The 69,664-nt window shown below is 34.0% G+C and overlaps 9 protein-coding genes and 1 long non-coding RNA gene across 13 annotated transcripts; 5 read left to right on the top strand and 5 right to left on the bottom strand.

The window, feature by feature from the left end:
• Positions 1–5,955: 5,955 nt before the first annotated feature.
• LOC118050880 (stigma-specific STIG1-like protein 1) lies at positions 5,956–6,393 on the bottom strand. Its single transcript, XM_035061349.1, has one exon. The coding sequence runs from the start codon at positions 6,391–6,393 to the stop codon at positions 5,956–5,958; it is 438 nt and encodes a 145-aa protein (XP_034917240.1).
• A 6,543-nt stretch (positions 6,394–12,936) lies between these two features.
• Positions 12,937–14,048, top strand: LOC118050889 (cytochrome b561 and DOMON domain-containing protein At5g35735). Its single transcript, XM_035061358.2, has 3 exons — positions 12,937–13,245; positions 13,379–13,633; positions 13,720–14,048. Exons 1-3 carry the CDS (start codon positions 13,000–13,002, stop codon positions 13,960–13,962), a joined length of 744 nt encoding a protein of 247 aa, XP_034917249.1. The 5' UTR covers positions 12,937–12,999; the 3' UTR covers positions 13,963–14,048.
• Positions 14,049–15,209: 1,161 nt separating this feature from the next.
• On the top strand, positions 15,210–17,858 carry LOC118050891 (uncharacterized). Its single transcript, XM_035061360.2, has 7 exons — positions 15,210–15,567; positions 15,680–15,746; positions 15,838–15,884; positions 16,025–16,112; positions 17,018–17,151; positions 17,265–17,363; positions 17,494–17,858. Exons 1-7 carry the CDS (start codon positions 15,259–15,261, stop codon positions 17,566–17,568), a joined length of 819 nt encoding a protein of 272 aa, XP_034917251.1. The 5' UTR covers positions 15,210–15,258; the 3' UTR covers positions 17,569–17,858.
• An 827-nt stretch (positions 17,859–18,685) lies between these two features.
• LOC118050892 (uncharacterized) lies at positions 18,686–21,139 on the top strand. The gene is made up of 3 exons (XM_035061361.2): positions 18,686–19,256; positions 19,964–19,987; positions 20,728–21,139. The coding sequence occupies exons 1-3, from the start codon at positions 19,028–19,030 to the stop codon at positions 21,060–21,062; spliced, it is 588 nt and encodes a 195-aa protein (XP_034917252.1). The 5' UTR covers positions 18,686–19,027; the 3' UTR covers positions 21,063–21,139.
• A 783-nt stretch (positions 21,140–21,922) lies between these two features.
• LOC118050881 (peroxidase 29-like) lies at positions 21,923–22,894 on the top strand. The gene is given in 2 exon segments (XM_073408674.1): positions 21,923–22,129; positions 22,454–22,894. Coding segments are annotated over 2 exon segments (648 nt in total).
• Positions 22,895–24,263: 1,369 nt separating this feature from the next.
• LOC118050885 (uncharacterized) lies at positions 24,264–31,463 on the top strand. Its single transcript, XR_012169713.1, has 3 exons — positions 24,264–24,369; positions 26,435–28,640; positions 28,744–31,463. It is a non-coding gene; the product is annotated as an uncharacterized lncRNA (long non-coding RNA).
• LOC118050884 (lysine-specific demethylase JMJ26) lies at positions 26,315–38,799 on the bottom strand. Of its 2 annotated transcripts, XR_012169712.1 has the most exons (14): positions 38,538–38,799; positions 36,836–37,963; positions 36,593–36,705; positions 36,390–36,489; positions 36,059–36,191; positions 35,905–35,959; positions 35,111–35,807; positions 34,570–34,899; positions 33,482–33,904; positions 33,327–33,399; positions 33,142–33,227; positions 26,834–26,953; positions 26,594–26,731; positions 26,315–26,554 (listed from the first exon to the last, which is right to left on the bottom strand). XR_012169712.1 is itself a non-coding variant. In XM_035061353.2 (13 exons), exons 2-13 carry the CDS (start codon positions 37,952–37,954, stop codon positions 26,657–26,659), a joined length of 3,324 nt encoding a protein of 1,107 aa, XP_034917244.1. In that variant the 5' UTR covers positions 37,955–37,963; positions 38,538–38,798; the 3' UTR covers positions 26,315–26,656. The 2 variants fall into 2 exon arrangements, 1 of the variants encoding a protein (XP_034917244.1); XM_035061353.2 differs by having other exon boundaries at positions 26,315–26,731; positions 38,538–38,798.
• A 1,527-nt stretch (positions 38,800–40,326) lies between these two features.
• On the bottom strand, positions 40,327–44,953 carry LOC118050903 (calcium permeable stress-gated cation channel 1). Its single transcript, XM_035061372.2, has 12 exons — positions 44,592–44,953; positions 43,965–44,299; positions 43,705–43,863; positions 43,461–43,596; positions 43,102–43,203; positions 42,869–42,988; positions 42,675–42,755; positions 42,126–42,466; positions 41,799–42,044; positions 41,384–41,708; positions 41,081–41,314; positions 40,327–40,633 (listed from the first exon to the last, which is right to left on the bottom strand). The coding sequence occupies exons 2-12, from the start codon at positions 44,276–44,278 to the stop codon at positions 40,364–40,366; spliced, it is 2,328 nt and encodes a 775-aa protein (XP_034917263.1). The 5' UTR covers positions 44,279–44,299; positions 44,592–44,953; the 3' UTR covers positions 40,327–40,363.
• Positions 44,954–51,363: 6,410 nt separating this feature from the next.
• Positions 51,364–58,455, bottom strand: LOC118050902 (calcium permeable stress-gated cation channel 1-like). 2 transcript variants are annotated; one of them, XM_035061370.2, is made up of 12 exons: positions 58,125–58,455; positions 57,405–57,724; positions 57,097–57,255; positions 56,626–56,761; positions 55,762–55,863; positions 54,615–54,734; positions 54,404–54,484; positions 53,826–54,166; positions 53,492–53,737; positions 52,788–53,112; positions 52,364–52,597; positions 51,364–51,984 (listed from the first exon to the last, which is right to left on the bottom strand). In XM_035061370.2, exons 2-12 carry the CDS (start codon positions 57,716–57,718, stop codon positions 51,718–51,720), a joined length of 2,325 nt encoding a protein of 774 aa, XP_034917261.1. In that variant the 5' UTR covers positions 57,719–57,724; positions 58,125–58,455; the 3' UTR covers positions 51,364–51,717. The 2 variants fall into 2 exon arrangements, with proteins under 2 accessions (XP_034917261.1, XP_034917262.1); XM_035061371.2 differs by having other exon boundaries at positions 56,626–56,698.
• A 2,262-nt stretch (positions 58,456–60,717) lies between these two features.
• On the bottom strand, positions 60,718–67,246 carry LOC118050901 (calcium permeable stress-gated cation channel 1-like). Of its 2 annotated transcripts, none has more exons than XM_035061368.2 (12): positions 66,917–67,246; positions 66,218–66,537; positions 65,910–66,068; positions 65,411–65,546; positions 65,106–65,207; positions 63,958–64,077; positions 63,784–63,864; positions 63,218–63,558; positions 62,884–63,129; positions 62,092–62,416; positions 61,666–61,899; positions 60,718–61,315 (listed from the first exon to the last, which is right to left on the bottom strand). In XM_035061368.2, exons 2-12 carry the CDS (start codon positions 66,529–66,531, stop codon positions 61,049–61,051), a joined length of 2,325 nt encoding a protein of 774 aa, XP_034917259.1. In that variant the 5' UTR covers positions 66,532–66,537; positions 66,917–67,246; the 3' UTR covers positions 60,718–61,048. The 2 variants fall into 2 exon arrangements, with proteins under 2 accessions (XP_034917259.1, XP_034917260.1); XM_035061369.2 differs by lacking the exon at positions 66,917–67,246 and adding an exon at positions 66,735–66,881.
• Positions 67,247–69,664: the final 2,418 nt, after the last annotated feature.

The raw sequence follows: 69,664 nt of genomic DNA, 5'->3' as shown, positions 1-69,664 counted from the left end.
GCCTCTTCGAGTAATAGTTGTGACATGCAAGAATTTTATGTTCTTATCCCCAATCTTGCACGAGGTCTTTCATGATTTTTGACACCAAATTGATCTTACACACTTACTTACGTCTCATTGCTTGGATCATAATGTTTACAGCTCAAAACATTCATCATTTCTAAGTTGCCTATCCACCATTATATTCTTAATAGTTTGAATTTCATGTTGAAGCTATATTAGTTTTGAGTCCTGATTGTCAAACTCTTGTCTGTTTCAAATTCTGAGTTTTGTAGCTATAAATGCTAGCCTTTTAACTAATTAAAATCCCCTATCTAACTTAATATCACATATTCACATTCCTTCCAAATACCCTCAAGTTTCTCCATAACCGACTATATATATACTCCTTAGTGTTGCAAAACTTCTTCATTTTTAAATTAAAATATTAAGAGGTGAATTTTAAAAAATAATTGACTAAAAGATCATTGAAACTCAAAAAATAATAATAAAAAAGTTGATATTATGGGTTTTTTTTTTTTATATAGTAACTTAAAGTGACTACAAGAGTATTTGTAGTATGATAAGGATATAATAGAAATGAATGCTCATTTTGTGTCAAGTTTCAACAATATTATGGGTTTTTTTTTTTTTTATAGTAACTTAAAGTGACTACAAGAGTATTTGTATCTTTGACTACAATGTTTGCAGTCTGTTTTGTAATGAAACACAAGATTCTGCTGTTATAATGTGGTTTTGTTTGGGTGATTCCAGCCTTGGTTGATGATTTCCTTGTTAATGGATTTTTTTTTTGTAGGGTCGATTGCAACGTAAAATTTAGCACCTAATTTTCTACTCAACTCTGTGGTCTCTTTAGCTAGCTAGAAATAACTTGATATTCAACAATTTTTCACCATATTAGGACTATGTGTTCTCTTTAATCTTGCATGTAGTAGCCGCTGGATTAAGTTTATTGATGAGCCTTTTCAATATATATATGATCTGATTTACTTAGAAGATGGACCAATACTAGCAATGTTTAGGTTTCAATTAACTTGAAGTAACCATGAATTAGTTGATGGTTCTTCCATTGAGAAACCGGGCATGTTAGTTATTTGATGTATCAACGTATTTTTAAATTTTAATTAAGATTATATCTAAAAAGGTTAGAGGCAAAGTGATAAACCTAACATACGTAGGATACTTAGAATGTCAAGCTAGATGATATAGGTCTAGCTTGCTTCCAAGCCCAATATTTCTAGGTTTAGTTGAGCATTGAATCTAAGCAAATATAAATCTAACAAGCTAACATACTTAACATTTCTAGGTTTAGCTATATGCTGAACACAAACAAATATGGGTTTGGTAAGCTGCTAAACTCAACATCCTTGGGTTTGCACCCAAGAATGTTTCAAATGCTCAAGCTCTTTGAAATATCATTTTTACTTCAACAAAGATAATATTGCATTATTGCTATTGATAATGGAATAAATAGTAGTCCATTTTGGTAACAAAAGTGCTGTAAACATTGGAAACCTTCCCACCACAATGCCCTAGCTCTATGTTGCTCAAACTTTTTAAAATTTCTATGTTGCTCAAACTTTTTAAAATTTTAGATCTTAAATCTAGCACATATTTGTGTCAACATGTATACCTATGTCTTACCTGGCTAATTTTTAAAATTCTTTATTTGTTTTCACATAACTGAAGTGTCCAAATATCCATATCCGAGTGCTTAATGTCGGACACAAATATTCTTAGTGTATTTTTAGTAGTGTGGTGAAAGATGCTTTTTAAAAATGATTTTCGCTTAAAAATATAATAAAAATAATTTTTTTTATTTGACATCATCACATTAAAATCATCAAAAAACACTAAAAAATATTGATTAAATATTTTTTTCAAGACAAATACACTTTTAAAACATACCCAAACACAAGTGGAAACACACTCTCGTGTACTCAAAAACAAAAATTTGAAGCAACATACCAGGAGCTTTCATGTTGACATACGGGACTATAAAGTCCTCACTCTAGATGAAAAAAAACTTGGCAGTGAATTGGGTGATTGAATTTAAATGTCAAAAAAGGATCTATTTTAAAGAAAGAATTAATTAATGTTATGACAATTTTGGAGAATTCTCTTTGTTTTATTGTTTGATTGATTTTGAGTTTTTCTGACATGCATGGATTTGTATGTGATGCATGGTATTGAGGAACTTGAGATTGATGCCAATTTGGATCTTAAATGTAATTAGGAATTCAAGCTTTGGGGTCTATTTTGCTTTCCAATTTATTTGAAGAATAAAAAACTTTATTATTTTTTTACTAGCTAGTTAAAAAGCAAGATGAAAAGTAAGTTAAGACAAACAGGCCCTAATCTCGTAAATGGTATCTTCGGATCGATGGTTAGAAATTCTAGACAGATGGAGAGCACAGGAGAGAAGTATAAAACATAATTTTGGATTAAAATTTATAGAAGTAATGATTACATAAACTTGAAAATCAACAACATAAAATCAATGCAAAAGCTAGCCCACCCCAAATCGATTGCTCGCCTTTATCGGTAACACACAGCACAATCCTATTGACCATGCATGACATGACTAACCCATCTGATGTTGCTGAAGGTCCATGAATTCCGTTTCTCATGCAAAATCTAATTAATTAGCGTAGCTACACAATCCATACAAGCAAGAGCTTCCCTTTTTGCACTTTTGATTACACTTGCCACAGTGTTTCTCATCAACAGAAGGGTCAACACACTTCCCTTGACAGCACATCTCTGAATACTTGCATTTTTTGCCACACTTACCACAGTTAAGCTTGTCGGACATCACATTAACACACTGTTTTCTGCAGCAGTCAGGCCCAGCACTTCCTTTGGCACGACAAATTGGGGGGTATTTGTCACATGTCATGGTCACTTTACTAGCAAGGAAACGACCACTTGTAAGGAGATGTGGCTGTTCCTCGTCTCTTTGCAAGGGAAGGTCATTGGTGCTATGTTTTTCTACGCTAACATGGGATTGTTTAACCATTGGTGTTGCTGATTGAATGTTGGCTAAGGCTATAAGCACTAGCAAGGTAAACAAAATTGTTGATGACTTCATGACAAGAGACCTTTTGAGAGTTTGTGAGGTAATTATAAATAATGATGCTAGCTTTCGGTGAAGGGAGGAAGGATACTGTGAAGGTATTTATAGCAGGCTATTAGGGAAAAAATTTCCAATTTTTTTTCCATAATGGTGGAGCTAGGTCTTTTTCTTTAGTGGCCAAGTATTTATTTTTTCGTGCCTAAAATAGGAAAAATAGGAAATGGGGAAGAGGAGAAGAACCTAAAACATGGAGGATAGAAAAGCATGTTGATCAATCTATAGGTGCCCGTGCAGAAACTTCCTGAACATGGATACCTCAGATGTGTTGGGCTCATATGGCCCCAACCAAGGTTGTAAGAGCACATGTAAAATGTCTTTTGTCAGGCTAATATTTGAGTCTCTCTTCGTTGTCATATGATTTTTTGTACCTTGTTAAACAATAATTACTAAAATTAACTTTTTGATTATGTAATTACTCATTATATCTTATCTATTTGAAAAAAAAAATGTTCAAAGAAAAGTTAGAGAAGGTTAAAAAAAATGCTTAAACATGCATCATGTTTAAGTGATTGTTTATACGTTTTGCGTCTTAATTAGCTGCTTTTAAAATTGGTTTTTTATTAAAAAAAGATCGAATTAATATTTTTTTAAAAATGTTTTTAAATATTTTTAATATATTTCTAAATATAAAACACTTTTAAGAAGATCAGGCTAAAATACAAAGTTACAATCAGCTGCCCCTGTAATCAATTGGTTACACAGTGAACGCCTAGCAAAACAATGAGAATTACTGTGGCAAATATGAGTTGTCAAAAGAAAGGGAAGCAGACTTTCTTCACAGTTAATGACCAATTCTGCAGCCCACATTACCAATAAGCTCCAGCAATTTTCATTTTGCTTTTTCCAGCGTTTGATTTCTGAATTTCTCATGTCAGTTATAGAAGCACTTTCTTTCCTTTACCTTGGCAATTGCGTGAAGGCATCTCACAATTTCCTTTACAGAAGAAAAGGGTTGGGATTTTGCTTCAAGTTTTGACTTTTCATTATTTCCAAATCATAGATATATATTTCTCCACAGTTCGGCTACCTTGCAATATGCAATGACCAAGAACATTCGCAGGTCCAAAGCATGTGTTGCAGACTTGCAAATAATATTTTATTCTCTTCTCTTTAGTCCTCCGTCAACTTCTCCTCTGATAGCTGCCAATAATCCGTGACAAATGTAAATGAAGCCTGACTTTTTTAGGCAACTAAACGATATATGGGCAGCCATTACTTCCTTTCTTGTGAACTTGCATCAACAAGAAACTGCTTGATACTGTGCACCTTCCCTATGCACATGCTTAGTTTGACCGATGCTTGCGGTTTTTCTTAGAGTTGAAGCGAATGCCTGATCATATGCTAAACCATTGAGCAGCTAGATTGATTAAGTATCACTTTTCTCTTTCTTTATTTGAACTTTACAACTGTTTCCCACATAAAATTATAGAACAAAGTGGGAATATCATGTCCTCAAAGGGATAGTCTAATTGTTAAAATTTGTGATTTCCATCGATGGATCTCATCTTAGAAGTGTTGGAAGAAAGCTGGATGTTATACAAGATTAAAAAAATAATACAAAGTCAATAACTCAAGAACAAAAAAAATATTTAAAGGAAAGTATATTTTTAATTAAGTGTTTCTTAGTTATTCTCTCTCTTTTGTACAATTTAATAATATTGAATTATAAACTTTTTATAGGCTTAAATTAAATTCTAGACAATCAGAAATAAATTAATATGAGAAAATACTAATCTTAATATGAATTGTATTCTGCCGACTGAATTAATTGATAATTTTTCAATTGATCAACCGATTTATTTAATCTAATTGGTCGAACTAGTTTTCAACCTATGAAAATTCCTTTGTTTTTTAGAAAAATCAAGTTTAATTTTCAACAAGGAAGGCTAGTTAAAGGCTTGTTGAGGGTCACAATAAAACCAAAAAAAAAAAATAAAAGGAAGATCATTATATTTTTCTTTTCTTTTCTATAACTATATATAGATAAAGAAGATTTTAAGGTGTTATTTTATTTTTTTTTGCAGTTTGGCCACGCTTCTAAAAGATTTTAATTTTTTTTTGGCTTCAAATTAATTATTTTTTTATGTTTTTTTAATCGTTTTGATATGTTAATGTCAAAAAATAAATTAAAAATATATTATTTTGATTCATTTCTAAATAAAAAAATCTTTAAAAAAAATATTACCACAAATCATAACATGTCTAATTTTAAATTTGTTATTAGTATTCATCTTTGTGCTTATTTAAAACTCTCTAATTTCTCTCATTAATATTTATGGATTTCATTGGTATTCAACATTTGGTTTAGCAATGCATTGTATGAAAGATTATAAATATTAAAAAATAATATAAATTATATTGAGAATTTATTTAAAAAATTTTAGATTAAAATTATTTTTAAATATATAGTGGAGTCTCTTTAATATGTAATATATGCAAATTTAATTCAAAAAGTTTATATTCAGAAAATATAACAAAAAATAATATAAATTATATTTTAAAATCACACTTATAAATTAAAATTTTTTTAAATTTAGATGAGTGTTCGACAATCATACTTATAATATGCTAGCTATATATTTATGTTCACGTTCACATATGTAGACCTTGTGATTGCAAAGGTTATGCTTCTGTAAACTTTTTACTCATTTATACTCGGTGGTAAGATTACAACTATATATGCTCTCATAATGTGGTGATGTGACATATATTAATGAGCCAACACATGCACCCCAATGCTCTTCGGAGCAAGCAAGAGACTCAATTTTGCAGAAACAAGAAGATGTATACAGCAGAAAATTATGCAGTTCGTGAAGCAATCATGCATAGCTACACATCCCATAAACACAAAACTCGCCCTTCTTGCACTTCTGGTTGCATCCACCGCAATTTCTTTTATCGAAAGACGCGTTCACACACTGGCCCTTGCAGCATATTTCAGTGTACTTGCACTTGTACCCACACATACCGCAGTTCAACCGGTCCTTCTTCACGTTAACACATCTCTTGTTGCAGCAATCTGGTCCTGCACTTGTCTTCAGTCGACAAATTCGAGGGAGTTTGTTGCATGTCAGATTGGCTATCAGGTTTTGTTGAGACAGGACGCGACCAACCCCTCGTAAAGAAGTCACTTCTTGGATTTCGGACAACGAGAGTTCACTTTGCCTGTTTGGATTTTCGTTGTAACTGTCTAAATGCAAAGCTGTAACGGTACTAGCTAATGTTGAGAGGGCAATGAAGAGCTTTAGCATCTTCATGGTTACTAGCTAGTATGAAACAAGGATTAGTTGGATGGGAATTATTTTGATAGGCTTTTATAGACAAGTTTTTGTAAGAGAGTTGACATTAGGAAATTGAATTCACAAGTTTTGCTTTCTCTGTGTCGTCTTGATTCATTACAATGCTTAGAAATGACTAAATATCATTAAAGAAGAATTGAGTTGATTAAATTTAAAGAAAAGTTGGCCTCCGTAGGACAAAAAAAGGTCAAATAGATAGCAAAATTACTCCAAACAAATAGTTTTAATTTTACGCCATTGTTTCTAGTATTTGATAAATCTAAAAATAATAAAACTAGCCTAAATAGCATTTTATAGGACTAATTAATTTGAGGACTTTTCAGAACTTAATTGATTACAGAAAGCATACTCTCCTTTACAATTGAGGTTTTGGAATTTCTTGTCATAACTTAATTTTATGTCTCCTTAAAAAAATATATTTTTTATATAAAAAATTATTTTTCTGTAAAAAAAATAGGGAAAAAAAAGATAATACTTCAAATCAGTCATACATACACAATTGTTTAATACGTTAGGTCAATACACAATTTAGGATTTTGTTGAATAGATATTGAAAAATTAATTGAAAATTTTGTCAATACTATACAAATTAAAAGTTTAAGAACTAGCATGGACAAAATTACAAAGTTTGACGGTCCAGTTTTAAAAAATGAAGGCTTAATTAAGAAGAAAGTTGAATATGGTAGCAACATTGCAAAAATTGAACAAATCCAATGACCTAATTGAACTTTGAAAGGTCTTAATTGACTTAATTAAGGGTAAAATTGAAAGAATTAGAAGTTTGAAGAGTTAATTTAAGACTAAATTGAAAAAATCTAAAAACAATGACTATTTTGTAAGGAATGCATAAATCTAAGAGTTCAATTGCAAAATTCTAGGAGTAATATTTAAAAGGTTACGAAAGATAGGGACAATTTTAGACTTAATTGAAAGTTGAAAAACAATTTTAATTTAACCTAATTGTTTTTATTAAACGACTTGTCATCTGACTTTAAAGCAAGATCCTAAACGACATGTCATTAAAATACTATTTATTTTTCTCTCTCTTTTGAACCAGAGAAGCTGTCCAAGAAGCCACCAAAATGGCCTTGAACCTTCCCACCAAAACGCACCAAATCGTCCCCAAATCATAATCATAGCCCATATTACCTTCTTCAAATCCCACCGGTATGTTCAGTTTTCTTCGCCCCTGCAATGCTCTCTTGACATGAAAACAACTTGTCTTCAACAGTACAGAAAATCACAGGACTCTGGGTGTTTTCTTTTCACCAAATATGGAGCGTTTTTGAGCGGTTGGGATCTCCATCAACAAGGTCTCATTCCATCTTAAAAGATATGAAGATCAAAGATGAGGGAGAGAGGACGGGTTTCTTGGATAGAATCTAAATGTCATACTGTTGGAGACAGAATTATCAAACCTCCAAGTTACTGCTACTGTGATAGGTATGATCTCTTTAGCCTTTTTCTCCCTCGTACCTTTTGCTTGAGTTTACTGTTATGCTAGGAAAGCTTTCTTTTCCTCTCATGTGAACATGTTGGATAAATTTTCTTTGCTGAATGAGATCATGCTTAATTTCCCTTACGTCAATAACGGTAGGCTTTTATTTGGCGCGCTTCAAAAGCTTTGGATTAAGTTCCCACGGCAGCAGCATATTTTCATCTAGATTTTTACCACATGATTACCAATCTCTGCATCAGAAAGCTGTGGTTTAGTGTGGTTGAAATCTATATAAATTGAATGCTCTTATGACAGTATGCTTAATAATTTGAGTTATGACAACATGAGGTGAAAAGATTCACATGCTTACCCACCCTTCAATTGTTTTGTCTGTTGTTTGATATCTTTTAGCTATGACACTGATGTCATAACCCATTTTTTGGTCACTCCCAAATTCATTTTCCTTTTCTTCAAAAAAAAAAAAAAAAAGCTTTTGAAAAAAACCTGCACAATGCTGTTTTGAACGGCACTGTGCAGCTTTTCTCCCCTGCAAATGCAAAGATAGGGGAGAAGAGATTTTTGAAAATTTTCCAGCTATTCTTCCCTCTCTTTTTCCCGTCCCACTTACACAAGACCCATACCTATAAACCCATACCCTGCCAAGAAATGGGCACCATACCCTGTAAATGCCGGCCACCTTACCCTGCAGAGGTAAGGTAGCCCAGCTGCCCCCTGCACCACGATGGGACAGAGCAGGGGGGTCCCTCTCCGCTTGCTTATAAATAAAAGGAGGAACCAACCAAAGAGAGAGGGGGGGGGGGGGGCAAAGTTTTGAGGAGGAAGAGAAGCAAGCTGCAGAAACGGAGGGTGTAAGGAGAGTGAAAGAACATAAAAAAGGAGAGCAGAAACAGAGAGGAAGCAAAGTGCAAAGGAAGGGAGACCACCGTCTTCATCAGCGAACCCATCATCTACTCCTCCAGCACGACCGCTGTGTCTCTGCACCAAGGGAAGAAAACAGATTGCAGCAAACACCGCCTGCCTACCTCATTGCAGCGAAAACAACCCCTCCGCCACCTATAGCGCCGTCAACAACAGCTGCCACCACAGAAACAGAAGAGCGACCAGAGAGTGAGAGAAGGAATAAAACAGAGAGAGGAGGACGTTGTTGACAGAGGCAACACACACGGGGAAGAAAAAAAAATACCGCAGCAGCTGCTACCGCGCCTCTCCCCGCCACTGTGATCCACTGCGAACAGGAGGGAGGCAACACATCCACTGCAGAGAGAGAAGAAGCCTTGTTGACAGAGAGAACGAAAAACAGAGGAAGAAAACAGCACAGCGAAGCAGAGGGGAGAAGAAGAAGACCGCCGCCTCAGCCACCGTCTGTCACTACCGCTGCCGCCAGCGTCGCCATCGCTCCAGGTAATCGTCTTCCCCCACTGCCTTTCGTTTATATATTCCCTGCTGTTTTCATTTTTGCATGCAGAACGTGACTCACGTTCTGCATCAAAAATGAAAATAATTCGGTAGTTACTGTGCTGGGCACAGTAACTACCTTATTATTTGCTGGTTACTGTGTTGCTGAACACAGTAACCAGCCTCTTGGCTGGTGGGCTGGAACATCAGCCCAGCCCACGCGGCTGGGCTGAGTCCAGCCCACAGTATATGGGCCGGGTCAGGCCCAGCCCAGGATGGTTGGGCCAGATCCGGCCTAGTTTTTTTATTATTATTTATTTTTTTAAAAAAAATAATTTTTAAAAAATATAGTTGTTTGTAATTTTACAAGGCTCCCATGTCGTTTTGATTAATATCTAGCAGTGTTTTTATGTTGCTAAAAAAAAAAAAAAAAAAAACAAAATCCGATGTTAAATTACCTGGTTTTCGTCAAAACTTCCAAAAATTAAAAAAAAATGTTTTTGTGCATACGGCCAAGTGTCTCCAAGCTAAAAAATCATATTGTGTTTTTATATACACCAAAAATCAATATTTAGCATGCATTTTGGCTTTAATAACCAATTTATTAAAGTCAAGAGAACATTGGCCAAAATTTCAAAACAAACAAAAATTTTATTTTGTTTATATCTGAGTATCCGGGGCATGACATTATACGTAATGCGTATTTCAGATATTTAATTTTTTTTCGGACAATAGAATCCGGGGTATGACATTACACGTAATGCATATTCTGAACAATAAGAAACCACAACATGACTTAGATTTTATTAGACAAAACAATGCAGCCTACCTTAGGTAGGGCGTAGTTGGGGTGCTAACACCTTCCCTTTACGCAACCAGTCTCCATACCTGATCTCTAAAGACCAGTAAGGGTTTCTAGTAACCAGAATACTAGGTGGCGACTCCCGGTCATTTTTTACTGCTTAGAGACAGAATTCCTTGTCTCACCTTATTTTTCACAATAGATAGATAAACATCAACACCATTCATGAAGGGTTGGTGGTGGGCGATCGCCGCAGCGTCGTACACGTGCGACAACTGACTTGAAAAACATAAACATGAGAGGATGCTAGTCACTTTCATCTTGCTTGAAGTTCATGTTTCTGTGTTTGGTATGCGTACTGGGTATTGGACACTGAAGGTCCTGTAATCCGGCTTGAATTTTTTGGTGCAATCTTTTCATCATCCTGTGATTTAATTTTAAAGTGTTTGTGGATTTGGGTTTTCTTACTTTTTGTTTGATGGGCTGATGTTATAATACAATAAATCATGGTTTGAGTTTATGGACTATATATTATTATTTTTTTGTCAAAAAAATTATAAAAAATAAAAAAAATATTTTAATATATTTCTAAATAAAAAAATATTTTAAAAATAAGTGTAATATTTGAGCTAATGAGTTTATGGGGTTTAATATCATGTTTGGACCTTTGCTTTATAGCCAATTACTTCTTACTTTTAATTACAAGCTAGAGATAAAAGAAATACAATAAAATAGGTCTTTAATTACAAACTAAGATTCTTTAATTTTTGCATGCTTAGAATTATGACTCGTGTGTAATGTTTGGTAATCATTTGCATAGTATTTGTCAATTTCCCTTTTATTTAAAAATATAGATTAATTAATTAGATTTTTTCATCAAAATTTTTTTTCATGGTAAGGAAAACAAAATGCTAAAAATGTTTTTGCCTCTATTCGGGTTTATATTAGCCTTTTTCACAAAAAGATCAAAGTCAAAAAATACTTTTGCATATTTTAATATTTATTAAAATATTTTTTAAAGCATTTTTATATATAAAAAATAATTTTCATTTATATTTAGACTTAATAAGAAGTTTATTAAACTAATGAGGCCTTGTCTATAATTAAAAGGCTCATTGGAGACATACCGGAATTTTCAAAATATTAAACCATCAATTATGTTTTTGTAAATAAAAAATATTTCTTATCCATTTTTAAGGTAAATGGACTCATTACGAGCCACCACTTTGAATTTTTAAGAAAAATAAAAATTTTCAATTCAAAGAATTTTTTTTATTTATCAGCACTAGAGTTAATAATATCAACTTAGATTAATATCCTCTAATATCAAAATTTTGAATATTATCTTAATATTTATTGATGTTTGAGTTATAAATATTTATATTCATCCATGTTAGAATTGGAAAAACCCTTAATATTCATTAACATTAGAGTCAGGAATATTAGCACTAGAATTAGAAATAACTTTTACCCTAATATTTATTGATGCTAAAGTAAAAAATATTAGACCTCCTACATGTAATGTTTATCAATGCCAGAGTTAGAAGTATTTTTAGTTGAATATTTATTGACGTCAAAGTCATGAATATTATAGGCAGACCATGATAGCATAGCACAACAAATCATTAACAACTTAAAACATAATATGCAATGTAGTCTAAGTTAAGTAGGATGTTTTAAGGGTAATAGTATTTTTCCTCTAATGTAACTAATCTCATATCATAAAATCTTTATTGACCAATTATGGTTTCTGGTAACTATAATATTAGATGGTAATTCGTTAAATAAAATATTTTTCCTCTAAGAATAAGATGTTAGATATATGTTTTTGCTTTTTTCTTTTTAAACACATCACGACGTCGAGTTGGGACAGCTCTTAACTAAATTTAGGCACAATCTAACTTTTAGATCGAAATTTATGAGTTTTTTCGTCAAAATCGCTCATTCTGCATAATCTATACCTCTTTTTATTGGTTCATAAATAACTCTGTTAAACAATATACATAGTATTATTGTGTCAGATCTGCAATTGACTAATTAAAACTATCTGTATCATGATCTTGATGCTAGGTGGATTTTATATTGACTATATAATTATTTGTAAGATTTTTTTTAAGGATTGAGACTTAGACTTACGATTAGTATAAATAGATATTTTTTAATATATTTTTAAGTAAAATTTTATAATTTGATAAATGAATACAGAGATCGTTAATTATATCTTTCACTTACATGGAAGATTATCCCTTGATATCTAGGATTTCTCTCGAGCTCTCTTCCTAACTTTTCTTTCAATTTTTGTTTTTAGTTTAAATCAATTAATTAATTATAGTAGTGCTAAAGGATAATATAGATTATATCCTATGATTTTCTGTTAAATTAAATTATTTTTTTAATATGATATTAGAATCTTGATAACCAAATAGTCATGAGTTTAAATTTCATAATCTTTATTTATTTGATAAAAATTAAGCATGTGATGGTGTGAATATTTGCAGATTTCGAGTTTAAAAAGTTTTTATATAAAAAAATTTATAAAAAAATAATATACATTATATATTAAAACTAATTTATTTAGATTTATATTTTCAATCCACCTCAAATTTTATATTCCAAACATAATTAATCAACAATAATAGAAAGAAAAGCAAATCGCAATGATTGCAAAAGGACTGATACAAATCAGAATAATATCTATCTTGTCCTATGCACCACTGGTTCAAGGCAGACAGGATTCTTTATGTTGTTAAGAAAAGCACATATTCTGACAAGTCACAGGAAGTACATCAAGGAATGATTGATGTCATTACATCAACTCTGCAACACGTCTATGGCAACATGAACTTTTTATACAGTTTTATATGTTGCAGCCCAATGAAATCCTTCATTGTCAAGGCAGTGAGAGATCATGAGCTCTCATTGTCTTGTAATCCTCTGTTTAATCCTTTGTGTCCAAAGCTCTTCATGCAGCGAGGGTTCTTTGGTGACAACAGTGAGAAGAACTCATGAGTGGCAGGTCAGCTCCAGTGTGGAAAACATCAAACCACAAAGGGATGATCATACTTCTCTTCCAGGTACTGAGAATGCAGAGACGACGAACCTAAGATCATGGAGTGGTCAAATTGCTTTGCGTCACAGACGCCATCTTAGGAATGTAAGGAAAGTTACATCTACAGAATTTGCAGAAAAATAAAGAGTTCCATGTGCTTTAACTCTTATTTTTGCTTTCATTTTTCCTCGATGAACTTGTCTTGCTATTTCTAATGTGATCGATCTACATGAAACAGACTCATGGGGTTCTAAACATCATAGGATGGGGAACACTCTTGCCAGTGGGGGCGATTGTCGCAAGATCCTTCAGGAAATTTCCATTGAAGTGTGAGGAATGGTACAAACTTCACGTTCTGTGTCAAACTTTGGGATATATTATTGGTGCAGTGGGATGGAGCTTCGGGATGTGGCTTGGGAATTCCTCGAAGCAATACAGCTTGAGAGCACACAGGATTCTTGGCATCGTTATTTTCACATTTGCAACTGCACAGGTGAGCCTCGACTTGCGGGCCCTCTACTTGTTTTGAGCAATCTTGCTTTATTGATCTCCGACGTCGCCATTGTTATTGTGATGCAGATGCTTGCTCTCTACTTGCAACCGAAGAGAGAGAATGGATGCAGGAGGTGGTGGAAGATATACCATAAAATCCTAGGATATCTGTTGATTTCCATGATTGTAGCAAACATATTTCAAGGGATTGATCATAAAGACCATGCTGAGAAATGGAAATGGATTTATGTAGGAATACTTTCAGTTTTATCATTTAGTGCTCTACTGCTGGAGATTCTTCGATTTGTCATGCCTAGAATTCACCGGTAGATGGCGTTGGACATCAATCCTAATATTTCCACATCAATTTTACTGAATCTGTTCATTACTGGGAAAATTTCCCCTAGAACAATCTCATATATCCCAGGAATATTTCTCATTTCACCCTGTTAATTATCTCTCATTTACCTGTTAGAAGTATCTTCTATAACTTACATTTAACATGTCTTCTACTAAATATACATTTCGGATCATTCATGAATGGTCATAAACCATCCCTGAACTTGAATATCAAAATTAAAGATTTTTTTTTTAGAATTAGCACTTTAAAAAAAAAAAATAACACATATTATAATTTTTTTTTTTGAAGAAATAACAGTTTATGTCTTGATTGGAAAACTTTATATTTAAACTTATCACCATTCAAATTAAAACTAAATTATTTGGGAGTTGCCCTCATGTGATTTAATTGACTGATTGATCCAAAAAAAAATCGATTGACCGGTATAAAATATTTAAAATAAAATTAATTGAAAAAACCTCTTGATTTGACTTTTTATTTAACTAGAATTTAAAATAAAACTATGTAGAGTTTGTTTTTGATATGACACAATTAATTTAACTCATTCAAAATCAACCTGATTATTATTAAGAAAATTTTAATTATAAAATTTTTAAAAAATAAAATTAAAAAAATAAAGAGAAATGAAAACAAATGGGAGGTGATTTGATATAAAAAAGGCAAATGTTTATATAAAAAGTAAAACTCAACAATTGTTTTAGACATTCACTATTCATATAAACCTTGAAGCTAGGAAATCATGTTTCTTCTTTCGAAAAAATTTATCATCATTATATAGAGTAACTAGTTAATTTTTAATATATATATATATATATATATACCAACCTAATATTTTTCCTTATAATTTTTTTAAGTGGACTCGAAAAATAATTATTGAGATGCCACGGGTTTTATATATATATAAAATTTTCCCTTGGCACCATGAAAATATTAGTACAGTGTGAGTGTGTGTATATATATATATATATATATAATTATTTGAACTAAAATCTTAGTTCATTGAAGAAAATTTTAGATGAAAATTGTTTGTAAAAAAAATAAAATTACAAAGGGCATTTTCTACAATAGCACTGGTTTAAACTAGAGAAATTTCAGTAACGTGTTAATTTACAAGTTGTAAAAGGGAAAAAAAAAAAAAAAACTTGAAAAATGAATAAAATATTGTAAGGAAATATTCTAAAACGCAACGTTTCATACCAATAATCTAGCTAGCAATTACCAACCAAATATCAAAGGATTTTAGAGAGAGAGAGACCACAAAAAAAATGAACAGACAAGAAGAAGAAGAATCCAGCACCACAGATAAGAACTGTACCACAAAACAAGAACAAGAGCAAGTCTCTGATATGTCAGCAATACCTGTAGCTATGGACAAAGTCGCAGCGGCGGCGCTCCGATCAGTGCTTCAGCGTGTCTCTCAAGCAGCAGAGAAGGCAGGTCGTGGATCCCAGCAGATCAGAGTGGTGGCTGTTAGTAAGACCAAACCAGTCTCTCTAATCAAACAAGTATACGATGTGGGTCACCGTTGTTTTGGTGAAAACTATGCTCAAGAATTCATAGAAAAGGCACCCCAGGTTCTTAAAGTTTGAATCTTTTTGTATTAATTTGTGTTAAATAATTATGGTAATGATGATTGATTAAAGATGTGAAATTTTCTTGGTTGAATCTGGTGATTAAATAATGCAGTTGCCAGAGGATATAGAGTGGCATTTCATTGGGAATTTGCAGAGTAATAAAGTGAAACCTTTACTGGGTATGGTTCATTTGTTGTCTTTGTTGGTTTTGAAATTCTGGGTTTGTGGTGTTTTATTGTGTTTTGTTATGGGTGATTGTGTGTTGTGCAGCTAGTGTACCAAACCTTGATATGGTAGAGAGTGTGGATGATGAAAAGGTAATGACTCTTTTTTTTTATGAACACTTGCATTTTATTGATTTATGAAGCTCTGCTTGAGGGCCTTTCTAACTGTTCAAGCTTGTTAGTTTATATGTTCTGTTATGAATTTATGAAAGCTTAATTTATGTTATTTGCAGATTGCCAATCATCTTGATCGAGCAGTTGGGAACTTGGGAAGGAAGCCCCTGAAGGTCTTAGTCCAAGTGAATACCAGTGGTGAAGAATGTGAGTGAATTAAATATGTAGGTTTATTGCTGATGGCCTTAATTAATATTGCTGACTTGGGATAACTAAGTAATTTTATTTGACTTTAGTTCCAAGGCAGCACCATTACATGTCTTAATTAGTTCTGTTCTATATTTTGTGTTTAGATAACATGATATTGACTAGCGTATGCTTGTTCCGCTTGGAGGTTTGAGTAGTGTGTTCATAATTCAATGGCTGTTCTCTAGCTTCTATAAGTGCATGATTTTACCTTAAATTTTGTCTTCATTGTGGACTTGTGAAAAAAGTCGTAGTTTCATTTTGTTTGGTTTAGAGCATGGCTTCTATATGAAATGACCTAGGATTTTGCATTTAAAAGAAAAGTTCATAACTTTGTTCCGATGTCGAGAAAGTAGCCAGGAGTTATTTGCACTTGGTGTTTACACCTTAACATTGTAGGTTGAGTGGCATTTAGGTTCTGATGCTGCTTTCTGTTCTACTTTTGAGTGGCTTTCAGGTTCTGATGCTGCATCTCATGCTACTGCCTCTGAGCTATGCATCTATTATTATTTAGGAGTCTCTTTTAAAACAGGTTGTCTGGTATATGAAAATTTGTCACCTTAAATATCCTCTGTAGCTTTTTTAGCATGCAGCCGGTTACCTCCTCCGGAATCTGGTTCTGCTAAAAAACTGTTACCTGCTGAACAGTCTCCTTGTCGTTCGAGTCATGGTTGGGAGCCAATTTGTTCTTGGGGCAATTTTTGATTGTATGATTTACAACAATTTGCTCTTATTTGGGTTGAATTTCTTTCAACTGCCTTAACCTGTTTAGTTGTAGAATTCTACTAGTTTAAGGATCTCTTAAGAGCAGTTGGTAAAGATCTACTATTTTTGGCTGTTGTTTTATATATGTTGTATTGTTGCAGCAAAATCTGGTGTTGAGCCCTCAGGTTGTGTGGAACTTGCAAAACATGTTATTCAGAGTTGCACAAACCTTCAGTTTTGTGGCCTAATGACAATAGGAATGCTTGACTATACCTCAACCCCAGAAAACTTCAAGGTGGTAGTTACATATTTTGTTCACTTTTAGGTTTCCTACTTTTTTCCTCTTACTTTTTCACAGCATTGTGTGCGCTTTAGATTTTCTGATATCAAAACTTGTTTTATTATCAGGCACTGGCAAACTGCAGAAACGAGGTTTGCAAGGCCCTTGGTATACCAGAAGAGCAATGCGAGCTCTCAATGGGAATGTCTAATGACTTTGAGCAAGCTGTGAGTGATACTGGCTTGTAGCAATAATTTTTGTTTTTATCATCAATGGTGTGGAAATTGCACCCCTTGATTCATTATAACACATCCTGTCTAAAGATTATCCAACTAATAGCTAAAACTTATTTTGCAGATTGAAATGGGGAGTTCGAATGTGAGAATTGGTTCTACCATATTTGGGCCTAGGGAGTATCCGAAAAAGAAATGAACACAGGGTGCCATTTGCTTCCTTGTTTGTTCAATCATATTCACGCGGCAAATTAATGGCATCTATCCTTGACCTTTGATGCATTGATTACAAGAAAGCTTGGACAAATCTATAAGTGTGAATCACGCTGCTGTATGTAGATTGAACAGCTGAATGATACTCATCAGTTGCTTGTTCAGTATGTTGATCAACTTGCAAAATGGCTATACAAACGGTACTCGCAATGTTCCACCGTGATACTTTACATGCATTTTGTTTGTGAAATGGATTTACCAGGTTAAGTTTGTCCATTCCCGAATGAATTTTGGAACTCAGTGGTAGCATCGCTGAAGATATTCTATAGCTGATGACAAAATGCCAGAAACCTTGTTAACACAAGGTTGTGAATAAATGTGTGAAGCATGGGCCTATTGATGATCACCACTATTCTGAAGGGAAGTTTACCTGTTGAAAATTATGCTAAAAGAAAGTAGTTGATGAAAACTTGAAGCTGGGTCGGAGAACCTTCAAAACCAGCCAGCTTCATGAAATTATTCTAGCCAGTTTTCTTCCAGCATGTGTATAACTAACCAGAACTTCTTGGCAGAACCATAACTGACATGAACAATAACTCTAGGTTTTTCACTTTTAACAAAAACTCTCCTTGTAACCCTCGCAGTGTGTGTTCAGCGTGGCTGCAGTTCTAAAAAGTACATGTAAGAAAAGGCATAAATTATTGCTTTCTCGTAATCAAGTTTTCAACAGAGAGTTTTTAGTGGACTTGATTGATATGTACATTAATTAAGTAAATATTTTTAAAATTATGATAGAGATAAAACTTTGGTTTTTAAATTCAAGACAAGTTTCAAGTTATGGGTTAATTTTGTTCAAGACAAGTTTCAAAGTTATGAGTTAACGGATTAATATAATTATTTTTATTTTATAAAAAATAAAAAAATAAGAACTTTTCTTAACTAATTAGATCATAAGTAATCTGAATTTTTAATCTGGTTATACCAGGTTAATCTTTCTATTATTTTTATTAAAAATTAATCTGATCTAAACCCCGAGTGAACGGTTCAGATTTGAAAACAGTGGACAAAAAGAAGTTTCAACTTTCATTTGCAACTCACCAGACTAGCAAACAGCATACATGCTAACTTCTCATTTTTTAAATCCCTCAAAAACTACAAAAGTGATAAACACCACCGATCAGAAAGGACACCACGTCTAAAGTTCCTTGCTTGGCGCCAATACCGTATTTCCAGGAGAATTTTACCATTTCAGTGAGAGAAATTAAAGGAAATATATTCCAAAATTCAGATAATTAAGAAAAAATAAAAATAAACACTTGATCATCATCATCATAGAACAGAAAGCAGTTACCAGATGATAAGCATTACATAGCTTAGCATATCTTTTCACTGCCTCAAATCCAAATCTTTTGCACTTTTTTTTTGGCCCAAGTAAGAAAGAACGAATGATGAATGAATACTACTACAACAAAAGGCGCAGAGGCCCTAAGCTAAAGGCAGCCATAAAGGTGGTGATGGTTATCATGGGATTTTTCCTTGTTGGCTACATTGTTGGCCGACCTCTGTATTGGCATCTTTCTGAATTTTTAACGGCCAAGATTCGTTCTTCTACCCTTCGTTGCCATCCTTGCTCCTGTGATTGCTCTTCTCAACCCCTCCTTACCCTCCCTGAAGGTATGTAATTATACATGCATGGATGTGCATGTTGTTTGATTGTGTTCCCTTTTTGGTTTGAGTTTGTTTTGGTTTTTAATTGATGAATCTTGTATGTGTGCAAGATTTTCTTATGTTTTTGTGGTTGGATTTTCAAGGGGTGATAAAAGGGTCCAAAATGCATTTATGGGGCATTGAATTTACAACTAAAAGTGGATTGATTGTGTGATTCTAGGCATAAAATTCTGGCTAATTTATGTATGCTTATTGTGGATCACTGATTTTTGTAGTTTTTTTTTTCAATTGGGAGAAGAATAAGGTTTTAGTTTTCTACTATATGTGGAAATGTTGATTACTAGGGGCTGTAGATGGCTTTAGTGGGTTAAGTTGTCTGATCTGATGGTACAATTCAATTACTTGGAGGTTACTCAGTTGTTATAGCTGTGAAAATGCTGAAACAATTTCAAAACATGAATCTGGAGTATGTTTGGAATTTCTTACATATCCCTGTTAAAATCCCAGTTCCTTGTCAAGGAAAAAGTTTAATTTTCTTTTAGATGATGACCATGACCTGCTTGTTTGACGTATTTTTTCTAGTTTGCTCTGATGATCCTGGAGGATTTGTTCTTGATGTTGTGGATGTTGTTGTATTAAGTGATGCCAGTACTGGCTAACTACCAACTCTACTGTTGCTTTTCATGATGATTTTCTTGTCCGTTTCGTTTCAGGATTGAGCAACAGCTCCTTTACAGGTTAGTTTATCTTCCCCATAGGCCATGTGGAAAGGGATTTCAAAGATATAATGAGCCAGAATTTTATGAAAATCAATTTTCACGGTATTGCTGAAATTTAAATTCTGTTTGTATTTTGACGAATGATGTGTATTTAGGGATGCTTTAGCAGTCTAGATTTAAGGTTATTACCTGTAAAGTATCAGAAGAAAATGAAAAGGCCGTTAAGGAACAAACTAAAACTGATAAATGGTACCTTTTTTTTTTCTTTCGTTACAAAGGAGAGGTTCAAACTCGAGATCTCGTGGGGGGGAGGGGGACACTAATTCCAGCCAAGAGTTATAGCTCATTGGCTGATATTTGGTACTTGTACACTTGAATAGCTTTATCCAGGATACTTTCAAGTCATAACATTGGTTATCTACTCTCATGGCTGCCTGCTCCCTAGTCCCTATAGAATAGAACAACATTGAATCTTGCAAGGATGAAAAATGAAGAGCCTTGCTTTTCTACAGAAGAATTAGTGTTTCGTCAGCTTCAGACATCCAAGACCTGTTAGGATGTCAATGTCGACATGTCTAGTGTACACGATAATACTTGGTAATTCTGAAAAATGCTAGTTCTAATGTTTCGGGATGCAAGGAAAGAAAATTGATGCGATTCTGCTTTTTTCACCATTTCTATGAATGTTATTATCTACAGTGGGCTGTACCATTTCTTGACCTTTGACATTTTCTGTTATTGTCTTTCTAATCTTTTAGATTGTATGAAGCATGATCCTGAAGTGAGCCATGAGATAGAGAAAAGTTTTACAGATATGTTGTCAGAGGAACTGAGGTTAAATGAAGAAGAAGCTCAGAAAAAACAGCAGCGTGCAGACGTGGCGCTGTTGGAGGCTAAGAGAATGACATCTCAGTACCAGAAAGAGGCAGAGAAATGCAATTTTGGAATGGATACCTGCGAAGCGGCAAGAGAAAGAGCTGAAGAAGTATTACAAGAACAAAGGAAACTTAGTGCAAAATGGGAGTTTAGGGCTCGCGAGAGAGGATGGAGAGAAGGCCTCATGAGGTCTCAGGTTAATCAAAACTTCGAATAGATTAGGCAATTCTGAGGAAATCCAATGTAGCACGTTGAAACACAACCATTTCGAATCTGAGTTTTGATCCTAGTTAATTCATTCTTTAACTTGCTCAATTATGCTATCCAATTCTTCCCTCTGCAATTTGTTAAACGTCTCGTGCTTAGGTTGCCTTTGGCTCTCCTGTGTGGCGATATAACAACTACCACCTTCATTTTGTTGACTTCGGTTATGGCAGATGCTAGTATACAATATGACAGCAATTTGTGGATGCATTCTCCATTGATCTTCCACCAGACAACTAATTTGTAGACCTTCATTAAGTGAGCAGGCTAATAAGTGGATGTCAGGACTTTTGATTCAATTGACTAGGACTTCACAATGGAAGCATTTTTCAAGAAATTGTAGCTCAACTTTTACTCATATCTCCCTTATTGTAAAAAGTCTCACGTTCGAGCCTCTCCCCAGAACCCAAAAAAAGGAGAGATGGTTTTAATTAGGCCATTTATCAGTCTGGCCAGCATCAGGTCCTCTTGCTCTCTCTAGTGTGCATTAACAAGGACACAACCAGCTAACTAATTAGCTGAAAAAAGTCAATGATGAGAAAAGTTGCAGATAGGACTGCAAACAAGAAAGGAAGAAAGATCGTATTGTGCAACACGGTTATTTATGAATGGAAAGATAAGTTTGTCTGAAGCTAGGCAAGGGCCCAAATTAAGCAATGGCATTGCTGGCTTGCCTAGTTCATAATTCACTTGTCAAAACAAGGCCAATTTGGCTAGATACCGCTACTATTTAGTCTTCCCTGCAACTATGTAAGTTCACATCTCACACCACTACTCCATTAGCTTATTGGGGAGGGAAACAGAGTTGAGAAAATGGGAAATGTTTCTCTGATTTTTATGTTAGTGGTGGTAGTGTTAGCGATCAAAGTTGGTGTTGGCCAATCCCAGCTTACATATGATTACTATAAATCTTCGTGTCCAAATGTGTAAACTATAGTTAGGCTGCTAGGCATTTTCTTGATGGATGTTACAGCACCAGCTGCTTTTCTTAGGCTCATGGTCCATGACTGCCAAGTTCAGGTTAAAAAAAATTATATTTCCTTGTTTGTTCTCTGCTTAGAAAAAATATGGTAATGTCATTGTAACATGGTGGTTTCTTTCTATGGTGTCCTGCATTTTGAACTCAAGTCATGACTCGTCTAATCCTTGCTACTGTATCTTCTTTCTTCTTCTGAACCTATTTATTATATGGATTCGCTTATAAGCTGAAAATGATTGGTAGATATTGCTTGTATAAGGCACCAGTACTGTTATTAAGTTAGGTTTATTGTTCTTGCATGAGAATCCTCTCACTTTCTGTACGCATGCAGGACTTGAAAATTTTTGAATGTTTCTTTGATACAGGGATGTGACGGGTCGATCTTGCTGGATTCAGGCAACTCTGAATTGTTTTCTTCAAAAAACATAGGTATCAGAAAGCAAGAAGCAATAGGGTATATAAAATCTGTACTGGAAGCTGAGTGTCCAGGACAGGTATCTTGTGCAGATATTATCGTATTAGCAGCAAAGGAATCAGTGGACTTCTCCGGAGGACCCCGAATTCAGATCCCTTTAGGAAGGAAAGACTCTACCACTAGTAACAACAAACAGTCTGATGATCTTCTTCCTTCACCAGCAGTAACAGTTGATGAATTGCTTCATATTTTCATGTCTAAAGGGATGAATTTGGAGGTATCAGTGGCCATCTTGGGTAATGAGTTATTAGCACAATCCAGTATTGCAGTTTATATTGAGAAACATCTTCAGACCTTAATGACATTAAAGATCATCAATGCCAGTTCATAATTAATGCATCTTGCTATCATTTCTGAGATTAAGAATCACTTAACCCTTAATTAAGAATGACAGTACAAGGAACTTATTGCAACCTTAAGGTTGCTGCTGTCATGAATGCAGCTACAGATAGCATGGAAGTAACCACCAAAAACAGCAGAACACCATAAAAAATAGGCTACAAGAGATACTGGTCATTTAGGGCATGGTGGCATGAAGAAAGTACTTTGCAACTAATGTTCTTACAGAAGGGAAAGGACAGGTCAGGAGATACTGCAACAAAGTGAACTGAGGTTGAATGGGTGATCCCTTCGCCAATCTCTTTGGTGGATTCCATTGATTGGTGAACTTATCCTAAACTCTAATCTCTTTATGATGTGACTGTATCATTGAGATTTGTGAGTTTAAACCTTGTTATTCCTCTCTACAATGGTGTCATCTGTCTCTAAAGAGTTGAACACAACCTATCTTTTGTTTTTCCATCCTCCACACTTCCATTCCCATCATCTATCATATCCATAATTCCCATTGAAATTCCATCATCCTGCATCTCCTTCCTCATAATGTAAACAAAAAGAAAAAATTCAATCAAAATATCCTTTGATTTTTTTTCAATTTCACTTTTTAATTAAATATAAAATTTATTTTGTATTTTAATTTTGGTATCTATTCTTTTAATTGCTATGTTTTTAATTTTTTTTTATATAATTAAATTTTTTTTTATCAATTTTATCATTTAATATTTGATTAATTGTTAATTAGACTCCATGGTTTTAGTAAATAGGGTGTTTCGCCTTTAATAACTCGGGTCACGAGTTTTTTTTAAAATAAAAAGCTTTATAATTTTTTTTATTATCAAATTATTTAAATCTCATGATCTAGACCTCTATTTTAATGAGATATTTCGAGTTGACTCGACCTTAACTATTATAGTTACAAGTTTATCATAACTGATTTTTTTATAATGTTTTTTTTTTTCCTTGTCATTTCAGCACTTAAACATTACATTGAGATACTAAGGTTGAAAAAAGGATTGGAAAGATGAAACTTTTACAGGTACCCATATTTTTAAAATATTTTAAATTTTATTTTAATTTAAAATTAATTTTTTTTATTTTAAATTTTATTTAATACTGGTATCAAATTTTTGCTTGGAATAAGTTTTTTTCCGCAAAATCATCCCATGAGTCGGTTAGCTTGCATTACGGCTGAGTTTATATTAGATTACCTTTATGTCCATCTAAGAAAGAGGGAAAAAGAAAGTAAAGAGGTTTTGATAAGGGTAGTTTTGCCTTTTGGAAAAGATAGGGAAACCCTAGTGGATCCATTATTGGAGTATAAATAAGAGTCATAAGACTCCTCAACCACAACTACTCTTGAACATGGAGGCAGCTTGAGGTTGTTTCTGAAGCTCTTTGTCAATATTGAAGAATTAGTTTCATTGAGTTTGCAAAGGTTGAAAAAGATTGGGATTTTGCTAATATAAGGTGAGTTCATTCTTTAAATGAGAAAATCAAATTTCTTAAATATTAAATTTTTATTCTTCATAGTTGAATTTGTTCTTTTATTTTGTAATCATTCTATTCTTAATAATTTAAGTTTTAGGTTTACATATGAAAAAAAATAAATTTTCTTTTAATGTAATTATGACTAATATTATTTTAAAAAAAATATATTCTAGCTTTTGTTGGTGAAAGATCATGATTGAATCCAAGCACACCAAGAATAAATCCAAACCTCTAGCTTGGTATAAGTTTGAAGTTTGGATTTTGATGGCTATAAAAGAATTATACCCTCTAACCATCAAACTCCAAACATCTCAAAATTAATGAGGAGGATTTACACTCTATGTTTAAGTCACATGGATTGCTAGATAGATCCGTCCATAGGAGATTCTTAAGCTTGGTAGGTCATTATGTTCAAGTATATATAGTTAGAAGAAGTTTACAATGAATCTTGCTACTTTGGAGCGTTATAGTTAACGGGTCTTGGATGATAATGAATATTCATTGATCAAGTTTTCTACCATTTATGCAAGAATTTAAACTTGATTGGGTGCGATTTTTTTATATATAAAGTTTTATCCAATTGAGTTTTGGATACTTATAGGATATCTATGACTTGAACTTGAACATTATGATTTATAACTATATTGTACTTAATTAGTTAGATATATATCAATTTTTTTTTTTAAAATTAAATTATTTATTTATTTCAAGTCATGTAAAACAATATTTATACTCCACTCAATACTAGATCTTTTGCTTTTGGGTTTTACTCAAACATGAATGGGTTTTAAAAAGTGAAATTGTTTTCGAAATATTTGAACCTCAAGTTTAATGTTTAAAGAGGGTTTTTTTTTTTTGAATCTTGTACAAATGTGGATTGTGTTATAAAATGGTTATTTGGTTCAGTGTTTTTAAATCCGGTTTAGTGGTCGACTTAACCAAAAGTCTGCGTCATAGGTTTTGATTGGGTCACTAAGTTTTGACCGAGTTGACCTCAATTTTTTTTTTTTTTAAATCAAAACAATATCGTTTTGATAAAAAGTAAAAAAAATAGTTAATAGGTTGCCACCGGATCTTGTCAGGTCAAGTAGGTCAACCTGTCGTGTTAATCGGGTCAGCTAGGTTTTTAACTATTATTTTTTTATAAACCCGGCCCGGTTCCAACTCTAAAACTATGGTTTGGTTATTGTGGCAATTATAGTTATGGGGGACACCATTATATCAATAATTTCAGAGTATTCAAGGGCGCTTGGGGATATGGTGCAAACCTCGTTCCATTAAAATTCAATTTTTTTTGCTAAAAATTATTATTATTTGTATGTTTTAGATCATTTTGATGCGCTGATCTCAAAAATAATTTTTTAAAAATAAAAAAATATATAATTTTGATACATTTCAGCACGAAAAGCATTTCAAAAAATAATTGAAACCACACTCCTAAACAAATACGAATGTTTTCATATATAAATTTATTATAAAACTATTTCAATATATCATATTTGTGTCAAATCTCTCTATTTTTTCTATATTTGTCCCTTTTGTTTTGAGATACTGATTAATTCAACCTCATATAATTAGGATATTCCTTGACTTATACTTAAAATTGAAAGAAATCGATATAAGAAATTAAATGAATTATAATAAAAAATATGTATTTTCAAGAAAATAATTTTTTTTCCAATTAATAAATGCATCTTCTATTTTCTAAAATCATTGGTTGCTAACATAAGAACTTAGTCTACATTGAAGTAAATTTGGTTTTTATTCTTTATTAGATGGCTATTAAATCTTGAACTTTCAAAAAAAAGAAGCGTCACTTGAAATTATTGTTTAGCTAGCACCTCTCAAACAAATTTGAGGTGTTGAAATAAAAATCATATGAAAAAAGATATAAATATATTCAATTCAAGAAACGTAAAAAAAATATATAAAATAAAATTTATTTCTGAAACAATTTTTATATAAAGTTTTATATTTTTAAAATAAAAGATATAAAGAAACATATCTCTTCTGTCTTTACTATCTTTGTCTTTTGTATTTCAAGATATTAGCCAAACACTCCCTGGAGTCATTGGTCTTGAATCTTGGCAATGTTTCCATGGAAATCTGGAAAGAAAAAAAAAAATAAATTGAAATGGCTGCTGTATGTGTGTTGTTTGCTTGCCTGTTGGAGATGGCTGCTGTATGTGTGTTGTTTGCTTGCCTGTTGGAGATGGCTGCTGTATGTGTGTCGTAAACCTGCCTGTTCGAAACAGGTAGAAAATCCTCATCGCTGGGATTCCATTAGCTCTTGCAAGTCTATAATGGCTTTATCAATTGCATAAATTATCATTTTCTTTATCTGTTACACATTGATGAAAGGGAAGAAGAAAGCCACGTTACTCATGGAAGCTAAGTTATTTAAATGGAATCCATGCAAAATATGTTTCAGGAAAGAAGTTACCTCAAGTTTATCTTCTCTAGCTCTGTGGTTCATCGGAAGTCGTCGGAACTCTTCAGTTAACCGGAGGCATTCCTTTATATTTTCAGGAGAGACGAAATCTACAGCAACTTTAGTACAAGACTGCATGGATAAAACATAAGCAATTCAGACATTGTTCAACAATGCAATAAAAAATATGCAGCAATTTCTTGTCAATCTACTATTATAAAATTGATAAATATAAACAAAAATACTGGTGAAATTTTTTTATCAGTATATTACAATGACCTTTATCAATATAATTTCTCATTCTTGTATTCATCCGTAAACATCGACAGAAAAATTCTCTTAGTATATACCAAGAGAATTGCAGTGAGAAAATAAAAAATGGAAAAAAAAAGTCAAATAATATAATGACATGTAATTTTTACAGATAGAATTAACACAATGGTAAAGTACGTCTGTAATTATACCAATGAAAAAATTCCCTTGGCATATGCCAAGGGAATTATGAAGGGTATTTACACGATGACATGATATTTTTACCACTAGAATAAGTGATGGAGTTATTGACGAAGTAATTTTGTCGGTAATATTTCATTTATGATCTAGTGATCAACCCTCCTCTTTTATATTTTTTTTATGTATTTTTTTTATGCAACAAAAACCACCTCTAATCTCAACACAATTTAATCTCTCACATCAGATCTAGTTATTACAATACTCAGTTTGTGAATATTTGGTTATGATTCAAATTTAATTAAGGATTCTTCACTTTAAAGTAAGATTTTTTAATTTGAACTCAATAAATTTTTTTTTTTTTTCATATTTTTGCAATGTGTGTGTGTGTGTATATATATTATTTGAATGTTTACTTTTTTTATAGCTTTTCCTTGTATAAATTAACATGTCATTATTATTTTATATAGATTTGATATAAATAATGGATGATCATTTATGGATATACAGAGATTCACCCAAAGGTTGCAAAGGATCTATTATTGTAATGGGTTAAAGGTTTTATTAATTACACACTATCTAACTCAAGAAATATTAGGGGAATGAGTATTAGATATCCATGCAAAAGTTGCAAAAATAAAAAGTTTCTCGATCCAGATGTTGTAATGTTTCATCTTCTAAAAAAAAAATCATGGAGAAATACCCATGTTGGTATGCACACAAAGAATCATATGTTCCTCACAATACTATGATAGAAATGATAGTTAAGTCAACTTCTAGTTCAAACAATGTATATAAAGTTGTAGATGACAATAATGATCCTTATAAGAATATAGCTATAGATGCAATGAGAATAAATCAGGGTCATAATGGTCAATGTTCAATAGTAAATGAAGAACTTAATGCAAATACGACTAGATTTTTTTTATCTTTTGAAAAATTCTAACGAATCGTTATAAGATAATTACATAAATCATACTAAATTATCATTTGTTGCATAATGTTCATCATCAAGTCATATCATGGGTTAAGTGAGGCTGATTATGACATAATTAATTGTCATAGTAAATTAATTGTGGGAAATGATGTCTTTCAACTTGGTGAGTTATTTAATCTATATCGAGCTGCTTTGTCTAATGACTTAGAAGAAAATTTAATTTTTTACATCGACACGAATATTTTTATTGATGTTGACGCTGAGAAGTTGAATGATGTTTTGAGCTCCAGCAAATATATTTAGCACGTGATGTCCGTGTGTTTCACGTGACAATCACATTCCAATGCGGAAAATCAAAATCGGCTTGTTCACAATTTCATTACCACACACACCGACGACTCTATTCTGTTTGTTTCACATGCGAAGCGGATGGTAGGATTTTTTTTTATTACATTCATTTTTTATTAGTTGTTTTTTATAAATATATTTAATTGACAACATGTGTATCTTGTATGTTACGATTTTTGGACGTTAGCCAAGCCTAATAAAGCTTTCTGTTGAAATGCATATGCGGAGTGATCACCACCAAAAAGAGATGTAGCAGTTCATAGATAACCGAGCTCAGTATTTTATGGTATGTTGGTTTTCAACCATTTTTTTTCTTAAGTTATTATTTCTTTAAATTTGATGAATTTAATTTTTTCTTTCCATGATGCATATATCATCATCATTGATATGTTATGATTTTTGAATATACCACATCAATTTGTAATGTATGGATGATGAGATTTTATTAATAGAACCAATCTCAATAGATTTATTGGAAGGTCTCATTGACATGCATCTAATAGGAAATAAACCTATGAATTTGCCAATTGATATGTTTAAAATTTCTCATTTTTACTAATTGATGGTTTTCTTGACGACTTAGTTACTTATTTCTTCCATTTCTTGAAAAACTAAACATAAAACCAAGTTCTCCACAATTAAAAAAACATTAATTTTGTTTGGTTTACCTAATTGGTTGTGTGAAATGCTTAAGACTAATTTTATGAACATGTAATGATAATGTTAGTAGACACAAAATTTTAGTGGACCTACATGTAGATATATAGGTTCCAACAAATTTTGTCAATATGTCTAGTATAACAATGATTTGGGAGACCAAGTCTTCGTAACAATTTTTGTCATCCAAACTTTGTTAAGTTGGAGAGTATGGTACACTCAAGTCAAGGTCCAAATACTTTTGGTTCAATTATGCTATTTGAATTATGTTTCTTCATTTCACCGAGGAGAAGCTATAATTAAAAACTTAATCTTGGAGGAAAGCACGTAGCAAGCCCGCAAAATCATACAAAATGTAAGGATTCCGAACCTCGAACCCTGAAAAAGTTATTTGTGTTGTCCACCAACAAGTATATGGTAGAAAACAGGTGTAAGAGAATAAATGAAAAGCTTGTACAAACTTTGATTCGTATCTAAAAAATATAACTCTAATTTATACAGATATTGATATCATATAAGAAAGCTTTATTGAATCCTAATATAAACTAATATGTGACTTTTAATTAGTTATTTTGGTAAGGACTTTTACTTCGAATAGAATTAAGCTTTCTAGTTCTTTGTACGCGTTCAAACTCTTGTAATCGATCGCTTTCCCATGATCAATCGTAACTCTTGGTTGCTTGATCGTAACTCTTGACTGCTTGGTCAGCTAATTAATTGTTTCTTTAATCCTCTTGGTTGAACAAGCCTCTTTCAACGCAGTCAATTCCATTGTACTCGATCAATTTTGGCTTTTCTTGTTTTATCAGGAACAATTATTGTTTTTGTATCATTAACACAAGCGAATGTTTATTTTTGGTGTAAGAAGATAATTGGATCATTACAATGTGGAGTTTGGAGTGGTGGAGAAAATAAATCACATACCAAGAGTTTTAATGACACGAGCTGGAATAAAAAATAATAGGTTTGTTACAAGTCAAAACCCTTAAAAATATATAATAAACATGGGGAGACTCCTAAACTACTTAATTTTTATTCATAAAAATTTTCACTTGCTAAAAGACTATTACAATCCCTTATATAGAAAAAACTAGGAAATCCCAATAAAACTTAATTGAAAAAAATAGGAAAATTATTCCTTTGAAATAGAAAAAAAAAACCATAATAATACACAACAAAAAATAAAATAAAAAAACCATAAAATTAATAAGGAAAATATTTATTTTCCCAAAAGAGCTGATATTCAGTCTCATCAAGTTAGAACTCGTTTTAAGTTCATACCCTAGTCAGAAATTGTAATCCACCATCAACATTCTTTTATGTGTGATCCATTTCATTGTGTGTTCTTAACACCTTTGTATCAATCTCATGGATGTCCAATTAAAAGTTTCCAACAAGTTACGTGCTCAGCTTTACCATTAGAAACATCATATCTATTAACAACATGCTCAATCTCCCTAATAATAAAACCAATCTTACAGTTAAGAGAAGATTTGAAAATCCTCTTCTTAATTTTTATCTGAAGTACAAGAACATCAACTTTAACCTTATCAATTTCAAAATCCTCCTCAAGCACATAAGAACCATATCCTTCACAACATGATTCATCAAATCACTTATAGATCAACATCTAATTTGGTTTCTTCTTATAGTCATCACAAACCAAGAAAATTGCATTTAGATCTTCTACTTCAATATCATCTTCATTATCCTCATCAAAGTTTGGTGGTTGGTTTTTAAAAAAGAAACTAAAATCATTGAAGCCTTTGAGTTTGAACATCATATTCATCCTAATAAAGAAATTGTTCCCTCTGCTCATGCTAAGGGCTTGGGACTAAAGGATTTATTTTCCCTATAGTCTCAGGTTCGAGCCTTATGGTTGTTAATATGATGACCACTTGAGGTTTACATGATCGTTAACTTTAGGGCTCGTGAGATTAGTCGAGATGCAAGCTAGTTCGGACACCCATGTGAATAAACAAAAAAAAAAAACAAGGAAAGAATGAAGACATTTTTAAAAATTTAACAAGAGTCAGACTGTTTGTAAGCTTTTTTCAACTTTTGGCGAAGGATTTTTCTTTTTTATAAAACAATTAGAAGATAAATTTGTCTAAATTAGGCTATGTAACTATTATTATGGGAATTTGTGAAAGGCTATAGTTAAGAATTATCATCCAGACTCAAAGAATATTTGTAGATGATTCTTGCAATACAGTATGGTAGCCTACGCAACCCAGTTAGATTTTTATTCTCAACCTAATTTTTTATTATATAAAAAAAAGGCATGTTGAGAAGGAAAATTAGAAAATATTTGAATACATGTTTTAAAAATATATTTAAAAATTATTAAATTAATATATTTTTTAAATGTTCACCGATTGTTTAATATGTTAATATAACCATTTAAAAATTATTTTTTTAAAAAAAAAAAAAAACCCACATTGCAGCATCATAACACACAATCATGGGATTGAGATAGCCTCGTAAAGAGCAAATCAAAATAATTTATAAAACTCAATTCTTAATCCCACTTGTTAGACCAATAATGAACGATGAAATTTATAAAAATTTTAATTAAAAAATAACAAAAAAATAAATCAAGTTAACCTAGATTAACTCGTTAAGTACCGAGTCATGAGGATGACATAACATAATAAAAAAAATTGACAAATCATAAAACTTAATTCATAATCAAACAAAATAATAAATGAAATGAAAAAAAAAAAAAACTAGACTAAATCCATTGGGTTAAACAGTCAAATTCGTGATCCGAATCATGAGACATAGATAACCTAATAAAAAACAAATCTAATGTTTAAAAACCCATGATCAAGATCATGAGATTGAGATAAACTCTTATAAAAAGAATAGAGAAATGACCTGATTTAACTAGGATTAAATATACAAAACTCATGATCTTGATCATAAAATCAAGATATCTTAATAGAAAACAAATCAAAACAGATTATAAAGTTCAGTTCTCAATTAACCTAGTGTTAAATGATAAAATTAAAAAAAAAAACAATTAAAAACAACACTAAAAACAATCTGAGTCAATTTATCCGTTAAGTACTATTCTCGGGGCATAAGGTCAAAATAACATAATAGAAAGTAAACAAAACAAATCATGAAGTCTAATTCTCAATCAAAAAGATGAAATTACAAAAGAAAAGTTAATTAAAAAGAAAAAAACCCGAGTCAACCGGGTTAACCAGCTAAACCTACAATCCATGTCATGAAAGTGTGATAATTTAATAAAAACTAATATAATATTAAAAGAAAATTAAAAAAATTGATTGAAAAAATAAAATCAAAGCAAAGAAAAAAAATAAAGCAAAACATTATTTCAATAAATAGCTCTTTGTGAGGAGGGGTACAATAAAACCCTATCCTCTCTTAGTTTATAGCTAGATCATTGACCCGTACAATGATGTGGGTAGGGTCAAATTTTTCTTAAACAAAAAAATATATTTAGATGTTGCTAATGTTTTTTCCTACCAAAAAAAATTTAAATCGTGTGAGGGTTGACCTTATATAAACCGGTTGACTTTACGAGGCCAAAAACAACTTCTACAATCTATAAAAATATAATTTAACAAAAAAAAAAAAATAAAGATGATATCTTTTTTTAATATTAAAATAATATATTAAATTGACTTTAGTCAACTCAAGTTAAGATATTAAATCCGGGATTTAAGTTATGAGACTATAATAACTTTATAAAAAACAAATCAAAATAAATTATAAAGTTTAATTCTCATTCAACCTAACCTAATGTTGAAGGATGATTTTGACAAAAAGCAAATCACCACTCAAATGAATAGTATGTTGTAAGATAAGTGATAGTAAAACCATTTCTTTTTCAGTTTATAGTTAATAACAAAACCTATACATATTTGAAGGAGGAAAATGGAGTCTAAGGACGCACCTGAAGATTCCTAACTTGGTGTGGGCATCCAGCGGGTATGAATACAGCCTCTCCAACTCTTTGTTCAAATGTCCAGGCTTCAACTCCTGGCGTGTAAACGAATCAAAGTGATTAACAAACTATACAGAATACATTAGACCTAAAACGTCAAAAGCAAATAAAACCAGTGTTTTACAATTACTCACCGAATTCCTCCTTCAATTTCCTTTTATGCTCCAAATTTAAATAGAAACTTTGGTCATGAATTGGATGATCGACCTACTTGTAACCAGTTAATTTTCGGTACCAATGACAACGAACAAGGCTGGAAAAAAAAGAGACAGAGAACCATAGAACATACCTGTTCTACGGGGGCACAGAAAGTGTGCCTGAATTCTTTGAAGTGTTTTCTAAGATATTCCTCCAACTTGGGAACATCCTCCCTCCTGAAAATGTCCCACAAAGCGCCACCACCTGCTGTGTCCGCTGTCTCCCCTTCTGAGGGTAAACCAGAAAGTGCAGCTCCTCTTAACACATCTTCAGAGTTCTTTAGTTTTTCATTAATTTCAGAGGGGTGCGGCTGGGACCCTCTAATTTCTGAGACATCAATCTCTTCTTTCAAACGATCATTTCCCTGATCAAGTTCAATGTGAGGATTGTCTACCTTGTCTTTTTCTAAATGTTCCTTCTCATCCTGTTCCCTGTGCTTCATTTTCAACTGCTCAATGGCAGAGCGTTGTGCTTCACTTAATAGTACTTCAGCAGTTTGTGTCAAAATATTCACCTGCATCAGAGAACAATTTTTCCCTTCATTAAAAAAAAAAGTATGACAAGAAATCAACAAGTATAAATGTTGTATTATGAACAATCACTGCATTCCAAGTTCTGGCCTATTGAATGCCAAGCACCTTCAGAGCTCAAAGCTTGCTCCAGTAAAACTCTAAATTGCTGCCCTTATGCAAATTTGGAACACAAATTCATAGAAAGTTGGTATGAAAATTGAAAGGGAATATTTTTGTTCGATAGTAGACATTTGAGACATCAGCACAGAAATGCAATTCAAAGCACAATATTGCAATAAAGATACGAATGACTTTAGCTGATGCACACAAAGTCAAATACTTGGACCAGCAGTTTTCTTTGCCTAATAAAGAACCTGATGCTCCCAAGTAAGCAGCACATTCTACAACCAAAAGGCAAATTCTGCTATCTCATCTTAAACTGAAAGGAATATAATATAATTTAAACTGGCAAACCTATCGATTCCTGTGATTTATGTGATAAGAGGACAAATTTGCTTGGAACTGTAGGCGCCTACTTAAATTTATTCTTGGACATCAGGATGCATATACTAATCAGAAATTTGAGATTAGATAAATAACAGTTTTTGGCACACGGAATTGCTCATCATTCAAATAACCATCTTTTCCTACACAAAATAAAATGTACCGCATCTGACATATCACAGTGAAGCTTGGTCACCGAGTCCCCTCTTCCAAGCTCTTCTCTTGTACCATATGCAATATAAGTTTTTGGACCCAAGTCTGGTTTCAGCTTTTCTTCAGGAAACTTCGCAGCAACATTCAGGATTCCAGCATTTGGATCACTGTATTCTTGAAATGGCAGTGCTCTGATAAACTCATCACAATGGCGTGGTAAAATTTTTTCAAATTTATCAGATGGAGGCCAGTCCTTCAGCTTAAGCATCTCAGGCCAAAAGTTATGATATGTTCTCCCTTCCATATAGCCTTTAAAAAACTGTCGGGTATTAATCTCCACCTGAATATTCTTACAAAGTCAGCATTCTGTGAGTAAAAGTAAAATATAACAAGTTTAGAGTAAGAAATTCAGAAAGTAGATGTGCGGAACATATTTCTTTTCCATCACTCATAAAGCAAAACAGATTATTTTGCTCATTATGTCATCCAAATGGCTTTGACAAGCGTTCCTGGCTGAAAAATAGGTGCAGGGAAGGATAGTGGAGCTTAACCTCGCAACATGCCAAACAATCAATAGCCTTCACTTCAGACATCTTTGAACTAATATCTGAATCCACATTTTCACATAGTGCACGCCACATGACCATCGGCTCCCAGCTCAAATGAGTTGTCTCCTCAAGAACAACACGAACTATAACTGGCTCACCTTTAGCCCAGTGCTTTTGGAAGTGAAAAAGTTTTTCATCCTCAAGAATATCCTTTGAAGCAGGACAATACAAGTAATTGTCCTCAGATCCTTCCCTAAACGCTGCTCTTCTTAACAGTCCTTTCCCTGTTTCATTGCACTTGCACATCAAACTTACCTGTTCAGTGCCACAAATTTTTAATAATTCTGCTGCCTTCCTTTTCAACTCCGCAACCTGTCTTGGTGGAAGGATATGCTTTAGCTCTAATGCACAGCCACCACAACCACCCATTTCATTTGGAGGGCAAGAAATGCTACCATCTTCATTGGCATTCCATGACAGAACTAGAGGCTCAATGTGGTCATAATGATTTTGGGAATGACAAGGTAGTGGATCTCCACCATGCATATAACCAGAGCCTCTATCAACATACCAAAACTTCTTTTCAGCACGTCTTGAAAGGCTTCCCTTACGAATTTCTCGACAACAACTAAGGCACAGTTCATAAGAACATTTTGGACAGCTGCGATGAAAGTCGATGATAGAAGTGGCGCAGTGATTGCTGCTCCACAATCCCCAAAAGAAATGCAGTGAATGAACTTTAATTGACTGACTAAAATCAAAAGGTAATTACTTGTTCAGTGGTAAAAGGCGCATACCAATATACACGCTCATCACTGTAGCAAAAGTTCTCAGCTATATCAAAAGGGGAACCTGGTTGCCACAAGCACATCAAAAAGCTATCAGCAAAAAGAAGTTTAACAGAAGAACTCATTTGATCACATCAAATTCTGTCATAGAAACAGAGGATACCTCGAATGCCGGCCTCAATCTGCATTTCTTCAGTTTGTTCATCACAGATTTGTTCCAGAAAAGGAAGCAGCAATTTGATCAAATAATGCAGATGCTGAACCTTTTCACTGTTGGTGATATCCCTTTTTGATGTCTGGAGACAAGAAACATGATGAACTACTTAGGAAAGAGTGAAAAACATCCAACGTAAATTTCAGCAATAAAAATACTCCTCCAACTGCTGATATGTCAAGTATTTAACATTATGCAGCTTTCGCTTCTTTTTTTTTCTTTTTAACTTTAAATGTCCTCACAGATCACAAGCAAAGAGGGACATGAGCACAGGACCAACCTTAATCAACCCGCTTGAGTGCAAACACACCGTGCAATTGCATTTTTTACGACAAAATGGGCATCGTTTTGCAAATTGCCCTTCTGTCATCTCAGGATACCTATATACACCAAATGAGATGATAGAAGAAACAAAAGGATATCTAAGTTCATCTAGACAAAACAAATCACGTTGGAAAATATTATTTGTATTAGAAAATTTACCATTGCTTGATGCACTGTATGCAGTACACTCTATTACATTTCTTACATAGGACAACAACTATTCTTTCTTTTTTCATGCACTGGTGACATCTTTTGATTACTTGTCCTTTGACCTGTTTGAAGCAAGAAAAACCAGCATAAATGAAATGCAGTATAACAGGGGCCACTCTCTCTAACAGATGGCTACTGAAAGCATAACTCAGTGCAGCACCAAAACAAATTGAAAGGGATGCGATGCGATACCTTCACATTTCTCACTGCAGACACACCATTGCAATAACCATCACGTTTTGAAACTGATGAGCTAGAAGAAGCTGATGCTGAAGAAGATGAGGAAGAATTCACAGAACCTATATTTTTCTCTCTAGCCTCCTTCAGACTTCTCTCATTTATATCCCTACCTGAATTTCTAGTTCGTTTTCGCTCTCTCATTTTTACAACACAAATTGCTTCTAACAGATCCTCTTCTGAATCACCCTCAAAATCTACACCTACAGAACTACTTCTACTACGCTTGTTTAAACCGCTCTGCTGCCCCTTCGGGACCACATTACTCTGCAAAAACTCAGATACCGTAACTGGCTTCACTTTTTTAGATGAAGATTTTCTCCTCACTCGCGGTGACCACTCATCATCACTCTTCAACAACTCAATTTCTGAAGCTGACTTAATTTTCTTAGATGAGGTTTCAAATCTCATTGGAGGCAACTTACCATCACTCTCCGAAAATCCAAAATCTTGAGCTAACATAATTTTCTTGGATGAAGCTTTCCTTCTTGTTCCCATGCACTGTTGATCATCACTTTTCAACAATCCAATTTCTGAGGCTGGCTTAATTTTCTTAGATGAAGCTTTCCTTCTTGTTCCTGAACACCACTGATCATCATTTTTCAACGATCCAATTTCAGAGGCTGCCTTAATTTTCTCATATGAAGCTTTCCTTCTTGCTCCCAGAAACTGCTCATCATCAGTATTTGACAATTCAATATCTGGGGGTGCCTTAATTTGCTCAGACAAAGTTTTCCTTCTTTCCGAAGGCGAGCACTGGTGATCACTCTCAGAAAGATCACTTTCTGGGGCTAATATCAGTTTCCTATTCAAAGCCTTCTCTCTCCTTCGGGGCGACCAGTCATCATCATCATCACCATCACTGTCTGATGACAATTGAATTACCTCCACTTTCTTACATGAAATCTTCCTTCTCGCCTTCGATGCTACTACCTCATTGAATCTATTTTCCAGGGTTTTCTTAGCTCTTTCCCTTGTTTCACGGCATGAAAACTTCAAACCAGCTCCTTGAAATCTCCTAATTTTATTACCACCACCCCTATTAATTCGAGACTTAGCAATCATAGCAGCCATTGTCTGTCACTGCACAACATCAAACACAAAAAACCATCAACCTTTAACCTAGCACCTCTTGGCAATCACAGCAGCCATTGTCTGTCACTGCTAACAATACCAAACACACAAAGCCATCAACCTTTAACCAAGCACCAGTGCCAAAATCTAAAAATCTCACTTCTTTTCACATTAAACAAAAACCCCATCAAAAGAAAACAATCCCCACATTGCAAAAATTAAAATTTTTCTATCGTTTTTTATCACACACACAAAATTAGCTATGAACAAAAAGAAAAAGAAAGAACTGGGCCAAATTCACAGTAACAGACAGAAATAAAAAAACAGCTGTATTGACCTGACTTAGAGTCAAGTCAGCTAAAACATCATTAAAAAAAAAAAAACCCATAAACAAAAACATTAAAAAAATTAAATATTAGTAAAACTGAAATCATAGAAACACACAATTGCATAAGCAAACATAAATTCAATCAAAACCCATAATTAATCTAATGCAATAAAAAAAATTAGATATCCATAATCCTCTGATCAGCAGAAAACCAGCCATACAAAACATAGAAACACATAGAATTTTGAAACTAACCTGATCACAAGTAAAAAATAAAAAACATGATGACTTTAGTATTGTTAGGTGAACGTGTTAGAGAACGAGAGTGTTTGGAAGGAGGGAGAGAGGAAAACAATGTGTTTGATTTTTTTTATATATATAGGGGTGATAGAGATGAAGACAAGAAGAGAAGCAAATCTCTGCTGCTCTCTTCTTTCTCTAACTAGTTAAAGAAAACGACAAAAAAAAATAAAAATAAAACCCATTGATTCATTCTCAATTCTGTTAACGCACACTGTTTTTGTCTATTTCCTTTTCCCTTCTCTTTCCTGACTTGACTTCACTATTTAGGACCTCTAATACCTCATAAATAAACAATATTAATATATTTGATTAAATTGAAGCATTTTCATATGTTTCTTTAATGTTTTCAATGTAATGATATCAAAATAATTCAAAATCAACTACAAAAATATAATACAAACTTACTTTGAAATTTTTGTAAAAAAAAAAGAGTGTAAATATAATACCAAACAATGTTTTAATATATGGTTAAAAGTGATGAAATTGTTTATAATTGTTTGTGTTATATGTTCATGTTGATGAGATTTTGGTAATAAAGATTAGAAGGGAAGATGGACTTTTCGAGGTTTTTCATAGTTTTGGGTAATTGTGCATCAGATTTTCCTTTTCTGAATTGAATTATTATTATATAAGGTAAGTCTACCAATGCAAAGGGGAGGTAATGAAAATTTGAGGGATTGTACTTGTACAAATTTTCTACTCAAGTATTTCTACTTTTGTTATTTTTTTTTATTAAAATTTGAATCTATATACCTCATTATTTATTTATTTTTCTTTTTAGTTAAATTTTTTGTTTGTAATTCAATTTTTTGGTTAAGGGTTATTGTGGCCCAACAACAATGTTGTTGAAATTATGTTTTAATTTAACCATAGTTTTAAAAATATTTAACATTTTTTGTTGTGGTGGCACCATATTTTTTTTAAAAAAATAAATTTTTTATTTTAAATTAATATTTTTTTTGTGTTATTGAAATGTTTTGATGTATTGAAATCAAAAATAATATTTTAAAAATAAAATAAATATTATTTTAATATATTTTTAAACTAAAAAACACTTTAAAAAACAATCGTTAAAACGCTTTCTTAGTTAATTAGCACGCCACAATTTTTTTGTGGGTACCACTAAAAATCTTCTCTTGAGAATTTAGTTAAGAATCTACTTTTGTTATTGTTTTTAATTTGTATCTATATTTTTTTTTTTTCTTTTTAATTAAATGTTTCATTTGTACTTCCAGTTTTTTTATTAAGGGTTCACGAGGTGAATTGTTGTTGAAACTGCATTGTGCTCCAATCATAATTTTCTTGTATGGGTCACACTTGAATTTCGTTTTCTAAACTTATTAAGAAAACTCTACAATTTATAGCTTTTTTTTTTTAATTTGTATTAATTTTCAAATTGTAAATACAAAAATTACCGTCAAACACACATCGAGTTTTAAATTATTAATGACATTTTTTTATAAATAGAAAGCTGTGATCTTTAATGTGAAATTTAATATTGAAAAAACTAAAAAAAATAATTATTAAAAATTATAGAAATAAAAACATTTAATGGAAAAAAAAAATAGGAGACCTGAAACCCGAATGATAAATAAAAATAAATTCACGTGATTTTATATATATGTATATAAATCTACACTTGTGTTTGAAGATTGAAGTGCCATTCATTGCCACAAAATCGAAAACTTGTTGATTTCCTGTGAGAATTTTTCAGCTAGCCCTTCTTCCTTTGCCCACTGTAGAACAAGCATTTATGAGATGTAAGCTGCAAGCAAGTGTCACACTCGATGCTCTACGCCCTGAACTTCCTCGGATAAAGCAGGTGAAGCTGCTCGGCTTTCTGCTGGTGAATTTCTTTGAGAGTGGCGTCTTGTAGGCACTAACACATTCTCAGCATCAGCTTCCTGGTTTTCACTCAGATACTGTTCATAATCATCATCGTTGCCATCTCCTTTGAAAACTGGATGCACATATGCTTTCTCGAGGTAGGATTTGAAATTGAAGTTTGGAGAACTTGCTCGTTCCAGGCTATCTTTCATCATTGCTTCCTGAAAACCAGAATTCAAAAGTTTGAAGGAAGAATGGTGCTCTATCAACTTTTAACAAGGGAAAACTTTTGGACTTGAAAACCTGTGTTCCTTTTTTTTACTGGATAGAGCAGTGGTAGTAATCAGATTAGAACTTGTAAGATGATCAAAGAAATGTTTAGTTTAGAAGCCCAAGCCTTTAGTGAATTATAAAATATTGTTTTGTTATTCATTTGACAAGCATCAACAACAGCAAAACTTTAACCTCGAACTAGCTGGGGTAAGCTAGTGACCATTGACAAGCATCATGGCAGAAAAACTAAATTCTTGACATTATCAACTGTCAAGAATTTAGTCAAGAACATAGACGTTAGGTAACTCTATCTTGACATCATTTTTTATAAAATACTTTCAGATTGATATAAGAAATGATGAGAATTGTGCAGGTAAATCGGAGCAGCCACACACCTGTAATGGATATTTGACAAACGCAGATTTATAGCGGCCGTTGCAGAAGACATGGAACCATAGAGTGAGGACAGGAAGAGCAATGAGAAATGGTGTTGAGGTGGAAGCTTGCTTTGTGCTCAACAGTCCCATCATAAGCAGCTGTGCGATTACTAATGCAGTAAGAACACGCCCATGGACAGCAGGCCAGAATGCGGCGCCGCTTTCATACTCTTGGTTGTAAACATTTATGATCTGCAGAGAATATGAACATAAACAGTCTGCAGATTGAACGTGTTATAACCAAAAGGATCGAATCTCTACCTGATGACGGTACACCACATAAGCGAAGCCGAAGAACATAACTATGAATGGAAGGAGAATAGGTGTGACCGGTGCGTATACAAGCCCCAGCAGAAAGTATAGCTGTATACGGGGTTCGCCGGTGTTGAAGCCAAGACTGCCTGCATCCATCGCTTCTTTCCTATCCTTTTCAGTCTTCACCAAAAAGAAATTCTTCAAGTGGTAAATTATCAATGGTTTCAACATTAGAACTTCTCCAGCTATTCCAGCCCATCCATCAACCATTATATAGGTTATGAAGAAAGTTGCCTTCATTGGAATAGCTACGCCAATTGTTTTAGGAATTCTGCACAGAGGAAACGTGCAAGAAACACATGAAAAAATGAAGCTCTTCACTGAATTAAATTGCATGAATAAAACTGTGAGAAAAACGTACTCGCTGGCAGACTGCTTGATAAAAGAATCTAGCTGTTCGAACGCAGCCCCGGTGAGTATGCTTCCGAGGAACACATTGATAATGATGAAAATGTAGTATCTCATTGCTGATCTCCTTTCCAAAGATGATAGAGATGTCAGGCCTTCAAACTTAGACATCATCATCAATAGCGTCGGAAGTAAGATAAGAAAGAGCTTTAGCGCAATCCCAGGTAGAAATCCCTGGACAACTGATTTGATAAATTCTCTGTATGAAACAACAATCGGTAATGTGTTGGAGGGAATCTTGTAACTAAGTGATGAGGCTTTGAGATGAAAGAAAACTCACACTTCAATAACAGGCTTCAAAAAGGGAAGGCTTTTCTCAATTCCCTCAATACTTGCTAGAGATTGAACAAATGCAATAGGGATCATGAAAAAGAAGGCAAGAAAAAAGAATGAAACTCCAGTTATCAGCCTTCTAACTGAGAGCGACACATATGGAATGGCTAGGTTTGGCCAATATACATCGCGTGGCTCGGGAGCCCACTCTGTTAACCACAAAGTTGGATTTCTTGATTGTTGAGTTTGTGCACAAACTGCTGCCCCCCATCGAGTCTTGAACGAAACGAATGCGGCAGGCATGATACAATTCGGATCATTTAAAACCTTTTCCCTTTCTTCTGATATCTGGATAATAGCAGAACCATCCATGACACTAAATTAGAGTGGTGATGCAAAAAGTAATGGGAAATGAGAAGCTCATAAGCAACTCATAAACTTCTTAACCTTGCATTTTTGTAGTAGGTAGCCGGGTTTATATGCTCAGAAAAACAACTAAACAGCTTGAACTTTCTGAATCATTAATTTAGATAAGAAATTGAAGATAGGGACTTACTTCTTTCGACAGTTTCTCAATCTCCGATATGTAATAATCAATTGCATCTACTTTTGCCCCCCAGAGACCAAGAAAGCCAGTCTGAAACAGCAGGGTAAAAATTTAGGTCAAAACCAAAATCAGGTTTCAGAAAAGGCAATAGGCGGTGGATTTAAACATGAAACAGGTATATCAGATTGCATTATGAGAAGTACCTTCGTCTGAGGCCTCTGTGATCGATTTCTAGAATACTTGAAGCGGTAGTAGTCAAGCCAGTTCTGCAGACCTTCATTCTTCTTCACCAAGCTGGCTAGATTATTAGCATTGCACACCACCTGCATTAGAATTTTTGTATTCTAAAACTATTAACAAAGTGAAAATTCTCAATCAATCAACTTCATGGTAGCTCTCTCTCTCTCTCTCTCTCTCATATATATATATAACATACCTGGTGAGTGAGATAATGATCTGGATGATTCACCAGAAAAAAGTGCTCCACAAGCTCACTAACAGATTCATCTGGATCTGGAGGTACATTCCTAACTAGGACCTGTGAAGACCAAATCAATCATACAAGCTTCAAAGGATAAAACTAGAATTTGTACTAGAACATTAAGCAAGGCGAGACAAACAATCCCTGCCCGATTGTTTTTTCGTTTTCGGGGCAAGAATCCCTCCCCAACTTGAAAATATTTCACTAACGGCATTTATTTACTTAAATGGAGACTGGAACAAACTCAAGATTTAGGGGAAAAAATAAAGTTAAAAAAAGCAAATAAATTAATAAGGGAAACATTCCAATCTTACTGTGAATTGATCTGGACGACGTCTTTCTGAGTAAAGAAATTGCAACCTCATTGATGCAACTTTCTCGTACTCCTTCAGTAGTACATAGCAAGTCCAAAAAGTAAATGCATAAGCCATCACTATATGAGCCCAGAATCTGCAAGGCAGGACTTTTGCTATGTGGTTTACTTGCAGAAGCAAAAGAAGAGAACTCTATGAACGAGTCAAAAGACAGTTACATTGGAAATGAAAGATGGCTTCATACCTTTGTGATTTAAGTGGAATATTTGAAATCGAAAGCTTGTCGATGTCACTAGCAGTCACATTGGTCGCCATCTTCTCTGCCTCTAAAGTATCATTAGTGTAATTAACTGGTACCAGGACAACCCAAGCAAGGATAGTTATAGGGACAAAAATCTTAAGTCTGCATAAGTACAGCACATACTCTTCTGTCAACAAGGAAGCATGGAAACAGAAAGATTGACAAATGGAAAACATTAGCATTGACCAGAACAACATCATTACCCCATCAAGTAAATGCGCAAGTAAACCGCAGAATCCAATCCTGCGTGATCAATAAGCTCAGGCTCTGGCATTTTCAGTGCTTGAGGCATCCAATTTAAGAACTGAATGTATGATCTGCAGTCTAAATTCACAAACCTACTGACCAATGCCCTTGACCGCGAGGGACTGTTTCTTAAGCCCTTGAGATACCATTTCGGAAAGTAAACCCTATCATTGAAAGGTTGCAGCCTCAAAATTGCAAATAGAAATAGGAAAATTAATGCACTTAGTAGATTTATAGCTGCTGAAACCCCTATATCTTCGAGCGTTGCCATTTATACCTTCAACAAAGAAACCTAAGAAAACAAAAAAATTGGAAACATGTTACCATTTCAATGAAAACGCAACGGAAACATCAAACGTTCTTTTACATCCAAGTTCACAACTTTTTTCAAGAACAAGTCCCAGAAAGATCATCTTTTTTTGTGTTCTTATATTTGCGAAACAAACATTCAAGTTTAAACCAATCCTAATAAAAAATCTAATCTCCAAATTCAACAACTTTTTCCGTCTGGGGTCAAAATTTAACAAACATTTCACATATTAGAACCCAAAAACATACATACAAAACAAAAAAAGAAACCATACTTTTCTTATTGAGACCACTTGTGGCAGATGGATATTGATAGAACCTACAAAGAGAGATTCCAGTGAAGAATCAATCTTTGTGAGGTCAACAGGAAGCCAAATATGGAAAAATCAATGAAGCTGAAGGTGCTGACAAGACATTGACAGAGAAGGATTAAAGAGAAGAGCAGGCTGGACGATAAAGAGAGAAGATGATGAATATCAGATTTCAAAATTTGGCAAAAAATGCTTAATACAATGAGGAATTCCTGTCAAAATCCTGGCATAGCTAATTGTGGCAGAAAGAGAAAATAACTAACTCGCTCTACCTATGGCCAACACGTGGCTTTACAATTCTTGCAACGGTCACAGATAACGGTAATTCAAAATTTTAAAGTCTCTCCTTCTTTCCTTAGCCATTTCATTCTTCTCTACCTCTCCATTTCTGCACTTTGTTACAAGGGTCCAAAAATGGAAAGTGGGTTGGTATGTGGAAGTTTCGGTTTGTCCTTTTGACTTCTGGTGAAAGAATTGGAGATGAGTAAAGATCAATTCATGAACTATGGTTGAGATTTCTTATCAGTCTTCAATTGCAAAAGGTTGATGATTTCCCATCTAAGTAACACTTGGCCAACAATTAAGTTTCTTAGCTACTCTTCAAAAAGAAAGTTTTTCCTTGTTGTATTTTGTCACAAGGTTGTGTTGGATTGCATTTAAGTGCTAAAATCAAGCTAGTTTCTTAGTTTCCAGCATTATAAATTCTTTGAAACTAAGTTCGAACTAGAAAGGGGACGTGAACGCTAACTGAGATAAAAAGGTGTATTGACCAAAAATTTATCGTTTAACATTTTAAATTCTTACTCTTTAAGGTTCGCTTGACACATCAATTTGATGCATGAGAACACACGTATTTATGAAATGATGAAACACATTTGTAAATGACCTATAAAACTGGTAGATCATGATTTATCAAGAATTATCACATTGAGTTGGCCATTTACCAGCCTAACCCGTAAGTAAGCTTGATACCCTTACTAGGCTTAACTTCTATGGACATGGCACCCTAACCAGGCCCAACCCTTCTAGGCCCTTCGCCTTACAAGGCCCAACTCTCTATGGCTCCGTGACATGACCCTTTTTAAGCTCGGTCCTCTACCAAACCTAATCTAGTGTATTGTTTGGACTTTGATTTAATTATGGCCTAGGCCAACACCTAACCCTTGGGATTTTTTAGTGATCTCAGGCTATGCGTCTAGCGTTCCTTGCTCGGCTCCTCATGTTGCACCCATTTTAGCTTTGATTGTACTGCACCAACATTGTTAGGTGCACAAAAGTCTTTGATGGCTTACAACGTCTCTATCTCTTAGCTAAATAAATTCAGGGAATATAATTGTATGGTTGTGGTGTCTTGGATAAACATAACTCACAATATAAAATTAATTTATAAGGGTGGAATGGCTCTTTAATCTCTTTATTATAGTAAAAGAATAAGGTTCATGGACTATAAATACACCTTAAACCACTAAGGTAAGGGTTTACAATATTCATTATCAACTGCATACATATTTTTAGAGCATCTTTAAAATATCATTGCACTCTCTCTCCTTCCAACGATACTTACTTAAGCATCTGAGAGTCTCATAACCTACCATAAGGGACCTTTTGCAAGCATTTGGCTTCCCACATCAAACTACACATTTTTTAGTTATTCTAGGTTTGAAGAGTTGAGTAGATTTATAGGACCAAGTGATTGGTTTCATCAAACACATAAACCTTATTCCTAAGCTATTTAGGATTTTTTTTATACATCATCAATTAGCGTCTTTTTGCGGAAAATTGATAAAAAAAAAAAAAAAACCATCGGTTTCTTTCTAAAACTTGTTTTTTTGCATTTCTAGGTCATCCATAGGACATACCTAAAACACACATGGGTCAAAAGACATGATAAATTTACATATTATTGCCATCACGGGGACTTTTACCCAACCATATCTTCAACAACTCATCAACCAGGTACAAGTCTTTACTTAAGTCATATTGGTAACCTAGGAGAAAAATCAAACCTTGTCACCCCAATAAGTTTTGGCACATGTGGTAACGCGCTTAACCCCGGCACCATTGCCCCTGGCCACTCCGAGCTCCAGTAGGTAATTGCACTACTCGGATGACTCTAGGCAGAGTAACCTTCAAGCAAGTATTTTAACTCCACACTCACTAAGTCTTTCCAAAGATCTCGAGCCATTGTGATACCCATACATATAGTTAGTACTCTAGATCAACTCCTTATAGATACTACATAATGGTCATCAATTACTGATCCTACCATTACACGCCAAACTCCAAATGGGTCATTTCAGGATACACAATCCTCAATAGAAAATCTTCAATACAATCTTGGATTGGCACAACTTTCTAGTAGGGCTTACGAACCTCATGCTATCTCTAGAGACAACCACGAGCCTCTTACTCTCTAGTGCAGTCTCGAACTAACACGACTTTTTAGTGGGGTTCTCAGGTCTTATATTATCTCCAGGGATGACCAAAGATCTCCCATTATCAAATACAGTCTTGGACCGACACAACTCTCTAGTAGAGCTTTTGAACCTCACACTGTTTTTAGTAACTGCTACAAAGCCTTCCACTCTCTTGTGTGATCTTGGACTGGCACGACTCTCCAATGAAGCTTTTAGGCCTCGAGCCATCTCTAGGAGCAGTCATATGCCTCTCATTTTCCAATGTAGTCTTGGAGTGGCATAACTCTCTAGTGGGGCTCATAGACCTCACAAAATCTTCAGGGATTACTATTGGATCTCTCACCTCTTCAATGTAGTCTTAGACTATCACGACTCTTTAATAAGGCTCTTGAGCTTTATAAAATCTCTAAGGATTGATCTTGGATCTTTTTCCTTTCTAATGCAATCTTGGACTAGCACAACTCTCTAGTAAGGTTCTCCAGCCTCACATAATCTTCAAAGATAATCTTGGATCTCCCACTCTCTGGTATGACTTCTCTCCAATGAAGGGCTTCTGAACCGCATACCATTATTAGGGCGGCCACATGCCCCCCTCTCTCTAGTATGATAACTTTCTAGTAGAGGCTCTCATGCATTACATCATCGTTACGGAGTCCACTAGGCCTGTCATACTCCATTAGCCACTTTTTAGTGAGGAGTGCTTACATCTCATGTCATCACTAGGAAGATATGTAATATACCTCTTACACTTAAATGCAACAACTTTCTAGTGGAGGGCTATTATGCCTCACGCATCACTATATAAAAAAAAAAAACCAGACCTCCCACATGCGATCATTATCTAATAGGAGGTTCAATGCCTTACAAATCACTATAGCCTACAATTCTCAAATAAGATCTCATATCAGAATGGGGCATTCGAACCTTATACTATTATAGGGAATGACCCAATATAAGTTTCTCTTAGCATCATAGTAATTTTTCTAAGCACGGATGTAGAACCCTCACCCTCTTAGAAATTTTTCTAAGTGTAGGTTCATTTCGGTCTCTTGGAATTATTTTTTTTAACTATAGGCTCCTCTTTTATAGGTCCATCCCCTCCACCTCTTATATTTTTTTCTAAGTATAGGTGTCGTTGTGGGTTCCCCTCAACCTTTTAGAAATGTTATAAGTATAGGCTCTTTCTCCATTAGTTCGTCCCCTTTACGTCTTATAGTTTTTTTGAAGTATAAGCTCTTTGTCATGGGTATGTCCTCTTCAATCCTTAGAAAATTTTCTAAGTATAGGTGTCTCTATAGGTTTATTCCCCCAACCTTTTAGAAAATTTTCTATGGATGTAGCAATGAGTTTCCCTCATCCTTTTAGAAAATTTTCTAAGTGTGGGCAAGGAACTCATAACAGTTTAGTAATTTTTGAAATATAGGCACCTCTATCATGGATCCGTTCTCTCTTCCCCTTATAAACTTTTTTAAGGATAAACATTGTTATGAGTTCATTCTCTTCTGCCTCTTAAATTTTTTCTAAATATAGGCGTAGCCATGAGTTTCCCTTAACCTCTTAGAAATTTTTTTAAGTATAGGCATGAAACTCATAGCCTCTTAAAAATTATCTAAGTATAGGCTTTTTCTTTATAGGTCTGTTCCCTCTGTCTTTTATAAGTTTTTCTAAGTATGGATATTATCATGGGTCCCCTTAGCCTCTTAGAAATTTTTCTAAGTATTAGCATGGAACTCATAGCCTTTTAGAAATTTTATAAGTTTAGGCTCCTTCTTCATAAGTTTATCTCCTCCGCTTTTTAGAAATATTTTTAAGTATGTGCATTGTCAGAAGTTCGTTTCCTTTCACCCCTTAGAAATATTTTTAAGTATAGGCTACTCTTTCATAGGTTCGTCATCTTCGTCTCTTAGAATTTTTTTCTAAGTGTGGGCATCACCATGGGTTTGTTCATCTCAGCCTCTTAAAAATCTTTCAAGTATAGGCATGAAACCCATAACCTTTTAGAATAAGTTTAGGCTCCTCCTTCATGGGTTCATCCCCTCTATTTCTAAGAAATTTTTTTTAAATATGGGCCTCGTTAAAAGTTTGTTCCTTTTCACCCTTTAGAAATTTTTCTAAGTATAAGCTTCTTCTCTATAAGTTCATCCCCTCCGCCTCTTATAATTTTTTCTAAGTATGAGTGTCATCATGGGTTTGATCCTCTTGGCATCTTAGAAATTTTTTAAGTATAGGATCGTTATTCATTGGTCCATCTCACGTGCCTCTTAGAATTTTTTTTCTAAATATGAGCATCGTTATAGGTTCACTTCTCTCCATCCCTTTGAAATTTTTCTAAGTATAGGTGTCACCACAAGTTCCCCTCAACCTCTTAATTTTTTTTTAAAATATGAGTATGGAACCTATAGTCTCTTAAAAAAAAATTAAGTGCAGGCTCCTCTTTAATGAGGCCGTAATCTTCACATCTTAGTTAAGTATAGGTGTCACCATGGGTTCACTCCCCTTCACCCTTTATAAATTCTTTAAGTATAAGCTCCTCCTGCATGGGTCCGTTGCCTCTGTCTTTTAAATTATTTTTCCAAGTATGAACATTGTCATAAATTCACTCTCCTTAGCCTTTTAGAAAAAAAAAAATTTAAGTATGAGTTCCTCTATTGATCTTCTCTATGCATTTAAAATTTCTTTCAAACATGGTGCATGATCCTACATACAAGTTCTCCAGTACATTACCCTGGGGTTTCCATCCCTCTTCTCATATGAGAAAAAAGATCACCATCTTGTCCAAGATATTAGGTAATTAAATCTTAGCGTATTCTATATCACAAAAACTTGAAAGCTAATAATAAACCTATATTTATTAGGAATATCACATTGGGTTTGGCACCTTAACAGACCCCTTATAAGACTAGCACCATATCAACCCAAATACCATAAGCCTGGCACCATATGAGGCCAAACCCTTATAGGCCTCAAGCTCAAACATTATAGGTATGACACCATACTAGGCCTAAACTATGGACCTGCCACCCTACCAAGTTCAACCCTCGTGGGGTTGACACCCTAACTAAGCCCACCCACAATGGACATGCCAACTTACTAGCCTTAACCTTCTTAGACTTAACACCCCTCCCAAACCCAACCCTCTGTAGGCCCTGGGCCCGACCTTTCCTGGGCTCAGCGCTCTACTAGACCCAATCTAAGGCATTGTTTAAGTTTGGACTTATGGCAGGCCCAACATTTAACCCTTGGAATTTTTTTACTAAGCCTAGGCTTCATTTTTGGCTCTCCTCATTTGGCGCTTGTCTCCCCACGCAACACCCTATGCTTGTCTCCCCAAGTCATTTTTGCTTGGATCCTACTCCACCTACATTGTTAGGTATATAAAAAATATCTTGTAGCCTACAACGTCTCCATCTTTTTGCTTAATAAATTCAGTAGAAGAAAGGTGTGTGGATGTGGTATCTTGGGTAAATTAGGTGAAATACAACTCACAATACAAAATTAATTTGTAAGGTGGAATGACTCTCTAATCCCTCAACTGCAGCAAAAAAAAATAAGTTTCAAGGGCTATAAACATCACCTGAACCATCCAGATAAAGAGTTTACAATCTTTATTCTTTATCGCATATATATTTTCATAACATTTCTCTTTAAAATATAATTGCACTGTCTCTCTTTCTAAATATACTTACTTAAATATATAAGAGTCTCATGATCTATTATAGGGACAATTTATCATAAAGACCTTTTATAGGTGCTTAGATTTTCACATCAAACTACACCTGTTTTGGCAAGCTATACCTATTTTGGCTAAAGAAAGTGGAGTAGATTATTAAAACTAAGTGATTAATTAATTATCCAACATATAAATATTATTTTTAAACTATTGAATTTCTTAAAACATCATAAAAAACAATAAATAATAGGTAGAAACCCCGGGAAAACCCTCCACGCTAAAGTGCCCATAAATATTATTCTTAAACAATTGAAATTTTTGAAACATCATCAAAAACAATAAATAAAAGGGAGAAACCCTGAGAAAACCCTCCACGCTACAGTCCGGTGGTGCCTTGGGGCTGAAGTAGGAGACAAGTTGACCTTTTTACAGTCATTGTCCATTTGAGAATTGGGATACGTCTTGGATGGAAAAATGACTTGCCCCAGTATGTTTGAAGAGTGAAGGAAGTAGAAAGTAGATTGCCCTTGTGCAGGGAGCCCGTATGCCTATGAACAAGTGCCATGGCCCATGTAGTAATGTAGGAGGGTGGCACTTGTACCATATCACAGGGCAACGAAACTAGGTATGGAATGGCCCAAGCTATGAGTGGAGACAAGGGGGAACCAAAGTCTCCCCGATAATCTTTTTATTGAATATGGCGATTAACATATATAGTTGTACAAATCAAAATTTACAAATCCACACATTATCTACTTTTTACCATGCTATCATTCATCTATATTTGTCTTTGAAGTTTGAAGGACCATTTGTTGCGATAAAATCCAGAACACGATTTCGTGTCAGAAATTTCACCAGGCCCTTCTTCCTTTTCCCTCTATGAAAACACTTTGCTCTTTGTGACTCCTTTGATTTACAACAGATCACTGTCTCCGGGCAATGGATTGTGTCAAATGTACAGCGAGGTGTATTCATGCACGTGTCATATTTAACGATCTCCATTTCAAAGCTCTCCATTTTTAATTGCCTCCGGCAAAGATGGTGAGTATCCCCCGCTGATTTTGCTTGGTACCGGTGTATTTCTTTGCGATTGGCGTTTTGTAGGCACTAAGACACTCTCAGTTTCCATCTCTACGCTCAGGTCGTCTTCATCGTCATCATCATCATCGTCACCTTTGAAAATTGGATGAACATATGCACTATGAAGGTAAGCTTTCAGATTAAAGTTTGGATCCCTTGCTCGTTCCAGGGTATCTTTCATCATTGCTTCCTGAAAACCATGGTTCAAGACAAGATTAGTAGTTTGCAGATGCAGCTTTTGAGTCATTTGCTACAATCTAAATAAACTATTCATTGGCACATCAATCAATCAAATAACTTGAAAGGCATCGAGTTAATTAAACTAAACTTCTTGATAGTATCAAATGCCAGAATTGGTCATACATAGAACATAACCTGAGTTTGTAACGACCATTTTCAGCAACTCTATATTGACATATATGCAGATGATATACTAAAATAAATTCATAATTTCATATAAGAAATTATCAGTATTATGCAGGCAAATCAATCGAGAGCAAACAGGGGAGTACAGAAAAATCAAAGCAAACAAAAAGCATCAACTCCACAGTATGCAGACACCAACACACCTGTAATGGATATTTGACAAATGCAGATTTGTGGCGTCCATTGCAGAACCTATGAAACCATATAGTGAGGACAGGGAGAGCAATGAGAAATGGTGTTGACTGTGCAGCTTCTTTTGTACTCAGTAATCCCATCAGAGCCAGCTGTGAGATTACTAGCCCAGTAATAATACGCCCATGGACATCAGGCCAGAATGCTGCACCACTTTCGTACTCGTGGTTGTAAACATTTATGATCTGAATAGGGAAAAGATAGGGAAAAGATGAATATATTGCATCCAATTGTACTGAACCTTGGTCCAGTAAATCTTCTAAGTTGGATTAAGTTGTAGGGTTTTGAACATTTAGTTGGCACAAGGCATTAACCATATGCAATTGAATTGTTCTTGGATTGAACATCACATATCCAATAGTATCAACTTGTTACCTGATGACGGAACACTAAATAGGCGAAGGCGAAGAAAATAATTATGAATGGAAGGAGAACTGGCGTCACTGTTGCATATACAAGCCCTAGTAGAAAATATAATTGTATACGGGGTTCACCGGTGTGAAAACCAAGACCTCCAGGATTCATTGCCTCTTCCCTGTCTTTTTCAGTCTTCACCAAAAGGAAATTTTTCAAGTGGTAGAATATCAGTGGTTTCAACATTAAAACTTCCCCAGCAATCCCAGCCCATCCATCAACCATTATATAGGTTATGAAGAAAGTTGCTTTCATTGGAACAGCTACACCAATTGTTTTAGGAATTCTGCAACATTCGTAGATGAAGAAATGAGAAAAGAAGAAAAAAAAATAAAACACTTACTGCAAGTTGTAGATGATAAAATGAAGACATATTCATGTAGACCCTATGAGCTTCATATCAGGAAAAGGGAAGAAATCATGAATATGGGAATATCTATCAAATCAGTCAAGTATAATGGGATTCTAGATTAATGAAAAGTGAAATAAAAATAAATCATTGATGGGAGGATTACAAAAAATTGCGGTTAATAAAATATATTATTGGAAGTCCTTTGAAGGCACATGCCATGAACACACCTTCACACTTAAATATGCATACACCCTAATGGAGTAATTAAATAATGAAGACATGAATATTTAATCAATATGTGAGAGTAACATACTCGTTAGCAGACTGCTTAATAAAAGAATTTAGCTGTTCAAATGCGGCTCCAGTGAGTATGCTCCCAAGGAATACATTGATAACGAGGAAAATATAATTTCTCGTTGCTGATCTTCTTTCCAAAGATGATAGAGATATGAAGCCTTCAAACTTAGACATGATCATCAATATTGTTGGTAGGAAGATAAGGAAGAGCTTCAACACAATGCCAGGAAGAAAACCTTGGATAACAGATTTGATAAATTTTCTGCATAATAAATAAAGAAACAATTAGAAATTTCTAACAAAGAAAACTTGCAACTAAGTCAGAAGGCACTGTAATGGAAGAAACGTACATTTCAATAACAGACTTCAGAAAAGGGGCTCTTTTCTCTATTCCCTCGATACTTGCTAGAGCTTGTACAGATGCAATAGGTATTATGAAAAAGAAGGTAAGTAAAAGGAATGCAACTCCAATTATCAGCCTCCTAACTTTGAGTGACATGTACGGAATGGCTAAGTTTTGCCAATATACATCGCGTGGCTCCGGAGCCCACTCTGTTAACCACAAAGTTGGATTTCTTGATTGTTGAGTTTGTGCACACACAGCTGCACCCCATCGAGTCTTGAATGAAACAAATGCTGCTGGCATGATAGACTTTGGATCCTTTAAAACCCTTGTCCTCTCTTCCTCTATCTGAATAATAACAAAACGATCCAGGACCCAAATTAGAGTGGTAATGCAAATAGTAATTGGTGAGAATATGCAGCATCTCCAACTCATTTGCGTGAGCCTAAAACCAACCAATAAACTTCATGGACTGTTGAACAAGAGGTTCCAGATTTATATGCTTAAAAAAGATAATAAAACGAAAGGTTCAAAATTTTTGAAAGATCAGGGAATTTAGACAAGAAATTGGTGCTAGAGGCTTACTTCTTTTGACAGTTCCTCAATCTCTGATATGTGATGATCGATTGCATCCACTTTTCCCCCAAAATGCCCAAGGAAACCAGTCTGAAACATCCAAGAACCATAAGAGTTGAGGTCAAAACAAAAATTAGGTTTAGGCAAAAGTAATAGGCAGTAGATTTGGACAAGAGGCAGTAACTTCTTAAGATTTATCAGATTGCATTTTGAGAACTACCTTCATCTGAGGCCTCTGCGATTGATTCCTGGAGTACTTGAGTTGGTAGTAGTCAAGCCAGTTCTGCTTTTTTTTCTTCTTCTTGACCAAGCTGGCTAGTTTGTTGGCATTGCACACCACCTGCATTAAAATTTTTATAAGACAAAAATTTACAAATTGAAGTACAGACTATCCTCGAATTTCAGGTGCATAAGAAAGTGTGAGGGTTTAATGAATACTCCAACAAGTAAAAGGTCCATTTAAAGCCACTCAATAGATCTTGTGTGGTACACATGTTGCCTCCTCAACCCACCAAACCTTTTCCTTATCCCTTGCTATTTAATTCAAATAAAGAAAGGCTACGAAGAGCTGCAACACTCACCTAGTCAAGAAAATTGTGTTGTTTATGAGCAACAACATTTTCCACAAATCACCTCAGCAATACAACATACTCATAAAAAACAAGCGGAGGTGCACATTCTTAGTTCAACAAATAAAAAATCCTAGCACTTCTTTTTATCATTTTTACGAGTCCAAAGACAATAAATGCAGAGTAGTTAATTGGAGCAATTCTCTGTTAAATTGCTATTTAGAAAGAATGAAGTCTCTATGTCCAGCAGGGAATGTGACACTGTTACACAGCCACAAATAGAAACAAGAAAATGTTGGCATTTAAAGCAATTAACTATAAGGTTTACAACATTCCAAAACAGACACACAAACCCTGAAATAATACATTTTCAATTCAACGTCAGTTCTGGGATAAAAATTGGCACTTGACGCAATCAAACTTTAAGGTTTGCAATAAATCATCAAAACCACAAGAGGTAAAATTAGGACAAGAACATGAAAAGAACAAGCAATTGCTGAGGGAAGCAGTTTACTCATGGAAGCTGGCAAGCATTTGCACATATGGAAAAGCTATGATCAAATGCATTCAAGTGAATGTCTCATCATGTTACCTAAAATCATTAAAGATACATAATTTATCAAGTACCAGTAGCACATATTGATCCACATGATGCCTAGCATACACATTTGAACAAATGGTTTCCTATATTTTGCACAACAAAACTGATGTGAACTATTTGATGATATCATCAATCAAATTCATAGCTTTCTACCAAAGATCAATCACAATATAAATTATGTTTGAGCAGGAACATACCTGATGAGTGAGGTAATGATCTGGGTGATTCACTAGAAAAAAGTGCTCCAAGAGCTCACTGACAGTTTCATCTGGATCAGGAGGTACATTCCTAACAAGGACCTGGGAAGAGTGAACTCATGATAAGTTTCTTGAATAGGGAAAGGATAGAGAAAGATGGGTAGCTAGAATTTGCACTACAACATTAAGCAAAGATGAAATTGGCTGTTAGACAAACAAATTCAGCCCATTTTTTAGGTCTAACAACCCATGCTAGTTTCAAAAGATTTCATAAAAAATAAATGGCATGTATTTCTTCAAATGGAAAATAAGGAACAAGCTCAAGGGTGAAGGAAAAAGGCAGACTCTCAAAGTATGACATGATTGACCCAATCAATATGTATAGTAGAATCAAATGGATTCCTTCTTCAACTATTGGATCTCTTTTCTTAACTAGTTAAGAGGAGTCATGGAAAAAACAGGCTCAAAATCACGATCAATTCCTTTTTCAAATCCAGCGGCAGCTGCACGAGCCCTTCCTACATGCCATAAATGACCTACGAATAGGAAGAACCCAAGAATAAAATGAGAGGTAGCTAACCAAGTTCTACGAGAGACATAGTTGACTACATTGATCTCGGTAGCTATGCCACCTATGAATTTAATGAATCTAAAAGTGCATGAGTCATATATTCCACAAAACTTCATTCTTGCAAAGGTTGTATGTCTTTTTTCAACCTACTCAAGTCCAAACCATTTGGAACTCTTAAAGGTTATAATCAAGAAGTGCGCAAATCCCAAAAACGCATAGTTTCTCCTCCAAAAATGACTTCTCCGGAATAAAATTCAAAAAGAAAAATCAATAAGGAAAATAGTTCATCTTACTGTGAATTGATCTAGACGACGTCTTTCCAAGGAAAGAAATTGCAACCTCATCGAAGCAACTTTCTCATACTCCCTAAGCAACACATAGCATGTCCAGAAAGTAAAGGCATAAGCCATCACTATATGTGTCCAAAATCTGCAATGCAATTAATATAAATATAGGGGCACACTGAAAAAGAAAAGGAGCAAATATTCCTGGAAGTAGAAGATGGTAGGATATATGAACACAGAAATACAAGACAATGCATGATTATCTTGTGGAAAACAATTACTCTTGGTTTTTGATAAATTAGCAATTAATAAATATTCTACAGATACAGAATAATTTATGCGTCTAGTTATCCATAAATGGTCATTATGCTATATAAGATAGTAAGAGAATTGTGGTAAAAATATCTGAAAATATCAAGATTCATCAAAACTCGGAGATGACAAGGTAGCTGAAGTTAGCAATGGAGGATGGATTCCTACCTTCGTGATTTAAGTGGTATATTTGAAATTGAAAGCTTGTCAATGTCACTAGCAGTCACGTCGGCCACCATCTTGACTGCCTCTAGAGCATTATTGGTGTAGTTGACTGGCACCAGGATAGCCAAAGCAAGGAATGTTATAGGTACAAAAATCTTAAGTCTGCATAGGTAACAAAATCGAGCTCAGCACATAATAACAAATGAAATAAACATTTTCAGAAACATCTAGACCACACATGTACAGCATACAATCTTTCATCAACAAATGAGGATAGAAAAAGAGCGAGAAACAAAAGGAAAACGGATTACCCCATCAAGTAAATGCGCAAGTAAACAGCATAATCCAATCCTGCATGATCAATAAGCTCAGGCTCCGGCATTTTAAGCGCTTCCGGCATCCAATTTAAAAACCGGATATATGACCTAAAGTCTAAATTCACAACCCTGCGAACAAGCGCCCCAGAGCGCGAAGGGCTGCCTCTTACGCCCTTCAGATACCATTTTGGAAAGTAAACTCTATCATTGAGAGGTTGTAGCCTCAAAATTGCAAACGCCAGTAAGAAAATGATTGCACTCAGTACATTTATAGCTCCGGAAACTGTTATATCTGCGAGCGTTGCCATTTATACCTTCAACAAAAACAAAAAAAACCAAAAAAACCCTTACATAAAACATTAAAAATAAACAACTTCTCAAGCAAATTTAAAAAGCATAAAAAAATTCAACCACTATATTTAACATCCAATGGTTACTTTCAATGAAAAACACACCTAAATGTCAAAAGATAACAACTTATCGAGTAAAATCTCAAAAAGATCATCTTTTTATACTTCCAAAGCAAATCAATCAAAATTAAACCAGTCCTCATCAAACATCAAATTAATCTCCAAATTCAAAAACTTTTTCCATCTGGGTCACAATTCAACAACTATTGCACACACCAGAACCCAGAAAACATATCAAAAAACAGAAACAAAAATCAAAACAAAAATTAAAGAAAAGGATCTCAAAAACAACTAAGTTGCTTACTATTAACCAGCTTCTTTCCTTGTCTCCAATGCTATATTGACCTCTCAATCTTCAAAAAAAAAATTGCTGAGAAATTGAATTACAAATGTTTGGAAAACTTTTCCGCTTATCAAAGTGAACATTATGATTCCTCTCCTTTTGAGGAACAAGTAGCTAGCACGCTACCAACCTCGCCTTCAAGAAGTATTTATTATAATAATAAATACACATCAAAAGGTCTGGTCCAAAAATGGGAATATATAGCACAAGAAGAAGATGAAGACAGTAAAGAAAAATGGAGATTTCACTTTCACATTGTTTCGAATATCGTTTTCGATTTCGGGCCATCTTTCTCTGAGTGTTTAAAAAGGCTGCTCTATTTCTCAGCTCGACTCGACAAGTAGAGCTACAATCCCGTACTGAGATTGTCACGGTTATTTCATCTTAGTCCTTAAAAACTATTAAAATACCGTTTGGTACCATGGTAGCTTGTTTTTTTTCCCCTCAACAACATGGAACAAACAGTTTGGTAGTTTTTTTTTTTTTCCTTGTAGAGTATTTTTTAAAAGTTTTTTTTTAATTAAAAATATATTAAAATAATATTTTTTAATTTTTAAAAATTTTAATTTTTATTTATTTTACATGTAAAAATCCATCTTATAATAATTTTAATCAAATATATATTTTTATTTTTTAACATATTTTTAAAACAACAACTAAAAATAAATTTTTTAAATCTATTTTTTTTAAAATAACAACAGTAAAAATTATTACAAGTACAAATATAAGATGTGTCTTGTTGAAATTTAGTTGTTCTCTAATTTTGACGTGGTTATTTGTGCTGTCCCATTACTATCCCATCAACATATGCTAGCATACAACTTTTTTAAAAAAATATAAAGTGGAAATTGCAATTTTGAATTAGCCTCATGAAATTATATTATGTCATACTGAAACAAAACTTTGGGATACCAAAAAAAATCAAGTGACAAGTGAGAATTGATGACAAATATAAGGTGTTTAACTGGGTGTTCAACTTTTTTTTAATCAAAATTTAATTTTTTATTTTTTTTTAAAATTATTTTTTTATATTTTTAAATCATTTTGATTATTAATATTAAAAAAAATAAAAAATATATTTTAATATATTTCCAAATAAAAAATACTTTAAAAAACAATTATTTTCACGCTTCTAAATATCTCCTTAATTATTGGTTATGGATGTTTTTGCACATTAAGGTTGAATTAAAAAAAAACATATTATTTATTTTATTTTTAAATTGCTTTATTTATAATCATAGAGCTTATGATACTTTTGTGCATATTTCTTTCTAAGATTTAATTAAGTGATTAATAGCAAATCTAAAAATGTTACATTTTACATTGAAACAAATGGTACAGCTATTACAATTGTGAAAGTATATTATTGTTTTCGTATGGATAAATAGTCAAAACTCAAATAAATTTAAAATATATGAATTTTATTGGCAGCCTTAATTTGTTCTCAAAATACTTTCACATTTTCTTGCTTGTTTTTCTATTTTAAAAATTTTTTTGAAAATTTTTTTATTTTTTTTTACTTTAAATGTATTTTTTTGGGTATTTTTATGTAAAAAATATTATTTTAATATTTTTCTGAATAAAAAACATTTTAAAATATAATTATAAATATACTCTCAAACACCATTTTATGAAAATTATCTCAAATTCACATCCAATCAAGTTCCACAACAAATGTGATTGAGGAACTTGATTGTTAGTTCAATAATAATTGTATACTTAAATTGCATGAAGTTAAAATTAAGGGACTTAATTGAAACAAACTATTATAAGTGAAGACTCTTTTGTGCTTAGGAGAAAAACAGAACAACTCAAGTAAGACATGGAAGAGTATTCGTAAGAAAACAGCACCATGTCCGCAAGTTGCAAAGTGCTATTTCTAACAGCTACTTTTTGTCGATTTTGAACCAAAAAAATGATATTCTTTCACGCGCTGTTCGAGGGGCTGTGCTTCACGATCCAATTAAAATGATGATTGGTGGGATTTGTGAATTCTGATCACCCTACTTTCATTCTTGTTTCATTTTAATCTTTTTACTATCTTTTGTTTCAATTCAATCCCTCAACTTCTATATTCATTCTATTTCTCAATCTAGTGAAAATATTATTAAAAGAGTTTCATATTAATAGATAATATTATTATTAAAACAATGCTATGATATTATGTTGTGTCAGTATTAATTTCGTTTTTAAATGAATTTATTCTCATATTATTTTTCCTTCTCTATTACTTTTCTTTTGGTTTACTAGATGTTTTTTATGTGTCATTCAAGAGAAAACACAGGAAAAAAAACTAAAATTTTCAAGGGTCCTAAACATATTTTATATTTGGGAATTTAGATACGTCTTAGGTGGGTGAGTTATCTGGTCCCAATATATTAGAAGAGGGGGAATTAGATTGTCCTTGTGTAGGGTAGGGTGCCGTATACTTATAAACGAGTGCCTTGTGTGTGGGGACTATATTGCCCTTGTATGAACGAGTGCCTTGTGGCAGGATAACCTTTGTACCATTTCACACAGGGCAATGCAGCAAAGTATAGAAGGGCCCAAGCTATGAGGAGAAGATCTTTTCATTGAATACGGCGACTAACATGTATAGTTGTGTAAACCAACATTTAGAAATCCACACAATATCTACTTTTTAACATGCTAACATTCATCTACATCTGTCTTTGAAGTATGAAGGGCCATTCGTTGCCACAAAATCCAGAACTTGATTTCGTTTCAGAAATTTCAGCAGGCCCTTTTTCCCTTTCTCTCTATAGAACAAAATTTGCTATCTTGACTCGTTAAGTTCACAACGGATCACTGTCTCCTGGCAATGGATTGTGTCTAATGTTCTGCGAGGTGTAGTCATGCGCGTGTCATATTTAACGATCTCTGTTTCAAGGCTCACCATTTTTAACTGTCTCGGGCAAAGATGGTGAGGATCCCCCGCTGATTTTGCTTGGTGCTGGTGTATTTCTTCGTGATTGGCGCTTTGTAGGCACTAAGACACTCTCAGTTTCCATCTTTCCGCTCAGAAGGTCGTCTTCATCAATATCATCATCATCACCTTTGAAAACTGGATGAACATAAGCACTCTGAAGGTAGGCTTTCAGATTAAAGTTTGGATCCCTTGCTCGTTCCAGGGTATCTTTCATCATTGCTTCCTGAAAACCATGGTTCAAGACAAGATTAGTAGTTTGCAGGTGCAGCTTTTGAGTCATTTTGCTACAATCTATATAACTTGAATTCACTTGAAAGGTATCGTGTTAATGAAACAAAACTTATTCAAATGCCAGAATTAGTCATACATAGAACATAACCTGAGTGTGTAACGAACATTTTCAGCAACTCTATATTGACATATATGCAGATGATATACTAAAATAAATTCATAATTTCATATAAGAAATTATCAGTATTATGCAGGCAAATCAGTTGAGAGCAAACAAGGGAGTACAGAAAAATCAAAGCAATCAAAAAGCATCAGCTCCACAGTATGCAGACACCAACACACCTGTAATGGATATTTGACAAATGCAGATTTGTGGCGTCCATTGCAGAACCTATGAAACCATATAGTGAGGACAGGGAGAGCAATGAGAAATGGCGTTGACTGTGCAGCTTGTTTGGTACTCATCAGCCCCATCAGAGACAGCTGCGAGATTACTAGTGCAGTAATAACACGCCCATGGACATCAGGCCAGAATGCTGCACCACTTTCATACTCTTGGTTGTAAACATTTATGATCTGCATAGGTGTAAAGCATAGGGAAAAGATGAATATATTGTATCCAATTGCACTGAACCTTGGTCCAGTAAATCTTCCAAGTTGGATTAAGTTGTAGGGTTTTGAACATTTAGTTGGCACAAGGCATTAACCATTTGCAATTGAATTGTTCTTGGATTGAACATCATACAACCAATAGTATCAACTTGTTACCTGATGACGGAACACTGCAAAGGCGAAGGCGAAGAAAATAATTATGAATGGAAGGAGAAGTGGTGTCACTGTTGCGTATACAAGCCCTAGTAGAAAATATAATTGTATACGGGGTTCACCGGTGTTAAAACCAACACTTCCAGGATCCATTGCCTCTTCCCTGTCCTTTTCAGTCTTCACCAAAAAGAAATTTTTCAAGTGGTAGAGTATCAGTGGTTTCAACATTAAAACTTCTCCGGCTATGCCAGCCCATCCGTCAACCATTATATAGGTTATGAAGAAAGTTGCTTTCATTGGAACAGCTACACCAATTGTTTTAGGAATTCTGCCACATAAATAAATGAATAAATGAGAAAAGAAGAAAAATATAATAAAAACTTAATGGAAGTTGTCGATGATAAAATGAAAAACATATTCATGTAGACCATATGGGTTCATACCAGGAAAAGGGAAGAAATCATGAATACACAGTCTATCAAATCAGTCAAGTATAAAGGGATTCTAGATTGATGAAAAGTGAGATTAAAATAAATTACTGATTGGAGGATAAAAAAATTTACGGTCAATAAAATATATGTTATTGGAAGACCTTTGAAGGCACATGCCATGAAGAAACCTTCAAACAGAGAAACTAACATTCCTTGCCCATTAACACTACCGACAACTTTTGGCCCATACAGCATATATTACCGCTCACCCTAATGCAATCAACTTCCCTTAAATATGCATACACCCTAGTAGAGTAATTAAATACTGAAGACACTATTTGATAAAAAAGTGAGAGTAACATACTCGTTAGCAGACTGATTAATAAAAGAATTTAGCTGTTCAAATGCGGCTCCAGTGAGTATGCTCCCAAGGAATACATTGATAATGAGGAAAATATAGTATCTCGTTGCTGATCTCCTTTCCAAAGATGATAGAGATACGAAGCCTTCAAACTTAGACATGATCATCAATATTGTTGGTAGGAAGATAAGGAAGAGCTTCAATGCAATGCCAGGAAGAAAACCTTGGATAACAGATTTGATAAATTTTCTGCATATTAAATAATGAAACAATTAGTAATTTCTAACAAAGAAAACTTGCAACTAAGTTAGAAGGCACTGTGATGGAAGAAACGTACATTTCAATAACAGACTTCAGAAAAGGGGCTCTTTTCTCTATTCCCTCAATACTTGCTAGAGCTTGTACAGATGCAATAGGTATCATGAAAAAGAAGGTAAGGAAAAAGAAAGCAACTCCAATTATCAGCCTCCTAACTTTGAGTGACATGTACGGAATGGCTAAGTTTTGCCAATATACATCGCGAGGCTCCGCAGCCCACTCTGTTAACCACAAAGTCGGATTTCTTGATTGTTGAGTTTGTGCACACACAGCTGCACCCCATCGAGTCTTGAATGAAACAAATGCTGCTGGCATGATAGACTTTGGATCCTTTAAAACCCTTTTCCTCTCTTCTTCTATCTGAATAATACCAAAATGATCCGTGACTCAAATTAGTATTATGATGCAAATAGTAACTGGTGAGAATATGCAGCATCTCTTAACTCATTTGAGTGAGCCTAAAACCAACTAATAAACTTCATGGACTTTTGAACAAGCGGTTGCCAGATTATATGCTTTTAAAAAAAAAAAGTTCAAAATTTATGAGAGATCAGGGAATTTAGATAAGAAATTGAAGCTGCTTACTTCTTCTGACAGTTTCTCAATCTCTGATATGTGATAATCGATTGCATCCACTTTTCCCCCCCAAAGCCCAAGGAAACCAGTCTGAAACATCCAAGAACCGTAAGAGTTGAGGTCAAAACCGAAATTAGGTTTAGGAAAAAGTAATAGGCTATCAGATTGAATTTTGAGAATTACCTTCATCTGAGGCCTCTGCGATTGATCCCTGGAGTACTTGAGTTGGTAGTAGTCAAGCCAGTTCTGCTTTTTTTTCTTCTTCTTGACCAAGCTGGCTAGTTTGTTAGCATTGCACACCACCTGCATTAAAAAATTTATTAAGACAAAAATTTACAAATTGAAGTACAAACTATCCTAGAATTTCAGGTGCATAAGAAAGTGCGAGGGTTTATATGAATACTCCGGCAACTAAAGGGTCCATTTAAAGCCACTCAATAGATCATGTGTGGTACACATGTTGCCTCCTCAACCCACCAAACCTTTTCCCTATCGCTTGCTATTTAATTCAAATAAAGAAAGGCTACGAAGAGCTGCAACACTCACCGAGTCAAGAAAATTGGAAGCATTCTTTATGAGCAACAACATTTTCCACAAATCACCTCAGCAATACAACATGCTCATAAAAAACAAGCGGAGGTGCACATTCTTAGTTCAACAAATAAAACATCCTAGCACTTCTTTTTTATCACTTTTCAGAGTCCAAAGACAATAAATGCAGAGTAGTTAATTGGTGCAATTCTCTGTTAATTGCTATTTAGAAAGAATGAAGTCTCTATGTCCAGCAGGGAATGTGACACTGTTACACAGCCACAAATAGAAACAAGGAAACGGTGGCACTTAAAACAAATAACTTTGAGGTTTACAACATCCCAAATCAAACACAACTCCCGCACTAACACTTTGTCAATTCAACGTGAGTTTTGGAATAAAAATTGGAACTTGACGTAATCAAACTTTAAGGTTTGGAATAAATCATCAAAACCACCACAGATAAAATTGGGATAAGAACATGAAAAGAAAGAACAATTGCTGAGGGAAACAGTTTACTTATGGAAGATGGCAAGCATTTGCATATATGGAAAAGCTATGATCAAATGCATTCAAGTGAATGCCTCATAATGTTACCTAAAATCATTGAAGATATATAATTTATCAAGTACCAGTAGCACACATTGACCCACATAATGCCCACACACACATTTGAACAAATGGTTTCCCATATTTTGCAAAACAAAATTGGTGCAGACTATTCCATGTCATCAAATAAATTCATAGCTTTCTACCAAAGATTATTTTACAATATAAATTTTGTTTGAGCAGGAACATACCCGATGTGTGAGGTAATGATCTGGATGATTCACTAGAAAAAAGTGTTCCACAAGCTCACTGACAGTTTCATCTGGATCTGGAGGTACATTCCTAACAAGGACCTGGGAAGAGTAAACTTAATGATGCAAGTTTCTTGAATAGGAGAAGGACAGATAAAAAAGGGTAAGCAAACTACCCCTGCCAATTTTGAAAATATTCACAAATGGAATTCATTTCTTAAAATGGAAATTGAGGAACAAGCTCAGGGTTGAGGGAAAAAAACTCTAAAAAGAAATAAATCAATAAGGAAAATAGTTCATCTTACTGTGAATTGATCTGGACGACGTCTTTCTGAGGAAAGAAATTGCAACCTCATCGAAGCAACTTTCTCATACTCCCTTAGCAACACGTAGCACGTCCAGAAAGTAAAGGCATAAGCCATCACTATATGCGTCCAAAATCTGCAATGCAATTAATATAAATATAGGGGCACACTGAAAAAGAAAAGGAGAAGATATTCCTGGAAGTAGAAGATGGTCGGGTATGCGAACAAAGAAATACAAGACAACATGTATTGTCTTGAGGAAAACAATTACTCTTGGTTTTTGATAAATTAGCAATTAATAAGTATTCTACAGATACATAATAATTTACATGTATTCTACAGATACAGAGTAATCTATGCGTATAGTTATCCATAAAGGGTCATTATGCTATATAACATGGTAAAAGAATTGTGATCAATATATCTGAATATATCAAGATTCATCAAAACTCGGAGATGACAAGGAAGCAGAAGTTAGCAGAGGAGTATGGATTCCTACCTTTGTGATTTAAGTGGTATATTCGAAATTGAAAGCTTGTCAATGTCACTAGCAGTCACATCGGCCACCATCTTGGCTGCCTCTAGAGCATTATTAGTGTAATTGACTGGCACCAGGATAGCCCAAGCAAGGAATGTTATAGGCACAAAAATCTTAAGTCTGCGTAGGAAACAAAATCGAGCTCAGCAGATAATAACAAATGACATAAACATTTTCAGAAACATGGAGTCCACACAAGTACAGCACATACTCTTTCATCAAGAAATAAACATAGAAAAAGAAAGATAAACGAACGGAAAAGGGATTACCCCATCAAGTAAATGCGCAAGTAAACAGCAGAATCCAACCCTGCATGATCAATAAGCTCAGGCTCCGGCATTTTAAGAGCTTCCGGCATCCAATTTAAAAACCGTATATATGACCTAAAGTCTAAATTCACCACCCTACGAACAAATGCCCCAGAGCGCGAGGGGCTGCTTCTTAACCCCTTCAGATACCATTTTGGAAAGTAAACTCTATCATTGAAGGGTTGTAGCCTCAAAATTGCAAATGCCAATAAGAAAATGAATGCACTCAGTAAATTTATAGCCCCCGAAACCGCTATATCTGCAAGCGTTGCCATTTATACCTTCAAAAAAAGAACCAAAACAAAAACCTTATAAAAAACATTAAAAACAAACAACTTCTCAAGAAAATTTAAAAAACATTTAAGAAATTCAACTACTATATTTAACATCCAACAGCTCCTTTCAATCCATATACGTCAAAACAAAAGATAGCAACTTTTCAAGTAAAATCTCAAAAAGATCATCTTTTTATACTTACAAAGCAAATCAATCAAAAGTAAACGAATCCTAATCACAAATCAAATTAATCTCCATATTCAATAATTTTTTCCATCTGGGGCGCATTTCACACACCAGAACCCAGAAAACACATCAAATAACAGGGGGAAAAAAATCAACACGGCAGGTAAACCAAAGGAGCTCAAAAAGAAATTTGCTTACTATTAACCAACTTCTTTCCTTATCTCCAATGATATATTGACCTCTCAATCTTCAAAAAAAAACAAAACCGAGAAAGTTGAGTTAGCAAGTGTTTGGATAACTTTATAGCTTAATCCAAGTAAACAGTATGCTTCTTCTCCATTTGAAAGGATAAGTAGCTAGCACGCTACCACACACGCCTTCAGTAATTATTATAATAATAAATACAGATCAAAAGGTAAGGTCCGAAAATGGGAATATATAGTACAAGAAGATGAAGATGGGGAGAAAGTAGAGAAAAAAGATATCGGAAAGTGAAAATTTCCCGTTCTGGTTGTTTCGATGCTAACGTTTTCGATTTGAGCCCATCTTTTTTTATACTGCTAAAAAAGCGTGCTTTCTGTCTCAGCTCGACTCGAGAAATGAGAGCTACAATTCAGTACTGAAATTGTCACGCATATTTCATTTTAGTCCTTAAACCACCAATTCTTGTAGATTCACCTTTGCTGTCTTGAAATTAATAAATCATCGCCTTTCTTGAAATTAAGTTCTCCTATCTCTTTTTTTTATTAATATGGATATCTAGATTAACTTAAGTGTGTCTTAATTAATCTCATGGATTCTAAAATTAATAACTATATAAACTTTTAATGAGCCTCAGATTTGTAAGACTCAAATTGATGTCTCATAATCATATGTGGCTACACATAATTTTTTTTTTTAATAAAAAGTGAAAATTATAATTTTTTATTTTTAAAAAAGCCTCATGAAAATATATTTTATCATATCCAAATAAAACTTTGGGGTACCACAAATAAATAAATAAATAAAGTAAAAGCTAAAGATGGAAAATAAATTAGGAGAATTGATTAAATATTTATGAAAAACGATAGGTAATTATTACATTTCATATAAAATAAAATGGTGAAATATATATATATTAGTTGGATAAAGAGTTAAGAGCTCAAATAAATTTTAAATTACCCAATATATGAATTTTATTGACATGCTTTATTTTGGTGCTCAAAATGCAACCAAATCCTAAGCTTGTGAGAATTGTATCAAACTCACTAGTATTTTGTTTTTTCAGCAAATGTGATTGAGGAACTTGATTGTTAGTTCAATAATAATTGTAATTAAATTGCATGAGGTTAAAATTAAGGGACTTAATTGACATTATACTATTATAAGCGAACACTATTTTGTATTTAGGAAAAAAACGAAACAACCCCATTAAGACAAATAGTATTATTTTGTGCTCTTACACGTAGGAGTATTTCTGACAAGCCAACACTTGTGTCGGCAGGTTGCCACGTGGTATTTGCAACGGCTACTTTGCGGATTATGAAAGGAATGAGGACATCCTTTCACGCGCTGTTTGAGAGGCTGTCTTACGATCCAATTAAATGGTGATTAGTGGGATCTGTCAAATAATGGAGGGAAGATTGTGTTTTTTGATCACCCAGCTTTCATTTTTGTTTCGTTTAATCTTTTTACTATCTTCTGTTTCAATTTAGTCCCTCAACGTCTAAAATCATTCTATCTCTCAATCTACAATCTCTAAAGAACGTCTCGGAAAGAGTTGAAAACAAGATCATATTAGTAGAAAATAATTTTATTCCATGCAAAGCTGTCGTAAAAAGCAGGGAATACACTCAATAAAAGGATGACATTAAGATCACAGATCATGAGAGGACCAGATTGGAACATAAGTGAGGAAACAGGGACCAAATGGTACCCTAAGAGAACAATACTTATGGAGAGGCACGTGGATAAAGTGTGGATTGCGTGTGCGCTTTGAAACTGGGGGAGACAGCAAGCAGTGAGTTGGAGGTGACCGGCATTACAGGAAACGCTGTCTTAGTTTTCCAACTGTCTTACTATGCATGCATATTGACTCCAATTTTATTTAGGATCTACACGATTCTATTTTTTTATTTGTAGATAATGATATTTTGGGGGATCACAAGTCAAAATTCGATAATTGTGCAGAAAAAAGACTTTGAATTTCTTTTATATATATATATAAAAAAAAAACTGGAACTAACGTGAGCTCAAGACCTTCGAACGCGGCTGCATAGAAGAGGGGTACGTGGGGATGGTGTGCCGTCCGTGTGTGGTTGGTGTCCCGTCCAAGGAGGAGAAGATTGATTTAAGAGCAGAAATTATGACTTTTTTTTTTAATTTCTTACAGTTCATTTAAAACAAGAATTAAATCTCAGGTGAGATGATTCAATGAAGAAATTAAGAGTTTTTGCTGCTGGATTATTTAATTAATTCAATGATCTTGGCCTGCCCACTGGCCGGTGGACCAAATCTGCCCACACAAATGATAATAAAGTTAGGATTGCTTGAAACATTGATTCATTTAATATTGGACTATTGAAGGCGTTGCTACTCCATCGGATTAGGATTTATTTTATATATCATAACAATAACAATAACAATTCTTGGCATGATATAATCATTTCATGGGAGGACTTGGGAAGGAAGGGGGCAAGAGAGTCCTTATGCTTGAAGCCATCCAAGATTTGTATTTGTTCAACCACCGCTCTATCATCCTGAAGTCGCCATTGTCAAGCCCGTGGAAGAAAACGTTTTCAAGAAAGGTCATCTTTATTCTGTTGCGTGAAGGTGAATTTGTTGAAGAAGAAGCACCCTCGGATGGTGTGTTTTTTGGCTTTTCATCGTATTTTCAGCTCTCGACTTTTTGTTGGATTTTGGATATTAGTCAAGGTGCCAAAAGGAAGATTGATTTGGATGGTGGTT

The sequence above is a fragment of the Populus alba genome, chromosome 4, assembly GCF_005239225.2.
Source record: "Populus alba chromosome 4, ASM523922v2, whole genome shotgun sequence".
Lineage (NCBI taxonomy): Eukaryota > Viridiplantae > Streptophyta > Magnoliopsida > Malpighiales > Salicaceae > Populus > Populus alba.
This window is presented reverse-complemented; position numbering and strand designations above follow the sequence as displayed.

Bases quoted from the DNA above. Each gene is read 5' to 3' on its own strand.
- LOC118050880 (XM_035061349.1), bottom strand. From the start codon at position 6,393: ATGAAGATGCTAAAGCTCTTCATTGCCCTCTCAACATTAGCTAGTACC.
- LOC118050889 (XM_035061358.2), top strand. From the start codon at position 13,000: ATGAGCTCTCATTGTCTTGTAATCCTCTGTTTAATCCTTTGTGTCCAA. The intron at 13,246-13,378 runs GTAAGGAAAGTT...TACATGAAACAG, and splicing joins ACAGACGCCATCTTAGGAAT to ACTCATGGGGTTCTAAACAT. The intron at 13,634-13,719 runs GTGAGCCTCGAC...ATTGTGATGCAG, and splicing joins TCACATTTGCAACTGCACAG to ATGCTTGCTCTCTACTTGCA.
- LOC118050891 (XM_035061360.2), top strand. From the start codon at position 15,259: ATGAACAGACAAGAAGAAGAAGAATCCAGCACCACAGATAAGAACTGT. The intron at 15,885-16,024 runs GTAATGACTCTT...TGTTATTTGCAG, and splicing joins AGAGTGTGGATGATGAAAAG to ATTGCCAATCATCTTGATCG. The intron at 17,152-17,264 runs GTGGTAGTTACA...TTTTATTATCAG, and splicing joins CAACCCCAGAAAACTTCAAG to GCACTGGCAAACTGCAGAAA.
- LOC118050892 (XM_035061361.2), top strand. From the start codon at position 19,028: ATGATGAATGAATACTACTACAACAAAAGGCGCAGAGGCCCTAAGCTA. The intron at 19,257-19,963 runs GTATGTAATTAT...GTTTCGTTTCAG, and splicing joins CCTCCTTACCCTCCCTGAAG to GATTGAGCAACAGCTCCTTT. The intron at 19,988-20,727 runs GTTAGTTTATCT...CTAATCTTTTAG, and splicing joins GAGCAACAGCTCCTTTACAG to ATTGTATGAAGCATGATCCT.
- LOC118050884 (XM_035061353.2), bottom strand. From the start codon at position 37,954: ATGGCTGCTATGATTGCTAAGTCTCGAATTAATAGGGGTGGTGGTAAT. The intron at 33,905-34,569 runs GTACATTTTATT...TCTCTGATGCAG, and splicing joins ACTGTGATATGTCAGATGCG to GTGAATATTTTGACACAAAC. The intron at 26,732-26,833 runs GTAACTTCTTTC...AATGTGTAACAG, and splicing joins CTAGAGAAGATAAACTTGAG to ATAAAGAAAATGATAATTTA.
- LOC118050903 (XM_035061372.2), bottom strand. From the start codon at position 44,278: ATGGCAACGCTCGAAGATATAGGGGTTTCAGCAGCTATAAATCTACTA. The intron at 42,989-43,101 runs GTATGTTATATA...ATTCTAATGCAG, and splicing joins ATCATTATCTCACTCACCAG to GTGGTGTGCAATGCTAATAA. The intron at 42,045-42,125 runs GTGAGTTTTCTT...TGTTTCATACAG, and splicing joins TTGAAGCCTGTTATTGAAGT to AGAATTTATCAAATCAGTTG.
- LOC118050902 (XM_035061370.2), bottom strand. From the start codon at position 57,718: ATGGCAACGCTCGCAGATATAACAGTTTCCGGAGCTATAAATGTACTG. The intron at 53,738-53,825 runs GTACGTTTCTTC...TTTATTATGCAG, and splicing joins CTGAAGTCTGTTATTGAAAT to AAAATTTATCAAATCTGTTA. The intron at 52,598-52,787 runs GTAACAAGTTGA...TTCCCTATTCAG, and splicing joins ATTTAGTGTTCCGTCATCAG to ATCATAAATGTTTACAACCA.
- LOC118050901 (XM_035061368.2), bottom strand. From the start codon at position 66,531: ATGGCAACGCTTGCAGATATAGCGGTTTCGGGGGCTATAAATTTACTG. The intron at 63,130-63,217 runs GTACGTTTCTTC...TTTAATATGCAG, and splicing joins CTGAAGTCTGTTATTGAAAT to AAAATTTATCAAATCTGTTA. The intron at 61,316-61,665 runs GTGTGTTGGTGT...CATGGTTTTCAG, and splicing joins TTGTCAAATATCCATTACAG to GAAGCAATGATGAAAGATAC.